This window comes from Epinephelus fuscoguttatus, linkage group LG16, assembly GCF_011397635.1.
Source record: "Epinephelus fuscoguttatus linkage group LG16, E.fuscoguttatus.final_Chr_v1".
In the NCBI taxonomy this organism is placed as follows: domain Eukaryota; kingdom Metazoa; phylum Chordata; class Actinopteri; order Perciformes; family Serranidae; genus Epinephelus; species Epinephelus fuscoguttatus.
Window position 1 is genome coordinate 2720651 of NC_064767.1, and position 72089 is coordinate 2792739.

Consider the following 72089-nt stretch of genomic DNA (forward strand, 5'->3'; position numbering starts at 1 on the left):
AAAATAATATTTAAAAGAAAAAAAAAAAAGCCAGTTTTGGGACACAATCCCATCTGGAAATGCAACGATGAAAATAACTGCTTTTCTTAGGACTATACGGCTGAGAAACAGCAACACGTTGCTAAAGAACCCAGTCTCATTGGTGGCTAAAAAGCTGCAAGGAAAAACAGCGACACACAACCTGTTTTGTTGTTTGTTAGTCTGCACTTTGGCAGGTGTCTTGCCTAGATGACACACCATCTACCATCCCCTCCACATCATGAAGTCAGGTCATGTACTACGTTACTTTGGAAACCTTGATATGATTCGTATGAAATGGGCATATATAACATATTGGTGGATTGCAGAAACACTTAATGTAAACAACGTCTTCTGCTTTTGTTTGCAGATGTCTAGTTTATAGAGATCAAACAAAATGACCTGCGCACGGAAGAGGAAGTCTTGGCCCAGATACCAGCTGGCTACACTGGATCTCCATAAATATTCGTACAAGTACAGCTGCGTCTGGAGCAGCAACACGACCCACCCAGGAACTACATGACTCGCCCACAATACCTACACATCAGTCAACGATCAGCCCCCTTCACTCCTTGACCCAGAAGCAGAAGCTCTGGAGAAAATGCTAACTTAGCATTTAGCTAGCTATGAAGTATTAGCTTAAAGGAGGGTTAGGGTTATACCTCCTGTGAATCATGTCTTCATAAAAAAAAAAAAAAAAATTAAAACGAGTTCTAAAGTGGATTACTGCAACGTTTAACCTATTTGCTCACTACAATGTCGTCTTGTAGCAGGTTTCAAATAACTGTGTTGGTGGGTTTATCTTCTATGTTCCAATACCTATACTACCATGCTATATTATATGCCAGAAAAGATTTTGTATGTCAAAAGCACCATGCCAAAAATACCAGAATGTTCTACTACATCCGGTCCGATTTTGCAGTCTGCAAACCAGCATGCCCAGTAGACGATACGTCACATCAACTGAGCCACAAATAAATGACAGCTTGACAACTGATTGACAGCTGTCAGAAGTTGCACTGATGGATGAAAGTATATTCAAGTAACTGATGACCAGTTGAACAGTAATAATAATAATATTGAATGTTAAAGTCAAAAAATAATCATAAATATTACAAACAACGGGCGGCACGGTGGTGTGGTGGTTAGCACTTTCGCCTCACAGCAAGAGGGTTGCCGGTTCGATCCCGGGCGTGGGAGCCCTTCTGTGTGGAGTTTGCATGTTCTCCCCGTGTCAGCGTGGGTTCTCTCCGGGCACTCCAGCTTCCTCCCACAGTCCAAAGACATGCAGGTTAATTGGTAACTCTAAATTGTCCGTAGGTGTGAATGTGAGCGTGAATGGTTGTCTGTCTCTATGTGTCAGCCCTGTGATAGTCTGGTGACCTGTCCAGGGTGAACCCTGCCTCTCTCCCGATGTCAGCTGGGATAGGCTCCAGCCCCCCCGCGACCCTCAAGAGGATGAAGATTACAAACAACAAAAAGACATAACTATAATCAACGACAGAGAACTGCAGACGTTATTTCACTGTCACAAATATATGTTTGAATCTATGCAGTTATAACTTTAAACTAAAACTACACAAATTGCAAGGTAACAACAGCAGGTCTCTCCAAGTTGAGCTCCGTCTCTCGTGAACTTGGTAAGTGGCATTTGTTTTATCTCCAATGAAACAGGTATAAAAGCGTCCTGATCATGTGCATACCCCAGTGATGGCAGCGACGGCAGCCAGAATCAAGCCTGATCTCATTCATGCGTAGTCTCAGCTGAGTCGGGGAACCAGATGCGGCCTGACTTACTTCTTCCGGCGTGCCAAGTTTGGGCCGATGCTGGGTCAGGTTATTTTTGCTAACAACCCATTAATGAACATGTCATCAGCCGCAATCAGGCCGCTTATTTGGCGCAATCCTGGGGTGTAATTCAGTAGTCTCATGCCAGTTGGGCATCTGGATGGGGCCTGACTTATTTCTTCAGGCGTGCCGAATTTGGGCCGATGCTGGGTCAGGTTATTTTTGACAACGGCCCAGTGATGGCAGTGTCGGCAGTCGGAATCAGGCCAGCTGATTTGGCCTGATCCTGGGGCATCATTCATGCGGAGTCGCAGCAGAGTTGGGCAACCAGACACGGCCCAACTTATTTCTTCTGGCGTGCCGAGTTTGGCCCGATGCTGGGTCAGGTTATTTTTGCTAACGGCCCATTGATGAAAGTGTCATCAGCCGCAATCGGGCCGCTTATTTGGCCCAATCCTGGGGTGTAATTCAGTAGTCTCATGCCAGTTGGGCATCTGGATGGGGCCTGACTTATTTCTTCAGGCGTGTCGAATTTGGGCCGATGCTGGGTCAGGTTATTTTTGATAACGGCTGAGTGATAGCAGTGCCATCAGCCGGAATCAGGGCCAGCTTATGTGGCGCAATTCAGGGGCATCATTCAGTCAGTCTTGGCCGAGTCAGGCATGTAGCCCAACTTATTTCTTCTGGCGTGCTGAGTTTGGGCCGAAGCCGGGCCGGTTTATTTTTGATGTTTCTGATATTTCTGATTCGTCATTCATTCCGAGTCAGGCAACTTGACGTGGTCCAGCTAATTTCGGCATGTCGGGTTTAGACCGATGCTGGGCCAGGTCATTTTGTCTACCTGGGACCGCATGCAAACAGTACATACTTTTTACCTGCTAAAAGTAAAAAGTATGGGATTGTACTAGCAGTATACAGTTTGTAGAGGTGTGTTGTGTACGCAACAAACAGAATGTGTCTGCAGCTAAACATGTCAACAATATCAGCTATCCCAGAGGCTTATTAACATCAGACTAATAACTGATAGGTCCTGAGATATAACAGTCCCTGGTTGTAGCTTGCCAGCTAGCTCAAATTGACTTTGTCTATTTTATTTCAAACTGAGTATCTTTAGAAGTTTGACTGCTGTGCAACAAAATAAGAAATTTTAGGACGTCCCCTCTGACTTTTGACTTTATTTATCAGAAGCAGCAAATGTTATCACTTTGATGCAAATGTGTCAGATTTGGCCTGAAGCCTTGTCATTCGCTGTCAGGATGATTTAACTGGGAAACTTCTGATGGGCACTGGTCAAAGCTTTCTGACAATGAAAAAAGAAAAAAAAGAAAACCCAGACTGATCAATAACATGGCTGCAAATAACATTTTTTACAGTTGATTTATCTTGTTTAATCTCTAAAGTGTCAGAAAATGATGAGGTCTTTAGACGTCTCACAAACGGTCCAAAGATCTTTGATATTTACAGTTTTATGAGACCGAGAGAAGCAGCACATGTTCACGCTGAAGGAGCTGGAACAAGAGAATTTTAGGCATTTTTGCTTGTAAACAATTCTCAGAATTACACTCTGGTAAATTTCCTATTAATTGATGAATGAATTAAAGATAATTGTTTCCACTCAACTGAATGATGATAATTTAAAGCCCTAGCATTCAGATTTTATTTTGGAGGGCAGACTGGTCCTGTGAAACACTGGCAGCACGTCATTGCTGTTTTTTATCTATTTTTTTTAAACCTCTGATTGCTGCTTTTAAAATGGATAAACTCAGATTTGTGTCTCATGAGATTAAACATCTTTTCTTCCCTGAGAAAAACGAACCCCGCAGTCACACACACACACACACACACACACACACACACACACACACACACGAAGATGAACAAAAGCAGATTTTCTTTTTTAATCATAAATCATTGGTTTACAAAACTGACAATCATGTTGACATCGCAACCTCTTGATTGAAAAACTAAGAAAAAATAGAAGCTCTTGCTGGATCACTGAACATATACTTGATACATATGTTAGAGTGTACATGAGTGCGTGTCCAAGGATGATCTATATTTGAGTTTGCTGTTTCTATCTGGGTGCATTGGTCTCCACTCAGCAGCCGGCCCAGTAGCAGAGCTGCTGTTAGGCATTTCTGTAGTGTTGCAGTTAACCATCTGCGGCCCCAGTTGGTTTCCATGTGTCATTGCCATGGCGACTCATAAATGGCTGTCACAGTTACTTGGTTTCAGAGCTCCTGGCGATCGTCCATCTGTCTGTATGACTCTAACCACAACTGATCAGTGTCTCTGCTTTTAGCTCTGCTTTCTGGGTGTTTCCTGGTGGGGTCGTCATGGTGATCTGGTGTTTAGCACCTGGACAGTCTTGCGGCCATAGTGCCAGTAGCTATAGCCTGACGCTGCTGTAGTCACCGCCGTAACATACCTGCAATATAACAAGTCATACAACACTTTAATTTAAGTTGATTGACAGACTTAGTTTATTTCAATACTGACAGTATCATGTTCCCACTGTGGAATGTTTTAATGTGTTAAATTAGGAATTTGTAATCGTCATCCAGTGGCTAGTCTTAGTTGATTAAATTATTGATACATTTAAAAAAAAATGTATTAAACTATGAAACTTTAATTAAAACCATGCAATTAAGTTTTGTGGGGTTTTATTTGTTGCTGTTGTTGCTTCGTATGAGTAAAGAAAAACTCTGCTAGCTGCTAGGCTAATTTATACAGTGTAAAATGCCATAGGCTTGTGCTAATAACGTTAGCATATTACATTTGTTTAGAAATCGTGTTTAGTATAAGACAGTTGTTTTGTCAGTGAACCTTGTGAGTTGTAATGGAGCTGAATTTTGTAACGTTACCTTTGTTAAGTGTTGCCGTTGTGCTTGGCTTCATATGAGAAGAGGAAATCTCTGCTAGCTGCTAGGCTAATTTATACAATGTAAAATGCCATAGACTTGTGCTAAAAACATTAGCATGTTATATTTGTGGGGAAAATGTGTCCAGATAAAGACAAGTGTTTGTCTGTGAATGCTGCGAGTTATAGTGAAGCTGATTTGTGTTTGAAACTGTCTCTATTAAGCCATGTTTAATGTGTGTTTAATGTGTGTTTTGTATCAACTAAACTTTACAGCACTTCACAGAAACCCCACGGCCAACTAGTGTTTTGGAGGTGTAACTGCAGAGTGACACAGACACACAACCACACTAGTATAAGGCCCCGATCACACAGAAAGCATTTTAGCAGCTGGAGGCGGCTATTTCTAACAGTGTTTAATGAGAATGAAGCTTTTTGCTCGCTGTTTTTGCATTGCTATATGCACCACATTTCTGCGCTCTAGGCGTCTGGCGTTTTTGCGCCATGAGTTCATGTCCCTGAGTCATCCTAAAATCCACCTGTAAACGTCCATGATGGAGGAGAAGCTCCTGGACCAACTGGTGGTACTCCCCATGATCCAGCCTCTTTTTTAGGGTCTCATGTACCCACACAGATCTCTGTTTATCTGCTGACAGCCTCTCACCCTCAACCAGAGCTACAGACAGTACCCTCTGCCTCAACATGGCAGCAACTACACACTGATTACTGTGAAATTAAATAAATAAACAAACAGCAGATTGATTACACAGGAAGGTTAGGGTGAGGAGGTGATGGGGTTCTTGTTGCCTGTCAGCAATAAAAAGGCTCAGCAAGCCTTTTTTTTTTTTACTAATGGCATTCAATAAAAATAGAAAAGGCAGAGTGTGTCTTGCATTTTGAAACCCGCAAAATGCCTTCTGTGTGAGTGGGGCCTAAATGCTCACAACGGTGTACGCGTAGGCTTAAAATTGTCTTTGCAGTGGTGTGAACATAAATGTACAACAAAGCAAAAATAAAACTGTTGTTGTATTAGTTCAACAGTCTGCTGAATTTGTATAAAAATGTAGGTTACTGTGACACAATAAACTGTTTGTCCTGAGTTGGATCTCTACTCCAAATCCCTCCTAGTTGTAGATTGAAATGAGTCAGTGCACTTAACCCAAACACTCTGCTGGAACAAACCGTATTTATGTGCTTGACAGAGACGAAACCATTTGCATTCAAAAACCCTTCACACAATAAACTGTTTTTTGTTGTAACCACTACACTGAAAAGTACAGAACATCATGGATGTTGAAGTCAAGTGGGTGAGAGCTGTGTGTGCGCATGCATATGTAAAACAGTGTATGTGGTTTACCATAAGCACTGCAGCAGGACGCTGTCTGTGTACTGGAAGACTGGAGCAGCCAGAGAGGATGCAACCAGGAGGAGCTGGATGGCTGTGTTCACCTAACAAAGATACGCACACACAGAGTCAGAACGCCGACATTAAAGAGGCGCAAAAACCTTCCACATTCACACTCTACCTGCTTCTCCGACAAATGAAGTCTGGCTCATTATTTTTGTGAGAACCTGTTGCGCTTGTGACAAGAGTTGTGGCTGGTTCCAAGAACAAAACAACACTTTTTGGCAGCTTAAAAAAAAAAAAAAAAAACTTGTCCTGCCAGCCACCACTTCTTCAAGGTATCAAAATAAATGATGCAGAATCTGTGGCGGCGCCACAAAGGAACATTCTGACAGTGAATTTTAATGTGTTAGTTTTTGCACAACACATTTTTGCATCCGTGTGACAGAGTTTAGCATCCAACCATGGACTCAGATCCAAAATGATGGATGAATGGGAAGACTCTCCATCAACAGGATGATTATTTTTTTACCAGTACAGTTTAAAATGTGTTAGTTTGGTTTCTCAGATAATTGGGAGTGATCAAACTGTAAATATGATTTGGTTTTAACGTTTGATTTACAAAGAAAATCTTCCACCTTCATAAACATCCTTTCTTCTTGAAAATCACAGTAGAGTTTGGGCCAGATTCTGTCAAACACTGTGCCAGGGTTCAGTTTTTGCCAGAAAATATAATAAAATAATCACACGTGTTCTTTAAGGCTCCATTGTTGCTAAATCTCCACTTCAGTACAGAGATGAACAAAATGTTCAAAGTCCAGAGCACAGTGAGAGTGGGTGGTTTTGTGTGTGTGTGTGTGTGTGTGTGTGTGTGTGTGTGTCACCTTGCTGAAGAGTGTGGGCTTGAGCTGTGCTGTGGTGTAGCAGGGGTTAAAAAACTTGCTGAGGGTTACCTGGAGGAAAAAGAGGAAGAGATTTTTAAGTACATTAATTTCCTCTACTACAGAGGCCATTATGATCCAGAGTACATTAGGCCTGCCACAGCAGTCGGTGCTACACGGTGGTGGAGCATATACCGATTACATTACTTGCCTGCCGCCCACACTACGACAGTGTGTTGCTTTTTTTTTTTTTTTTTTAATCAATAGGCTGCCGAGTCTGACAACAGACGCTACGATTACAACCTGAGCTGGTCTGCTCTGTGCAGCTGAGTCTGGTGTCTCTTTAAGGAGAGATGACCAACAAGATGATGGCGGTGGATTTGGTGTCAAAGCACAAAGGAAATGCACCCATATGGCAACAGTGTGAATTTAACCTGATGCTAACAGGGAACCTGATAATCACTGTGTCTCAATTTGGTGGCTGCAGCTTTTGAAGGATGTGGCTGTCACGGTCTACGTCGGACCGGTGGACGGTCTGGTCTGTGGAGGACTTCCTGGTTGCATCACCAATTGTTCTCGCCCCCATCTATTGGCATTCCTGTTACTTAGCAACCGGCTGTGCTTGAGGAAAGAAGAAGTAAGCTAGTTAGCCCTAAATCATGGACCCATGATTTATAAATATATATATTTTTAAATGTAATACTTGAGGATGTGATACTCTGTTTCTACCGTCCCGTCCCATCCTGCAAATTCTGGGAAAGAAGGCTGCATTTCTCAACCGCATTTTAAGGAGCCTTGGTCGCACTGATGTGACGCAAGCAGTCACAAATGCAGCCTTCGAAGGCTGCAGCCCCTGAACTGAGACACAGCTATTGTTAATGAGGGAAGAGGAGTTGATTACATGGCTAACGTGGAGGTGTACAGCCTGTCACCTGCAGCTCTTTGGCTGTTTTTTACACAGAGATGGCTCAATAGAGCCGCTACAAAGTCCCGTCTTCATGCTGCCTCGGATTTTTTACACAGAACCAAGAAAGCAGGGCAGAAGAGACACCTGCACACCAATGTAACTGGGATAGAGAGCCACTAAAAGCTCCACAGGCTGCAAAAAGAGTCTGTTTATTTAAGACATCTGTGCACAAATAAAGTGCTCAAAGTGCAGCAAACACTTCAGTGCAAGACAAACTTTTTGTTGCCCCAAGCAGGCGCAGTTTCACAGCAGCCCCAGAGACTTCACACAGGAACAGCGGCAAGATAATTCTGCTCCAGTGTGTGATTACAGACAGCATGCTGGCATCACAGAATCAAAAGTGACGTGACACATAACACAACAGCGTCGGCATCCATTGTAACATAAAACATATGTGCTGGCAGCATTTTATAAACAATAACAATCATTTACTGTCTGTGTTATATGGCAGCTGGTTTCAACCCCTGTTCAGAGGTAAGGAGCTCCCAGGCTTTATTGTTTTCCCGATATGCGGACATTGTCAGTGCTGTTCCTCTTCTATGAGTTAGCCGCTAACTGTGACAGCTACTTTCTAAATCTTCCGCAGTGGGTCTCACGCATAGCACGTCGTCAAAACCTCACGTCCATCCTGCTCGTGGTCCTGTCCTGTCAGTTGTCCTGTTTATACAGACACCATACCGGTGCTGTTACTACCTTCAGTGGCAGTTCAAAGGCGGGACAACTCTGTCCTTACATTTCGCAATTGTACCTCATGTACAGCAAGGCAAGGCTGCATAACGGTACGATATTCCTGCCTTGAACACGAAGTTTAAAAGGGCCTTTTATCTAAACTTTCACTGTGGCTGCTGCTCAATGTTTTATTGCTCACTGCAATATTTCAAACTGATCTGCTGTCAACAAACGCCAAAAATGACCATCTTCCTTTTTTGTAGACACATTTATGCTGAACAGCAGTGCTCAGGTAGAACTAGCAGTAACTTAGTACAGCGCTCTGCAGACACTGAGCGTCGCTGGCTAATATCTTGTCTTGTAAGATATCCAGTATAATCAGAGTTTACTAACCAGTGAGAACCTTTTCCTCACCGTGGCATCCTGTGAGTACATTAATGTTACTTATGCTTTCTGACAGATGCTGTTCTTTACGGTCTCAGTGTTTAAATTCTATGAAATAAAAAATCTCTGTCAGAGTGTGTGTGTTCAGAGCGAAGTGTAACGTGTCTCACCGGTGGAGGTACAGTCTTGTATCTGACCCAGAAGACAGCAGCTATCAAACCAATGTCTCTGGAAATCACCAGACCTGTCAGTAGAGCTGAAACAGAAAAACAAAATACATCATGCTGTAATACTCTGTGTGCTCACTGTAAAGAGAGCTGTCACATGAAATATAATAAAATGGGAAAACAACAAATAAATGCAGCTCTTCAACAGATCCTCAACTGACTATTGTGTTACACAGTGAAATTAATACCTGGTATGAGTTCAGCGTAGGTGAGACTGACATATAAAATACTGATGAGAATCTTATCAGCCAATGGGTCGAGAGCGCTTCCCAACGCTGACTTCTGAGTGGGCCACGTCCTGGCGATGTAACCGTCCAACTGAGTGAGAGAGAGAGAATACTGTAACAGATGCTTTATAAAAGCTAAAGAAGCAAATGCAGCAACCTGCAAGTTTTAATATCAGCGACTGCACTGAAGCTCATGCTGATAATAATCTATAACAGACTGAGCTACAGTGTGTGTGTGTGTCTGTGTTTTAGTCAAAGTGTCTGTATCTATATTACCAGGTCAGTGGCTCCAGCCAGAGTGAACAGAGCAAGGCTGAGGTGAAAGTGCTGCTGGATGATCAGATAACCCAGGAACGGAGCCAGCAAAATGCGACACACACACAAGAAGTTGGGGATGGTCCACGGGTTCTCATACTGCAGGAAAACAAATCAGATACACGTTACTCCACAGATCAACAGAGGGTTAACAAGTCAGAGACGTGCAACAGGTAGATCAGGCTAAAGTTACTCCAGCAACATTTCTAAAACTGTAATAAATCTCAGTCAGATACATCACGTAACTTTCAAGAGAGTGGTTCATTTCTAATTTAAACAGTAAGGTCATAGTGAAAACGTATGTGTTTGTAAAGTACTGAGCATACGCCTGGATAAATTATTTGTGAACGGATGGTCCCCAATTAATCAATATGTTCGCTGTTTTCTGTGGAGAAAACAAAACAAAGTTGTCTTCACAAACTCAAGGTAACACAGACTACTTGATTAACAGATGGTTAATTTGTGTGTGAAATATTCCTTTAAAGGTCCAGTGTGTAGGATTTAGAGGGATACACTGGCAGAAATGTTTTTTCTTTAGTGTATAATCATCTGGAAACAACAACTGTTGTGTTTCTGTAACCTCGGCAAGAGCCGTTTATATCTACACAGGGAGCAGGTAGACTATTCGCATTTTCGTGTTTGCACTTCAGCCACTGTAGTTAGCAGCCACACCGTAACGAGGATGTCGGACTAACAGATTTTTTTAACGCGAGACTGCTTTATTCAATGTTTTTACTGATTTAAATCAGCTGGTCTGTTGGTTGCAGAGAGGAAGAGACCTCTGTGGAGAACTGGGCTCCCTGTAAAAACCTCCTGAAAGTAGATCTTAAGTTATCAGAGAGAAAAGGTGCAGCAGCTGTCTCCGACATGCCAAACAGTGTTGGAGAAACACTGATTTGTAACATGAAATTTCTTCCTTCACTGTTTTTACCGGTTTAATTCACCAGGTGAGTTTGTTTTGGAGAGGAAGAGACCTGTGCTGATAATTTAGCTGCTGGTAAAAAGCTCCTGAATGAAGAACGCTGAAGGAACTCCAAACAGGAGAGGATTAGGCTGAGCAAAAACTATATAGACATTTTTGTCTTTGTTTTTCAGGGCCTGTAAACACTTCAGATTTGACCTATAAATGCACTAACACAGATAAATCTTTCCAGCTGTACCGACAAGCTAATTATACTTTATGCATCAGTATTAACAATGCTGTGACATGCTGTAAGACATTAGTGTGTGTCTGTCAGGACACTGAATGCACCGTGCAGAGAATATATAATTTTATTTACAAAGCCTGGAACTGTAACATTATTAGTGGTTTAACACTGTTAAGAAGACTTCTATCACTGTCAGTTTGTTTTCATGTGTTCACACGTCATACAGTGATGCTTTCCCACCACCTGCTGTGACGTCACACTCCTACAGTCACTCACTCACCAGCTCCTTGAACTTGAAGAGTCCGTGTCCCGGTACCGAGCTGGCCTCCTCCCGGTCCGTCCCCGCGGGGGCACCAGGTGTCTCCTCGGTCTTCCCGCTGCACAGCCCCCGAGCTGTGGGTGACAGCAGAGACCGGAAACTGGCCGCCGACCTCTCGTGACCTCCCTGGTGTGAACCCACGGCTCCTTGCGCGTGCCAGGGCGTCGCCTTTACCTGCTGGAGGATGCCACTCCAGCACGCCGCGCGGCTGTCCGTCCTCCTGACAGTGAGGAGCCACGCGCCGTTAACCGGGGACGGTGTCACCCTCGCGCACTGGGTGACAGGTGAGTGCCGCCATGACGCAGGCTCGAGCCGACACACACCCGCGCACCGCGCTGACAGCAGGCAGCGGGCGGTCGCTGCGTTGCGGCACAGCGGCGCGGAAATCCTCCGAAAACACATCGTCATCATCTTCACGAGCCCTCCCGTTACCGACCGGCTGGCCTCGTGCGGTCCGTCCCCGTGGTCATGGTGAAGGTTCAGACTCTGACGGTCAGAGCCGACGGAGTTTCTGCTCCTGCCAGCACGCTGCCATGTTGCCGTAAACTGACACCGCACTCGGTGTCGTAAAACAGGGGATGACACTTCCGGTAGCAGCTTTTATTTTGAAAAGAAATTGTGATTGAGACGAGTTATTTATTTTATATCAGCAAGACATATGTTGTGTCTTTGTTTGTTTTATGCTGTAATTAATTTGCTTATACTCATTTTTTTAATTAGTTTTTAATCAAATCTTTATTATTTTTATATTTTTTAATTTCATTTATTGTTTCCGTTTTTAGCTAAATTGAACTTACTCCAGTCTTGTAATTGCACTTTGTTTTGTTTTCATGTCTGTAAAGTACTTTGTAAATTAGGTTTTGAAAAGCGCAATATAAATAAAGTTTAATATTATTTTTATTATTACTATTATTGTCATCAGAGTAAAGTCTGTAAAAACAACAGCATCATCAGTTTAGTTTGCTGTAAATAAAACACAAATATAAATGTACTGTTTTAATTTGAAGTTAAAGCATGTTTTATCCATGTGCAAACCTTTCTTATTAATGTAAAAAACAAAATGCTGAGATTTAAAGGGAAATAAAATAATGTATAAAGTGAATGTTTAATAATAAAGAGCACATCATACAAAAAGAAACCAGAAACAGTCGACAGTCCAGAATGTTTGAGACAAAATGAGAACTTTGTGGATCAACATATTACATGAGACCCTTGATGTCAATCCCAAAGTCAGTATGTTAGAAAACTGAAAATTATGTTAACAATAAAATGGCAGCAAAAGGAAGCAACTGTTCGAATGATAACAGAAATATATACATAAATATACATGTCATTTATTTACATAAAAAGAACATAAAATATAGTACATTTAAATGTATTCAGAAAAGTCTCTATGGAACAAAGTCACCTGTGTAAAGAACAAAAAGTATAAATCAACTCAACAGTGAGACAGTGAAACCACATACGTAGAATTTATCTAATCTATCAGCTCTTGTCTCTGAAGTTCAGCGCGCTGCCAAAGACTGACTGTCCTTTCAAATATAACAGAAACAAAATTTAGATACAGCTGCTATTTGAAAGTCACCATGTGCTGTAAAAATACATGTACATTAAGAGCAAAGTGTACCTGCAGGGTTCACCGTTAATGCCTTTCTTCACCTGCTGGTTTGTGGGACAGAAACTCTACTTGCCTGAAGTCAGTTTTTGCTTTGCTTTTGCTTTTTGCCTATACCAGTGGTCAGACACCTTAACCATCAACAGAGCCATTTTTGACCAAAAGTAATTTAAAAAAAAATCTGCCTGGAGCTGCAAAACATATTTGAGCCTTATGGTAACACTGCATATTAAGTCTACATTAGCCTGTCGATATTAGAATAGGTTTAAATGAGCATTCAAAGATATGTTTCACCACAGGATGGCTCCTCTGCAGTGGGATATTTATGATTATTTGGTACCTTACTTTTGCAGCATTGGCAGTGAAAGCAAAATAATCTGTCTACACACTTTTAAATTCTGTATATTCCTCTGAGAGTTTTATGGATTTGCAACCATAGCTAGCCAAGTTAGGGGGACTAAAGACGAGTCACGGCTACTGAGGTTGGCAAAAGGTAGAGGGAAAGACACCAGGCCGTAAATGTATGATGCACATTTTAGTCGCATATGGCTCTAGAGTTGCAGGTTGCCTACCGCTGCTCTATGCATATCGTATTATTTGTCAGAGGCCCTCTTAGCTGCCGTGTAAGTGAGATGCTGTTGGCTCTTCTTGTTGCACACCAGCAACGTTTTTTTCGGAAACTTGACGTGTCTTTAAAAAAAAGAATCCCTTTTTATTGGCCTTGCTCTCAAAATTGCGGCAAACTGCACAATACAGTGTCATCCTCATCCAATTAAACTCCTGTTTCCAGGGTAACCAAAATGCTCGCTTGCTCTTCTGCACATAAACTTTGTCTTTACCCTTGTCTTTAACTTCTCACAATTGACACATGAGCAACTCTTAACAGAGGTGAGAGAGAGGAAGGATGGCTCATGGTATTTGTTACCACTTACCTGATAGGGCAGGTGAGTTGCGATATTTATGAGCTGGAAGTGCCATTTTTCTTGCCCCAGGCAGTTGGACAATCCTTACCTTGCCATTTTAGGGTTTTAAATATAAGAAAAGTCTCTTAACCATATCTGTGACACATCACATCCCATCATTGAAGAAACGGGGCACTAAATAACATTTCCAGTAGTCTTGAGTAAAGACTGAAGTCCCAGTTAGCTGATGAAAGCACAGCCAAATTAAAGTCAGGATAAAGAACACCATGTTAAATTTGAAGCTTTGTGTGTATATAAATGCAGAGTCAGTTCCTCTTTTCAGCAGGAAGTGTGTGTTCATGCAGGAAACTGTGGCGGCTGTACGATCCTGCGGAGGGATGCTGTCTCTGTCAGTTGTTGTAGTCGTTACAGTCTCTTCAAACGGTTACACAGTTGTCTGCTGGTCAGTGGTTTGGTGAAAGTGGTCTTGATAAGCGGTTCCCCGCTGAGTTTTTTTCCCTCCTCTCTAAAAAGAGACCCTGTGCAGTTATCCTGAACACTGACCTTGTGGTGAGGTCTGCAGGAAGGAGCAGGTTTGTTGCGGCTGTCAGTGATCAGACAGTTTGCAGCTGGTACAGCTTGGCTCCTTTCTTCAGCAGGAAACCCTGTTCGTTCAGGGAACTCACCAGACCTTCGAAATCCATCACCTGGAAGGAACCAATCAGTGACTGAATACATCACACAACACACACACAGTGTAAAGCTGTAAATTAACAGACTGTTTTTTTTTCTTTTTCAGTCTTTTGTTGGCATTTTTGAATTATGTAACTTAAGCAGCACAAATGAGGGCAGCAGTGGGCCGACAACGAAATAACGACTTTGTACGACCAACGGCACGTTATGTAAGTATGTAGTGCACAAGCAGCAGGAGCGATCCTCATAGATTCATTCATTCATGTAGTTTAATTTGTGAGACGGTTTTTAAGGACGGATATTAAGTGATTTACGTTATTTAAAACATGGATTCATTGGTTGAATCAACTGACTTGATTTATGTTTCACACTGAGGCATTGGGGCTGAAACCTGACAGAACCTCGACACACAGAATGCTGGTGTTGTTCGTGTAACATCAGGTTTTACTGCATGGATTAAACACTGACTCATGGTGTTAATTGCTGAGAACGATACTGAGAAGACACATTTTAACTTTTAGAAATCTCACCTTTCTGTTACACATCTGTTACTCTCTTTCTCTCAGTTCCTTCAGGGCTTGTTGAGGGACTCCGAGTGTATTTATGAGTAGTAGACACCCAAATGTATCTTTAATTACGTAGTGAACAGCACTGTCACTGTTACAGCTGAACTGGGGCCCTTGATTGTTTTTTATCAAGTACACGTGTATTTCAGTTTTTACCTTGATGTTCATTCTGTCGGCCACAGATCGAAGTGTCTGCAGGTCAAACTGCTTCTGGTTGGTCCTCTGAGCGTGAGCGTGCAGGGCGTTGACCAGTCGTTTTGCAGCACTGCGCTGACTCATGCCTGATCCCAGCTGAGAGCGCTCAAAGTCCAGATTGCCCAGACCATCTGAGTATGTATCAGCCAGACTGCAAAACAAAAAAACACACACACACACACACACACACACACACAGGAGAGAGGAAATACTAACTGACAGGAAAATAACAGCCTGATATTTTGATAATCAATTAATAATTTGGGCCTTTTTTAAGTAAAAATACCAAGAATTTCTTGCTTTTAGCGTTTGATATGAGAAGCTTTTACTACCTTTCTTTGTCTTGTGTGACAGTACACTGAATATCTTTAATTTTATGGAGAGTTGTTATGACAAGACACGCTGTTTGACAACATCATCTTGGGGTTTAAGGAACTGTGATGAGTTCATTTTCTCTATTTTCTTGGCTGCAGCCCGAACACACACAAAGACTCCTGTAGTGTCACCTGTGTTTCATGATCTCCACCACATCTTCAGCATCACCTTTGGTTGCCGTCTCTCTGAGCTCCAATCTGGCTCGTGCCTGCACAGAAACACAAAGGTAACCACAGCAGTGCTGGGACACTGGTGGAAAAATAACAGAAACATAGAACTGCCACGCCAGAAGAAAAAAGAGATCAGTATCAGGTAATAACATGCAAAGTTTCTTGTTGGAGGGACTCTACTTCAGCTCCACATGCAGCCAGACAGCACCATGGATTAATCAACACACAGCACAGTTAGACTTGCTCACCCCCCTCAAAAAGGCTCCTGCACTTTTTGAATTGAACTTTTGTTAAACTCCACAACTGTCCAAACTCCGCTGGGAAACAGCTGGTTCTACACACGCCTCTCCCTGCTGATTTTGACAGAGAATCCTTAAAAACAAATCCCTCTGTCAGCCTACAGTACACATACCTATCACAACATCACTCAGTGACAGCAAAGTCCCACCATATCTCAACCAAAGCTTGAAGTAGAACTTAACCCAGTCGGGTGGATGAGCAATATTCCTCATTTAAACATGAGTTTCACATTATGACATTATGTTGTGACCCAGGTCATTTTTCTATTGATGTGGCTTGGATTGTTCTGCAGTGATCAGTCAGATGTCTTTCTCCTCCCCACAGAGTGTGTGTGCAGGTGTGTCAGTGCAACTGGATGACGCGAGGCAAGTGGCGACTGCTGATTGGCTAATTCCAAGAGATTGCTCTCACTGGATTACTCCAGCAGGTGACAGAAGACTTTTTAAACTCCAGCTGACCAACACTCTTCCCTCCGTTCACCTCTGCCACTGCAAACAAACGCCAGGACTTAGACTGTGAATGTAGCTTTGTTTGTAACTGCGGGCAAAACACATTTGTAAACGAGTGTGTGCATTTTGTTTACTTTGTTAGCTAAGAGAGCCTTTTGACCAGCTTTGAGTTTGTGAATTAAGTTTTATTTTACAGTTTACTTTGTAGCGTTATTAGTTTTCTACTTAAACTTTTAAGCAGTTTAAATACGAGTGAGACGCCCTATTAGTTTGGCATCGCCATGTCCTTTAATCTTGTTTCATATTGTAAAAGTTTAGGTTGAAACTTGTCTTCTGTTTCATGTTTGTTTTGTGTGAGGTAAGTTAAGGGTCAGTAAGTATACTTTTGTTTGTTGTTTGAGGTTTGAGCACTGCTCATCTCTGAAGACTAATAAACTGCTGACTTTGTTTGGCAGTTCTACATGTCGGTAAAAAATGGTTCCTTTTGTTAGACATACCAAACTTGTATGAGCCTGAAACTACAGATGTCATGTGTCTTTATCCATCACTGGGTGAAGTCACTCTTTACACCCAACATGCAGAAACCTACCTCAGTGAGTCTGATTAAAGACTCCAGCTGTCGTGTAGTGATGGGGGTGGAGTCAGCAGAGTGAGCCTGAGATCTCAGGGAAAGGTAGAATGCCTGAATCGTCTGTGCTGCCTCAGGAGAGAGTGAGGGATGGACATACTGACGAGCGTAGCTGATGTACTTCCTCAACAAAGACACTGGGATGGGGTCTACGGTTTCACCTGCAGGGATCTTGACACAGACACACACACATGCTGCATAAATGTGAATGATTTTTCTTACAGATGTCACTTTACTCCTTAAATGTGGTCTGTTTATTTTTACCTGCAAACGTTCAGACAGCGGCATGTCTGAGTGTTCCAGCAGGATGGAGGTCTCTAAGTCACTGTTAGCCCTGCTTACTATGGCACTGCTGGTTCGGCCTTTCCCTGCCCTGTTCGCCATGACGTGTTCAGACAGGTGGCGGTCGTGTGACTCATCTGGGATGTCCAGGAGGAGGAAGACAATGTCGAATCGAGAGAGAAGAGCTGAGCCCATCCTAAAGACAAGCGTGCACCACTGTAAATACAGATGTACAGTCATATCCTCCTGCAGCCTCTGAAAACCACCGACTGAACTTACTTGAGATTCTCAGAGACGGTCTTTCCTCTGTTGTAATGTCCTCCGATGGGGTTCGCAGCAGCGATGACTGACGCTCTGGCAGGCAGAGAGGAAACTATTCCAGCCTTAGCCAGACTCACAGACTGCTGCTCCATGGCTTCAAGCAGGGCCTGCTGCTGGCTGCCCAGCTTATCAAACTCATCAATGCAGCACAGGCCTGAAGAGAATACAGAGAGGACAACAGGCAGTGGGAGCTGACGCTGTGTGGACAGAATAGATCTCCAAGTCTGGCCCCAGGGCCAAATTATCAGAGGCCATAGTATTAATAAGCTCAGACGGTTCTGTTATCAGAAGATATACTTCTTGTTTGTTTAGGTTACATAAACGTTATCTTGTACAGTTTTTATCTCCCTAATTCTGTTTCTCATTTGCAACAAGATTAAGACATTCATCACTGATGCATTTTTGCTCTCGAGCTCTCTGTGTCGGAGCCTCACAGCCTGCTGCATGTGCAAGGGGCACAGCCAGCTCACACAGAGGCCCTGCTCTCAGTGACAGAGAACAAGACGCTCAGAGTTTGGTGATGCAAACACTGCTTGTTGCCACAAGTTCAACAACTTTTGTGCATGTGAGGGCAGAAACACATACGAGCAATCTTTACAAAACATCAGAGTCTGTGTATTTCAGTGTACGTCAGTGTTCAGGGTGGACATGTGGAACGAGCTGCGTGATGAGTTGAAACAAAGCACAAATACCAATCAATTTAAAAAACTATACAAAAAAGATATATATAGATGAGGAAAGGTGTGTCAGGGGAGTGTGTATTTATTCTGTAACACTGGGTGGTACTTGGACTGTAGACTACCTGGGTTTATTACTTGTTTATTTAACTGGGTGGTAAACAGAGACTGGGGATGGTTGTGTATTAGTTGTAAATAAATTTGGGAATTTGTTGAAATAATATATGAGTTAAAAGAAGAAATGTAAGAAAGGGGTCGGGACATTAAGTTTTACTTCTACCTTCTTCTTTTCAGACACTGTTATCTTCGTCTTGGTTTTTTTTTTTTGGTTCAAAATAAAGTCATTAATTCATCACATACAAATGGAGAAAGGCACCGTTTTTAACTCGTATGTTAAAGTGTTTAATAGTAATTTATTCATTATTCATATTCATTTTTCCATGTTTTTCTTTACATATCAGCTGTGAGAGTCCGAGATGAGATGTTGTATGCTGTAAAGCCTCTGAGGAAAATTAAAAAATTAAAAGTGAATTTAAAACAATGCTGTTGCAGACTGTTAATTTATATACTGTACTTACATAGGTGGAAAATAAATCAGTGTTATATCTGTTCTGAATGAATCTGCTTTTACGTTAGGAACCTCGCCTCTATGACAGATTTGAGTCGCGCCCTTGTTCAGGACTTGGCTCAGATGAATCTGTTCCCATAATTTTGATTCAGCGGTGGGAGCCTCTGGCGACCGCACGCCTTTGCTGATGTCAACCCCAGCAGGATTCAAGCAAGGATTCTAACCACTACACTAGAGATGTTAACTCTGTTCTGAATTAATTTAATTTTTCTTCTCAGTCCCCCCCACAAAAAGAACCGACAAGAGTACTGTTAAAGTACCGCATCTATAAGCAGTACCAGTAAAAGTGGTAGTATTGTTAAAATCTTAACAATACCCATCCCTACTCAGGTTTCACTTCAAAGGGTTAATATTAACACATCAGTGAGTTTCGAAATTTGTCGGACAATTTGGGCCTTTTCAAAACCTGAGGAACCAAGAGAGTGCAGCGGTGGATGAAAGAAGAGGACAATTTAAAATGACTATTTTAAAGATAAGTTTCATGGGCTTTTTAGGGAGCAGGTGAACTGTGTGTCGCCCCAAGGAGAAGTATTTTTTAAAAGACGCAGCACGTTAAAGCAAGTATTTTACATCAACTGACAGAAGTGTATTTCTAGTGCACGTTTTCTTTCAGAGTTGGGCTGAGACTTCAAATAAATACTTATGACTGGTGTGAGGACCTTAACGCCACCGTAATAACTCCTTATACATTATGTATCCACAACACAGGCATGAACACACTTATTAAACCAGTGTTTCCACTCTTTCCTACCTTGGTCAGCGAGCACCAAGGCTCCGGCCTCCAGAGCGAAATCGCCTGTTCCTGAGTCTCGGGATAAAGTCACTGTTAGTCCTAAAAAATAACAAAATATTAAATACTAAACCACCAAATTGATTATGTTGCAACATCTCAGAAACTGTAATAACCAGCTGCGTGTATAACATAATTTAGGGAGACAGTTTACCTGTGGTGCTCGTGCTGTTGCCGCACACATAGATTCCTCTGGGAGCCACATTGCACACAGCCTGCACACAGAGTGCACGTGAATATTAAATAAGTGTACTTTTATATTAACACGCTCACACTGGTCCTAACACGAACATATCTCAGCTTCAGAAAGTAAACACACACATTAGAACCTCACTTCAAGAGCAACGAGATGTGTTTTTCCTACTCTCTGCCAGACGTTTTCTGTGTTACCTGTAACAAATGACTCTTTCCCAGTCCAGGGTCTCCCACCATCAGGATGTGTGAGTCTCCTCTGACTGGGACGCTGTTCTTGCCCATGTGTTTCTGTCGGCCTCCAAAAAGCGCCAAGGCCAGAGCAGCTTTCACCAGCTTAGGAAACAGAAGAACACATGATGATAAACTGAACTCGACAGATAGGGAGGACAGAAAAAGCCCTGTTTGACAAGTGTGAATGAAACTCTCGTATTCAACGATCAGAAGTATTCCTTTGCAGCCTGTAATGAAAAAGTCACCAATGACCTCCTCCTTGCCTTGGACTCTGGTTCCCTCACTATCCTCCTCCTCCTCAACCTCAGCGCCACTTTCAATAGCATTGATCATTCCATCCTAATCAACCGTCTACAGTCATCTCTTGGTATCACTGGCTCGCCACTCACCTGGTTCACCTCCTACCTTTCCGAGAGTCAGCACTACGTATCCGTCAGCAACTGCAAGTCCCACATCACCCCAGTCACCCACGATGTCCCTCAAGGCTCAGTGCTTGGCCCCTTCTTCTTCATCCTCTACATGTTACCCCTTGGAAATATCATACGCTGCCAACGACACCCTGCTATACATCTCCACCAAATCCATCCCTCCAGTCATTCTTTCCACCATCACAAACTGCCTGACTGACATCAAATCCTGGATGGAGAACAACTTCCTGAAACTAAACAGCAATAAACCAGAATTCATCATGACTGGACCCAAAGCTCACCTACTCTCTCCTCAGGACTTCTCCCTCCACATCGACGGTCACAATATCACTTCCTCCCCCTTAGTATGGAACCTCGGGATCATAATTGACCCCACTCTGTCCTTCAAACCCCATACCAGCAACATCACCTCACTCCATTGCAGAAATACTCATCCACACCTTTATAACCTCCAGACTCGACTACTGTAATAGCTATCTCTATGGTCTTCCCTCTACCAGCCTCTACAGAAATCTGCTGCCTGGTTACTCTCCCGCACCCCCTCCAGGGACCACATCACCCCTGTCCTCAAACAGCTTCATTGGTTCCCCGTCCAATACCGCATCCAGTACACTCCTCCTCATCACCTACAAAGCTCTCAATAACCTTGATAAATCTGATGCATTATTATTATTATTATTATTACTAAAATGCTGTTGGTTCTTTGAATTCAAACAGCCAGTATGTTAAAGTAAACAGGAAAGAGACGGAGGAATGGTTATATCTTAAGATGAACAGAAATTTGAGTTAGTACAATTTCAGTTGGACTAACATGTTTACACGGGATTTAAAAGTCCAGTTTTAGTCGGACTGACACAATAAATCGATTTTCTCTAATGTCATGTGAACGTACTGAGTGTTTGGAAACTGTATTTCAAATCTCTACTCCATTTGATTTCCTGACAATATTTTTGGGCACTGAATATTCAATCTACAGCAGACACATACTTAATGCGAATATTACTTATTGAATGGAAGAAAGCTACTAGGTAATCCAACATTGGCAGACTGGTTAAAAAATTTTCATGAAATTAACGTCATGGAAAAACTGATATTTTCTATAAAAATCCAGTCAGAGAAATTTAAGGGATTGTGGTCAGAATGGGTCAGATACATTAGCTCGCAGAGACCAGGCTTGCTTTAATTACCTTGCTAAGTTATCATCGCTACTGGACTACAAAGGATAGAGTGTTGTGTGTTATGTGTCCATCTTTATGGATAAATGAGTGAGTGTGACATCTTTTGTTCAGATGTTCATAGTTGTTTAAAGGTAAAATAAAAAGGGAGAGGAATAGATGGAGGAAAAGCTTTGTTGAGACATGGCTTGGTGCAATTATCAGAGCGATGGTTGTATCATTAAGTATTTTCCTGGACTATGTGTGATCTTCCTAATGAAAATGAAATTAAAAAAAAAAAAGAAAATGCTGTTGGTTCAAAGGACAGTGCATCACACAACTCACCAGGTGGCCGTAGATGGCAGGACACAAAGACCTGATGAAGAAAAGAAGATCAGAGTGTTATATATCTCAGTGTAAGGTAACAGCACAGGACTAAAGAGGACGAGCAGTCTACACCCACAGCAGCAGCCCTGTGAAGCTGTAATGCTTATTACATAACACCAAACAAAGCTGCTGAATGAATGAAAAACCACAAAACAAAATCCAAGTTCAAGATCTTTACCACGAGTTGGGCCTGAGGTTTGTTAGCTACATCAAAGGTTTGATCATCTACACATTTTTGGGACAGATTTAGTTTGTAGGCTCGGCTCTACACTGTCAGACTTGGCTCAATTTTCTGAGCTGTATTTTGTTTCAGCTCCAGCTGTACCTCAGCTGGGTTTAGCTGCACAACTCATGGAGAAATCATTTTGTTTCAGCTGTTCCCAGAGTCGAGACTCAACATGGAGAAGCAGTGTTTAGCTTTTATGCTCCACATATCTGGAACAAACTCCCAGAAAACTGCAGCTCTGCACCAACTCTCACTTCTTTTAAATCAAGGTTGAACCCTTATCTGTTTGCTGCTGCCTTTTATTTGATCAATTTTTTATTCATTTCTTACACTGCAATGTAACCTTTATTATTCAAATACTTTTATAGAGTTTAACTGCACTGTAACGTTATTGTTGTATTTTATGTCTGTCTCAGTACCACCTGCCTTGAGGACAGCAGGAGTTGGATGAACTGGAACCTTTTAAAGCAGCAAAACTGAGGCCCTGCTCATGGGTCCCAAAAAACACCCAAGTCCCACATGTCATAACTTCCCTGTACCTCCTCCAGCCTCAACTTAACAGGCTTCAAATCATTCAAAACTCTGCTGCCCGGATCGTTACCCACACCAAATCATCTGACCACATCACCCCCATTCTTATCCAACTACACCTGCTCCCTGTTTGGTGCCAAGAGCCCCGTCTCCACCAAACCCTTTCAGTCCAGTCCCTTTGGAACCAGCAGTAAGCCTTCAGACATGGTACCTAGACCCTTGGTGTGTTCAGACAGTCCTCTTAAATGTGGGCGGGGTTGTTGTCACCCACTGCTCCGTCCAGCACTCGCTGTATTTCCTCATCAGCGGTGACACAGATGGAAGTCTGCACCTGGTTTATCGTCCACAGAACGAGGCTGCACGCCCACATTTTCACAACAAAATAGAACAGGCTGCAGTGAGAGTCTCTCTCCATGGGATATTTCAAAATAGCAGCTTTGTGCATTTAGTCCTTCTCAGGCAAGCTCAGGGGTTTAGTGTTGCTGTAGCCCACAGGAAGTGAGGATTAGAATATATGACCTTCACATAATCCGCTCCAAATGAATCTATATTTTTAAAGTCATTACTAAAAGTGTGTGTCATATAAAAACTAAAGTGATGGTCAAAGTTGTCACAGTGAAATTTAAGGTGTGCTGATGGATTCACGTCATCAACTCATGCATTGAGTAACATTACAAGTTAACGTTCCACCTTAAAAGTTGCCGGCAGTCGGCCCAGTGAATGAAGTTATTTTTTTCTCTTTCATTTTATAGTTGTAGTTTACTGATGTATGAACAGAGGTTACATAAAACCAGAGTGAGCGTCCTCTACTGACCAATCAGACTGCAGGGTTTCTAGCTCCACCTTTTAGTACCAGATCTGTGTGCTAGGTACCCCAACAGAGGGGGGACCAAACATGGGGACGCTAAGGAACGCTTCTGTTGGTACCACCCACAACTTTTGACTGTGGAAACAGAAAAAATGCGTACTGAACTCAACTGAACGGAACCAGACTACTCGGTGGAAACAGGGCTAAACTGACGGCAAAAACCTTCTGCTCACCTTCACAGCCCTCCACAACCCAGCCCCCACTCATCTCTCTGACCTTCCCCAAGAATACACCCCTTCCTGCTCCCTGTGCTCTTCCTCTGCTGGTCTCCTGACCATTCCCACCTCACATCTCACCCGACACATTCGACAGTCTGATAGCATAACAACCTTTTAACCCCACCTCAGAGCCCACCTGTTCAAACTGGCGTATGCACTCTGACACCGACTGCACCCTCTGACACCTGCCTTTTATCACAGCAACAATATGTGTCTGCCCAATTCACGTCTCTTGTTCTGTATGTTATTTTACGCTCTGTAAGGTGACCCCGGGTTTTAAAGGTGCTTTTTAAATGAAATGTATTTTTATTACTGCATTTTAACTTTTTTATTTTCTCTTCTCTAGTTTTTTAATGAATTATTTATAGATGTCCTTTTATAATGTGCTTCTTTTGCATCTTGTCTTGACGCTTTTTTATGTTTTATGTGGAGCACTTTGAACTTCTTTGCTGCTGAAATGTGCTTTATAAATAACCTTTCCTTGCATTGCCGTGAAGAAAAAGCATGAAAGTACACTAAATCAGACATCAGCTGTGTTTACACAACCTGTATGATGTTTTCTGCCATGAAAAAAACCCCTTTTTTTTTAAAATCATACCATCACTCATGACGTTCAAACCCTGTCATGTCGAACACAGTATCAAAAGTTGACATTAAAGAAAATGCAGTAACTTTTTAAAGCAACAAACATGTCATACTGTAGGTAACAAATATCTTACTGCACTATGAGTCTCAGCAGGTCAGGCTGTGACTGGATCTCCTGGATGGCGTACAGCTCCTTCAGACTGAACTCCTCCCCTCCAGCACGATCTTCCAGCGACCCCTGACCTGACTTGGACTGCTGACCTACACGTGAAGAAGAAATAACACCTCATTGCTGTGTTACGTTACATAACTGCTCCACATAACTCAGGTTCCAACACACAGAGTCTGTACCTTTAGTGTTGCTGACTGAAGTGGCTTCAAGGTAGAGGAGGAACATACACTGATCCTTGTTCCCTCGGGAGATACCTGCATATTACAGATAATAAGAGTGCTTTGTTTGTAGTCACTGGGACTTGTGTGTTTGTGAGAGCACTTTTTGTTCCTTCCTCCAGAATTTTTGGACTCAAACACAGGTTTATATTTTATTCTGTATACAAGAGCTTCCTTCAAACCTAACCTCCCACCCTGGTTAGAGTGTGTGTGTTTCTGTGTGTTTGTACCATCATTGGTGACTCTAACTATCCCCGTCACTGTAACCGTGTCTCCAGGGACGCAGCTGTCACAGAGGTCGGAGGTCAGGTGACACTCCACGGTGCGTGGGATTCGTCCGGTCTCCCTCTGCTCGCCGCCCATCAACTCCTGCACCCTGAAAAAAACAAGTGAAGCATGTAAATGATGATTCAGAGTCTGAGATGTGCTGTTGTTTTGCATTGGAATATGATCTTAGAAAAACCGGCACTTTCTCACTATATTCCACTTTCTAGTAGAGACAACCTGCCACAATATTTCGCGACACTTGTGATAAAGTACAAGGGTTGGGTGATGTTAAAATTCCCCTGCAGCATAACTGAATACATGTTCCTGTTAACATGGATCGTGGTGTTGAAAAAAAAATCTCACCATATCACCCAAGCCTTGTGCAAGTCAGACATGTAACTCCTTACTCACTCTTTCAGACCAGAGAAACCAAGAATATACATTTATTTTCTCTGTTGTGATTTTTGCTTTTTGCATCGTAAGCAACTGTCCTAAATTGAAACGCCGCCTCCTCTTACTAACATCCAGAAAGCTCAACATCTGCATAGGCTCACATATACTTACTTGATGATCTGCCAGTCTACAGTGTGAGTAAGATGGGAGCTGCGGCTGGGGGTGAAGGAGCGACTGCGACAGCTGGGCTGGATACACTGAGAGACAGAAACATGGATACACACACACATTAGGAAGGGAAAATGAATCTGTAAATATAAGTCATGGTGTCAAAGAGGGTTATGTGTAGGGTTGCAACTGTATGACATCTTCACAATGTGATAACCATCTCAGAAAATATGGTATCACAAAATTATGATTATTATTATGTCATTATCTGGGTCCTATGATGGTTCCTGCTACTATACAGGTGGGGCCATAGCTTTGTTGTATGTTTTTAAAGCCCTGATGAAGACCTGCAGTGGTTGAAACATCATTTAGCCTCAACAATAAAAGATTTTTAATACTTCCTTCCTTGTTTTCTATATTTTTGGAGCCGTCCTCTGTTCAATATTGTGGTGATTTTAAATATGTTGCGATATGCTGAGTATGGTAATAAAATATATTGCGATTTATTACCTTTTTTCAACTGTAAATTATGTCACCAAAACATTGTCAACATCTGTTTTATCTAATAAGATAAAGTTTTTAGACGGTTTGTCTTCAGCCATTTTTTACAGCAGCAAAATGTATTTAGTGGACGACCTAAAGTTTAATTTATTTGTAATATTAATAATTCATATAAATAAAAAAACAAGACTTGGCACTGTGTGACGATACGATATCACCACACAAAACTATCGCCATTCTACGCTGTGTCGATTTCTCCCCTCACTCCTGGTGTGCGAACCTTGGTAGGTGTGGCGTACTTCCCGTGCTGCAGTGGCAGAGATTGAGTGTGCGAGCAGCCCTGACACCTGAAGGCCATCCTGGTGCACAGAGGTCTGATGTTGCTCACTCTGACCACCGTTCCCCTCACACACACCAGTCGTCCAAACACACTGGCACGCAACGTCCGCAAGGCAGTCAGTGGTTCATAGTTATACAACCTGTGGATGATTTATGCAGAGAAAGTCGTCTTCACTCAGGGTCGGCAGGTGTACGGGTGGTACGTAGAGGCAAACAACTGATTCTCTGTGCGCATTACCTCGCGCTGATGTGAGGGATGTTGATGATGGGTGTAGCGACAGGAAGCTCCTCCCCTTGTAGTTCTGCGGCCTGTTTCTCCAAATCTATAGTCAACACCTTGAAAACACACAAATACTTTCACTCTTTGCCTCTTCAAAGATCAAGTTTCAGTTCTCCAGTTTTTACATTTGAATAGAGAAAACAAAGAGTTGAAACAAAAAGGACGATAAAAGTATTATTGCTTTATTTGTTTGGGTGTTGAGTTCAGATATCATTCTACACAATTACCGGCTCCACCTTTATTAATAAACTCTGCACATATACAGTATATAGAAGTTCTGAAAGGCTGGAACTTGCAGATAAAAACATATGTTTGTAGCAGCGACTGTGTACCTGGTGAATGGCCACTCCCAAACAGTTGAGTATCACCTCCGGCTGTTCCTTCAGCTGCGTGGTCAGATCAGGAAGAGCTTTACGCACAGTTTTATCTCCAGTCAAGTCTGCGTAATCCACCAGAACACTGCCCTGACGCTCGATCTCATCCTGTGCACACACACAACAACTGTCCTTTTAACTGACCGAGCAAACATTTAGATATCAGGACAAGAAGTGGAAACATTTTCACAAGTACAAGTTTTTCTTCACATGTCACAGCTAGATAAATCGTCTACACAGAGAAGTGACAAAACAATTAAGCAGAAAGATGCACAGAAAGACAGACTGACCTTATCGTACAGTTGAATCTTTGATGTGAAATATTTCTCAAACACTTTGATCTTCTCCACACTCGGCGAGCTCTGAATGAAGCCTGCACATGAGAAGACTTATTAAGACACATGTATCATAGAGATACATTATGGTAACCATTATATGTGAAACAGAGCTCCAAACACACACAGACACACACACACACACGTACTGTCTGTGAAGTAGAGAGCCCATCCTTTGTACGGACACATCACATCGAGAGTAGCCTGAGAAAGGACTGCAGAGGAAGACAGGCAATTTCATCCTCATTAGATATAAAGTGTTGTAAGAACATTAAACACTAATATCTCATTTGTCTTCAGCTCATGTGAAACTGAATGTGTGTCTCTTCTCTTATTACGCAGCAGACACGAGCACCCTGTTAAAGAAGCAGTCAGCAAACAAAGTAGATAATTAAAAAACACAACTGTATTCATCTTTTATACAATAATAAATCATTCTCCTAATTTCCCCAAAGTTGATTACTGTTGATGAAAATGTCTCAGATTATAATCTAATATCTGAAGAAGACCTCAGGAGATGGTGATGGATTATGCACAGTATCTAAAGAAGACTCGATTGAGGAAGATCTCAGTTGAACATACAGACTGTAACACAGTGTGTGGCGTCCAGAGATCCTGAGGGTGTCCTGCATTTAACTCAAACAGTACTCCCTTGCGAGACTCCTACGTTCCCAAACAAGGTTATTCTGTACCGATCTATGGTTTTGTGCTCGCTCTAAATCACCTCGACTGTCTCTCACAAAATGCACACATCAAAAAAGAGATTCTTGCGTGTTGAACCTGGAGCACAGAGCACTCTACCTTCGTCTTAACCTTGGAAGCTATGGCAACAAATCCAGCTAGGTACCTTTATCTGGACAGCTGTGCTCCCTCCACCACAACTGGGAGACAAAGATGGAGTGTGTTCATAACAAGGGTCAAGTGGCCTGACCTCGAGGCCTCTTTTGGGCCTTCTGCTGACCTGTTACCTTGAGTGTCACATTTCCTCAGCTGAAGGCTGTAACACAACGTCACTAAATAGGTAAAATGAAAAAACAAATGTAATTCACCTCTCTGGCTGCTGGAGGTTTGGCTTCCCGATCCACCACCTCCGCCTCTCCACCCTCCTCCTCCTCCTGAACCTCTTCCTCCTCCTCCTCCTCCTCCACCTCCTGATCCTCCTCTCCATGGTCTACCCCTCCATCCTCCTCCTCTCCATCCTCCACCACCTCCTCTCCATCCACCTCCTCCTCTCCAGCCTCCTCTCCATCCACCACCACCGCCGCCACCGCTGCCTCCTCGTCCTCTCCACCCTCCTCCTCCTCCTCCTCCACCACCCCTCCATGAGCCTCTCCTGGACTCCTCTCCACTCATTACTTTACTGAAAAAAGGAGGAACAGAGCAACAGTTTGTTTTCTCTTTGCCAAGCAGAGGTAAACTGAATGTAAACCAAAATAAAACAAAAAAGTCTTTGTTAATTAAAAGAAAACTGATTAAATTACAAAGCAGTACGCATATCACCATTCACATTATCACCGCTCCGAACCCCATTGAAAAAACTTGTAATTTAGTGCCAGCCCACCCTAACACTACTGAATGTAACCCTTTAGATTAAAACTTAAACAAATACGAACCGCTTGACAATTCGGCACATAAATGATCTGTTTAGCTGAACTTTATATTAGTACACTTCCAACGTTTCATCATAATTCAACCGTCACAGTTTAGCTAATAACAAACCGAGTAAGCGTTAACGTTTGTTCGTTCTCTTTGCTACAACTAGTTAAACATTTCAGGAACAAACAATATTTATTAAACTACAATTCATCGTCTTATACTGAGCTAGCTGGTGCTGAATTTTCCAGTCGACACACACACACAGAAAGGTGTCTGACACTGAGTTTAACGTTAGTTAGCTAAACTGTGAATGTTATCGGTGTCGTTTAGCTAAATGTTCCGTTTAAACACAGTGACAGTGACAGCATGCTGATACAAACCTTTCGTTCTGTCTGGTGAAATGGTTTGACGGTTAAATAACGTCGAAAATACGCGACATTAACTCAAAACGTTACGAACTGCACTGAAGTCATGTTTACATCCGACAAGCAAAGTTCCCTCCACCGACGTTGAACCTTCTTCTTCTTCTTCTTCTGCGTTTATTTACAGCACAGTTTGTTCTCGCGCCCTTTACTGACCTCCAGAGGACACAAGAGGTACTGCACCCAACAGCACCAGAGCACTGTAATAAACACTGTTAATTAAAAATCATAGTTTTCTCTTTGGTGTTAATGAAAACTGTTTAACTAATGAAGTCAGCGACAAGGAGTCAAAGTTTAAAGACATAACATAGAATAAAATACAGGCTACCTTCCCTAATATCCTGCCAGATAAAAGGCATTTGAGGAGGAGGGCATTTATTTATTTATAAGGACAGCCCACATACTATAACTACTATTACTACTACTACTACTACCAGTAATAATAATAATAATAATAATAATAATAGTAATAAACTTTTTTTTTATTAAAAAGTTTCAAAGAGCTTCACATGGTTGATTCCGTATTTAAAAAAAGGATTCAAGCAAATAAAATGAGGCAATTTCAAGAAATACAAAAATTTAAATAAGATAAAATAAAACAAAATAAAATAAAATAAAGATGAAATACCATCACTGAAGCAGATAAGACGTATATCAAATCAAGCAATTAGAATAATACAAAATAAAATATATAATAGATGACAATAACAATATAAAGAATCAATAAGACATATATAAAATAAACTGTGTGCTAAAATTAATAAAAGGCTTTTTGATCAGTTTTAAGAGGTGATTTAAAAGACGTCACTGATCCAGCAGCCTCAGATCCTCAGACAGATCTCCACAGCTGAGCAACAGCCGACAGAGGCTGCGACCTGGCTCATAGGGGAGCAGCATCTCAGCAGTGAAGCTGGGGGTAAGTCATTTAGTGCTTTAAAAGTGATCAGTAAAGTCTTAAAATCAATTCTGAAACAGCGACTAGTGAGGAGGATAAAACAGGGCTGATTTTTCAAAGGAGATTTCACTGTCAAATATCACACCAAGGTTTTTGGATTAAGGGGCCAGAATTTGGTGCTACGCCCCTGGAGACAGTTCTTCATGAATAAGGGGGTTTACAGCAGTTTTTTGTAAATGTTCAGGCTTTGTGAACGTCTGCCAGGGGAGAGTTCCTGAGGGTGAGGTGATTGCAGGCAGGCGTAGCAGGGTGGAGAGCTGACAAGTGTCCGAGGACTGGTGGCATTGGGACGGGATATAGGGGTGGAGGGCAAAGCCATGGAGGGATCTGTAGGTGAGGAGGAGGAGGAGGAGGAGGAGGAGTTTCCAGTGGATGCAGGCGTTAAGCATTTAAAGCATATTTTCTGTGTTCTATAGGGCCTTCACTGCAAAAGGAGATGTTAACCCAGCCCTCTGCCGCCATCTTGTGGACATTTAGTGCAATTACAGTTTAGTTTCTTGAACACTGATGACATGAAGCACAAAGATGGTCCCTCTGTGACATCCATGTTCTTCTTTGTCTTTACTACACTTTATCTTCCCCCCTTCCTCACCCTCTTTTACTCTCTAACTCTTTCAGTCTCATAAACACTAAAACATCTCCAACACTCAGTGCCATTTTAACCTAACAATAATAATAGCTAATCAGCCAATCAGGTGGCAGCAACTCAGTGCATTTAGTCATGTAGACATGGTGAAGACGAGCTGCTGAAGTTCAAACGTAGCATCAGAATGATGAAGAAAGGTGATTGAAGTGACTTTGAACGTGGCGTGGTTGTTGGTGCCAGAAACTGCGACTGGGATTTTCAGCACAACCATCTCTAGGGTTTACAGAGGATGGTCCCAAAAAGAGCAAATATCCAGTGAGCCAAAATGCCTTGTTGATGCTAGAGGTCAGAGGAGAATGGCCAGACTGGTTCAAGATGATAGAAAGGCAACAGGAAGTCAAATAAGCACTGGTTCCAACCAAGGTGTGCAGAAGAGCATCTCTGAAGCAACAACACCTTGTCCAACCTTGAAGCAGATGGGCTACAGCATGTCACAAAACTCAGATCATCTCAAACTGGTTTCTTGAACCTGACAATGAGTTCACTGTACTCCAATGGCCTCCACAGTCACCAGATCTCAGTCCAATAGAGCACCTTTGGGATGTGCTGGAACGGGAGATTCTCATCATGGATCAACTGTGTGATGTCATCATGTCAATATGGACCAACATCTCTGAGCAATGTTTCAGCACCTTGTTGAGTCTGTGACACCAAGAATTAAGAAGGGGATCCAACCCTGTACCAGCAAGGTGTACCTAATAAAGTGGCCAGTGAGTGTACATTAAGGAGCAGTGATAACACAACAAAAGTAGTAATAAGGGTGTGTTCACAAACATTTGTATTTATACACCTGTAAATGTCCTTATTGGCATAAACGGACTGAAGATTAACTTGAATGTTTTTGTACAAAGTCGGTGAGAAGAAAATACATTTTAGCATCGAACCAGAAAACACTCTAAAACTGAAATTGGTCCACAGAAAGATAAAATGCGTGAGAGCACACACACTCACACACCCTCTCGGGGGAGTGGTTTGGAGGGGACAGAAAGACAGAACGAACATGGAGAAAAATCAATACCTGAACTACTGTGGCCTGGAGTAGTTAGTGGTAACAGCAGAGGGCTGAGAGCAATGGATGCACACTCACACATGCACAGTGTGTCTGTGAGGTCAAAAACAGCTCTTGAGACAGAAGAAATAAAAACAGAGTGAGAGATATGTCTCTTAATGCTCCCCTATCATTGTATTTATTATGCAGAGAAATGAAATGAAGCCTCCTCTGCTTTGTGTGTGTTCTGACCCGTCTGTTCACACTCAGCTGTCTCAGGGATTTTATCTTTGCCATGATGATAGCTGGTGTTTTGTGGAGAGAGATGGAGAAACTAGAGGGCTCGAGGAGAGCCGCAGAGAGATGGGAGTGGAGACAACGAGAAGCTGTGCCACTCAGCGAGGCGTTTAATCTCCACTTGATCAGTCAACAGCAAACGTCTCACAAAAAATCGATGCGAATTCAAGGCGATTTCGCAAACAAGGAGAGATCGTTTTTCAATACGGTTTGTTTTTCAGCCAGAGTTTGCGACCCCAAAGTTAAGTAGGTGGTGAGTCACTGCTGCTGGGTTGTGACATGACAAGAGTATCGATATGTTTTAAATGAGCCTGGGTGACAGGGTGAGAGACTTCATTACTTATGTGTGTGTGTGTGTGTGTGTGTGTGTGTGTGTGTGTGTGTGTAATAGGGAGGGGACGAGTTTGTACAAAGTCAAACCGAGTTATTTTCACAGCAGCAATTCTTTATTTTGGAGGCTCTGCCTCGTTCCTGAACTGTCTGCAGAAGCTTCCTCTCGAGGATTCAATCAGCTTCTCACAGGTCAAACCAAACATACGTTACATTTGTACATTTCATTCATATCATATCAACTAAAGTGACATAAATGGGCCAACTTTGTCATCAGGAGGTGGAGGGGATGGTGGATGGTGTGACCACTGTTAGAGACCAACAAACAACTAAATCATTTGTGTTTCCAGCAACGTTTTAGCCACCAAACCTGCATGTTTTGTAGTAACCTGCTGCTGTGTTTCTACCGAGGATAGCGCTGTGAAAAGTGTTTTTTACCAAGACATCACCACATTGTTAGCCGAGACAGTGCCACAAAAGCAGTTGTTTTTTACCAAGGCATCACTGCATTTCTAGCCAGCATAGTACCACGAAAAGTGGTTGTTTTTGCTAAGACATTGCTGCGTATCTAGCCGAGATAGTGCCACAAAGAAGGGTTGTTTTTACCAAGATATCACTGCATTTTAAGCCAGGATGGTGCCCTGAAAAGCAACTGATTCTAACCTATTCATCACTGCGCTGCTAGCCAGGATAGTGCCGCAAAAAGCAGTTTTTTTTTTACCAATACATTGCTGTATTTCTAGCTAGGCTAGTACCCCAAAAAGGAGTTGTTGTTTTTACCATGACATCACCGCATTTCTAGCCAGGATAGTGCCCCAAAAAAGAGTTGTTGTTTTTACCGAGACATCACCGCATTTCTAGCCAGGATAGTACCACAAAAAGTAATTGTTTTTTGCTATAGCATTGCTACATTTCCAGCTGGGTAAGTGCCACAAAAGTGCCAATACATTGCTGTATGTCAAGCTGGGATACTGCCACAGAAAGTGTTTGTTTTTTACCGAGACATCACTGCATTTCTAGCTGGTACAGTGCCACAAAAAGCAATTGATTTTTAGGACATAGAGCAGACATAACTGCATTTCAAGCCAGAATAGTGCGTAGAAAAGTGATTGTTTTTTACAGAGACATCACTGCGTGTCTAGCAAAGAAAAAAAAAGCTTTTTAGCAAGACATCTCAGGGTTCCACGCTGGGATTGTGCTACCAAAACTGGGTATTTTTAGCCAAAACATCATCTTTACCTTAACATTAAAATGTTTTTTGTGTCTAAACGTCACCACACAGTAACCTCAGTGAAATGTAAAGTTTTAATGTCTCTGCTTCTGTTGCTAACCCAGGGAGTAACCAGTCATTCTGTCTAATGTGTAACACCCCCGCTGACTGAGAGAGTCATGATTTGTATCAGATATACATTCTGGTTCAGTTATGTGTCACACTGTCTCTGTCTGCAGGTCATCATTACTCTCAACTCAGCTCCCAGCAGAAAACAAATGGAAGAAGTTGCAGAAGACCTGCAGAAAAGGTGGAATTTCAGCTTTTAAACACACATAAAATGTCCTCTTTAGCATATTTGGATCATACACATTTAGGTGTAGGACAACACTGTACATCATTTCTGTTAAAAGATACCAGTTTATCTGTGTTAGTTCCTAACTGGAATTATGGTTGAAAAAAATCTGAAAGCATTAAAGTATGGAGTGCAATATCCAAGCAATGGGTGAGAGATGGCTCCCCACAAGTATTGCACTGCACAGTGATCAATTGTGGCTCCAGGAGACCAGCCCAGGTCTGTAGGTGCAGGCAGGCGGCCGTCACCTGTTTGCTGCAAAGACAAATTGAGCTGTCAAATCTTTTTCTTCTTTGTTTTTAACATCTTTGTCTGCGGCGAACAGCGTGTGTGGAAACTTACTGGGACAGAGTAGCTGGAGATTGTACAGAAGACTCAGACATATGGAGTTTAACACCAAGACAAAAGATGTTAACAGTCTGTCGGTGATTTTCACTTCTGCAGGATTCATTGCATGGTCCATATTCATATTTGCTACAAGACTATTCACCAACACATTAAAGTGATGCATCTTTTAAGTAATCCTTTTGTTTCTACAGCCCATACACGCCCTGTATATTTACTGTTTTGTTTACGGTACACAGTGTCTCCAGCCGCAGCAAGCAGCAGTCTTGAGCAAAAAAAGCCATAAAAAGCGACTGCATGCTCGCTGCTCCCTGTTCATTCAGCACCAGACGGCAGACACAGTTAGTGAGGAGCTAAAGTGTTCAGCAGCTGAAGATCTGCATATTTCACTCAGAAATACAGAAACACAGCTTAAAATACATGCATGCAAGTTTTGCTCCTTCTCGCCCCAAGTGGTCAAATGAATCAGTTCATACAAGTGGAGTTGGTCGAGGGTGGATTTTATTAGCTTTATTAGCTTGACAGCTAACAGCTTCCTTCTCCAGTGAACGCCACAGCGCGACTCAACTCGAGTTTCACTTTTTTTGTTTTCCAGTAGCAACAGTTATGGATACTACCGGGTCCCTGGTGCTTTTTTTGGTATCACCTCTGTTGAGGTTTCAAGCGAGCTCAGCTGATGCTACAAGGTGGAGTTAAACTGCTGCAGACATCTGACTTGTCAGAAGCCCTTATAGGAGCCATCCCTGGTGTAAAATGTATGTGGGATGCTAATTTGTCCTGTAGGGGTCACTGTTCTGTCATGGGTATCTGTAGGAACAGTTCATTCAGGAACAGGTGTTGCTAGACGGAGCAGCAAATACAGTTTTTTGACCGCAACGCTGGGCCATGTCAAGCGGGTCCATGTCATTGGTCCGACATCCCATTAGTCCGATGGTCCGCGGTGCTGAACGGCTCCCGGCGGGCGTATTTCTACCTTGATGGTGCGCTGCGACCGGCTCTGGGTCAGCTGGGAAAGGCTTGAGGCGGAGCAGGCTCACAGCTTATGTGTTTGTCACTTTCTTTTTCATTTTAACCCACACCATGATCTTTTCCTGACCCTAACCAAGTGGTTTTTGTGCCTAAACCTAACCAGACCTTAAGCACAGGGCATCATGATGATTTCGGAACAACGGGACTTCGGAACAATGGGATTAATATGGTCGGAACAATGGGCAGTTCCCATGTCAAGCTAGGTGTCTGCTGCTGAATGTAACAGGGAAATATTGTTCCTTTAAAAGGGTTAAGGACACATATTCACAGAATCTTGCATGTTTTCACTGAAGACTGTGGTGGTGAGAAATAAATTATGCGTCGAAGACAAGAAGACAAAGAAGTGGGACTCTTTGTTTTTTCACTAGATGAACAGCAGTCGGTTATGTCAGGTGAGTGTGTCAATTATTAAGTACCCTGTCTATGCAGCCCCCCAGTGGCTATAAGTTTAGGCTAAGCCGCTATAGCTCTTTTTCCACAGAGTTCACGCTAAAGTGCCGCTACGAAGCCCCCTCTTTATACCGCCTTTACATTTTTACACAGAATCAAACAACAGTGGTGTAATGTTGCTCCATTGTGTTATTTTAGACAGCACGCCTGCATGACAGAACCAAAAAAGACGTGACGGTCGTGACATGTAACATAACAGCATCAGCCTCTAATGTGACACATAACATATGCATCAGGAGAGTTCTATAAACAATAACAATGGCAGAACATGGCAACAACAATCATTTGCTGCCGCCGATATATGGCGGCTGATCTTGTCCTGTGAAGGTAAGGAGCTCCTGAAACTCATTGTTCTCCCAATTTGTGGACATTTTCAACCACTGTTCTCCTTCTGTGAGTTAGCTGCTAACTTCTACCAACTACTTTTAAAATCTCCTGCAGTGGGTCGCACATCTAACATGCCGTCAGAATGTCATAGCCATGATCCTGTCCGACCGGCTGTCCCCAGGTCAATATTGCGCTTTTTTTTTAATTTAACCTCTGATATGATGATGACCTATGGTCATGAGCTCTGGGTAGGCTCAGGCAGCTGAAACGAACTTCCTCCGTGGGGTGCCTGGGCTCAGCCTTAGAGATAGGAGGAGGAGAACAGACATCCAGAGGGAGCTCAGAGTAGAGCTGCTGCTCCTTCGCGTTGAAAGGGCTCAGTTGAGGTGGTTCAACATCTGATCAGGATCCTCCTGGGCGCCTCCTGTTAGAGGTGTTCTGGGCACGTCCCACTGGTAGGAGGCCCCGGGGCAGACCCAGAACACACTGGAGGGATTACATATCTCATCTGGCCTGGGAACACCTTGGGATCAGGAGGAGCTGGAGAGTGTCGCTGGGGAGAGGGATGTTTGGGATGCTGCCCCCTCGACCCAGCCCCAGATAAGCGATTGAAAATGTGTGGATGGATGGACTTCATCCAATGCCACCTTTAAGGCAAGACAACTTCCTCACCCCATTCCATGATTGTACCTTTTACACAGAACCGCGAGGCGACATAACGGTGTGAAATTCACGCCTTAAAGAGGCAGTGTAAAAGGGGCTAGAGAGAACTGTCACCTTGTCAACACAGCACATCCTGCACACACCCCAATTTTCAAATAGTCAAGCCTCCGTCAATAGGGATCCCAATTTTTAACATTCACCCGCCCTAGATTAAAAAAAAAAGCCAACAAAACACACCATAACTAGCCTGTGCCGTACACTGACGAAGTTCAGACATTCCTCTGTTTCGTTGCCAATATAAGGATTCAGCAAGCGGCATGTTGAAGATGACGAAGAGGAAAAAGACCTGGCGTCTCACTTATAAAACAATATGTAGGATCCACACTAAAAAACATATGGACAATAGACAACAGACTTTCACCTCACCATCTGCATCACCAATTTACCATCTCCAAAATGTTGGTAAGCATGAGTCAAAGTTTCTCCCATCAAGTCTTCATTTTGTGTGAACACAATGTTTATAAATGAGACCCCAGGTACCAAAAGTGTGTCGAGATGAGCTGAACCATGCAGTGGAAATGCAGAATTTTCCGACGCTAAGCTAAATACGTCCTGAACTAATTTATGCACGGACATCATCATCATCTAAAGCGTCAAAAAGCAGATTGTTTTTTTAAAGTGTAACTCTAATCAAATGCTGACGCTGAGTGAGACTGCAATATGAAGCAAAACTGAGGACAATCATGTTGTCCCTGGATAAACTGCTGTCCCACATCAACAGAATGAGTCCACACTGCTATCTTACACAACAAATACACACACATACACACACCATTAAATATGAAATAACCACCAAACAAACCCAAACACACACTCTATAAGCACACACAAAGTACCAACCCGACCCACATGCACATTCTGGAGAAAGCTGCTCTGGCAATTTGCCGTCGAGCCCTGCTGACATTTCTGTCTTCTCTGCAGGCCTCCAGACTCGCTACAATTACAGATGGAGGCATTCCAGCTGTTATCTGAGAGTAACATATGCATGAAGACGCCAGCAGTGACTTCGAAACACAGACACTGAAACCTGCCTCTTACGGCCCTCTGCGAGCAGCGGCTCTTTTCTCAGCTCCTCTCTGATGGGAATGTCAGGCGGCGCGCAAACTAGTTTCTTTTCCTCTCCATCCAGTTCTCTGCAATTTAGACCCCAAAGTACTCTGACGACACGTCTTTGCTCTCTGCTTTTCTCTCAGTACCTGTGTTTAAAGGAGAGGCGCGTAATCATCTCTGCTTTTTTTACTCGGAGGAGCGAACAGGAGCAATTAATTACTTCTGTGACCTCTCTCCTCTCTCCACCTCCTGTCTCTCCCTCCGTCTCTCGGCAATGCGAAAGGCCAAAGAACATCTGTCAAATTTTCTCCCCTCTCTTATTTTGCATTTTTTCCTTTCAGCATCCTCCATTACTCTGCGGGAGACACACTCACACACACACACACAAATACACACATGCAAAGAATATACTGTAACACGTATATAAACACACAGAGAAACGCTGATGAAAGAAAATTGAACTCTGTGCAAAGACTCAGTAATACATCAGTGAAACGTCTTTATTGACACACTGTATGAGAGTGTGTGTGTGTGTGTGTGTGTGTGTGTGTCTCTCTGTGTGTGTTTTATGACTACATATTAGCTCTGAACCCCAGCGGATCTGTCTCTTCATCTCCACTAATTTGTGTTTTTACTGCACACTAATGGACTATTATGAAACACAGACACATGCATAAAGTCGTAGTCGTCGTAGTGTGTGTGTGTGTACGTGTGGGTTGTGTGTGTTTGTGTGTGCATGTGTCAACTTAGCAAAAGAGTTTCTCTCCAATCATCAGTTTCCAGCGGTGAGGATAGATTGGTTTTAACTGAATATGTGAAATGAACCCCCGCTAAACTCATTCAATTAGATTTTTTTCAGATTTCCCAAGAGGCAACAATTAGCTCACAACAAGTGCCACTTTACAAGACCCACATTACAACTGCATTGCTGCAATGAAATGGTCAATTAACATTACACTGTAGAGATTCTTGGAGGGAAATGTAAACATGTCACACATGGTAATCGGCGCTCGGTAATGAGTTTGATATTCTTGTAATGATTTCATTTCTGATTGAATGCTTTGTCTGACAAGCAGCTTCACGAGAGGAGGTTGGTTGAAGCAACGCAGCATATTTCTCAAAGTGTTGCGTAACATATCTTAAAGCTGCTTTCACACTGCAGCACAGATAACCTCCGTCCTACCTGCAAGAGCAGTGACCTAAAAATCAAAGCATTTTAAAAAGCGGCTGCTCTCGCTATGGTCCACAGTGGTGACGACAGGCAGGTGCTTCAGTAAACACTGGCAGAACGTGGATGTATTAAGAGACCTAGATGCAGCATTGGTGGCAGGGCTCCGTTCGTTCCTGTGAAAGTTGCTCAGTTGCGCATGAAGCCAAAATCACTCCATGTCCACGGTTTGAAATAGCCCAGACAATCAGTGCTGCTTCTGCATCATTGGGCCCATAGAGCAGGCGCACTAGAGACTAACCCCCAAATTCCACCAGATGCATGTTGGTTGCGTCTGCAACGGCGGATCATATTTCCCTGCACTACACCTTGAAAACGTCATAATGGGCGGAGGCAGGCCTGAAGTCAACAGGTCAGAGGTTTCCAGACGTCATTTCACCCCGTTGACACCATGGACGAGGAGATGTTAATCATGGAGGTGCACCCAGATGTCTTCCTACTGCTCCTCTGGTTTGTGGTTCTGTTTATAGAAACTACATCTTGTTATATTGCGCCATTATGCGTGAATTCACAAGATCTCCTGGGTCCTCGTGACTCCCGCTGTCCAGCGGAGCTGCACCGCTCTGCACAGCAAACGCAGCTGGTGGGTGTTGACGGACGGTGGAGCAGTTACACCCCGCCTTTTCAAAAATTCTTCATAATGGCGGGGTTACCGTTTTTTCTAAAGGCCCCACTATTCCGAATATTGGGGACAACGCCCGCAGTTCGTCAATAGATGCCTCCATTTCACCTTTCCCTTTTATAAATGCATTTAATATATTTACTCCAACCAGAAGCCAGATTATCAGTAGTCTGTCTGACCAGAGTGGGGGGACAACACGTATCCGTGTTGTGCGAGTGCGGCCGGGAGTGAGGATTTCAGCACCACCGACAGCACACGTAAAAAGACTTGACAAGCGTCTCCTTTTAAATGTGTTTGCTGCTAGAGAAATTATACATAATAAATGAAGCCAGTGACATATTTTCAATAAAAAACAATGAGTTGAACGTTCATTTCAAGCTTTTGTAGTACAACGAATTTCAGAATTGTGCCGGAGAGCGGGCGGCAGTGTTTGATGCCGGAAACTCGATATGGACTTGAAAATCAGTTTCGGAGTGGGGGTGGTTCGGAACGGCGGGGTTTCGGAATGGAGGGCTGTTTCCTGGCGGAGCATGTAGTGGATAACCAGCGCAGCCGTTCTGCAACGGACACACATCCAGTGGAATTCCGGCGTTAGGGCCACTGAACAGGGTCAGGTGCACCCAAGCAGCCAGCTTCCACCTGCCAACTTTTTTCGTCCATGTCTGACCCTGGAAATCACTGACCAAGCACCAGATTTCGATGACTTCACAGTAAGACCGAGCAAAAGCCGTCATGTTTCCACTGGAAACCATAGAAGCTGGGGAAACTGTCTAAAATCACCTTTAGAGGGAACTAAAAGGGGAAAACAGCTGGATTTAAAGGGTTGAAAAGGCATGTGAAGTGATGAAATGTGAACAAGAGTTTTAAGAAGCATATACTTTTGTTTTGAAGGGGCAAATCCTAATACTCTCTCTGTCTGAGCTCATTATGGGCGCATGGATGTGCACGGTTTTAGGGATTATTTCCTTTCATTCTCTCCCTGTGGGTGTCAGGTGACTGACACTAAGCAGAGCGTTACTTAATCCACACACTGATGTGAGAATGCACAACACAGGCACAATGAAGTAATGACGAAACAAACTCTGACAAAAATAAATTAGTGGTTCATGTTTGGTGCTATGGATTATTGAGCTCAGGCAGTTTTCATTCTGTGGGAGTTGTTTTTCACACTTTACAAGAATAAATGACTTGAAGCGAGAAGAGATGAATCTTGATTTCTCCACCTGCACTGACGGTGCACAGACAACAGCAGGGAGAATGTGGGACGACCTGAAGTGCTTTTATACAGGTGAGAAATACAATCATGAATTAAATAACACATAAAAAACTATCTCAGGTCACAATCTGCAGTTTTCCAAATGAGATAAATTACAATGATCGTGACACAAACTGTGATCACAAATAGTTATCACATTTTAATTAATGCTAAGCTGTAATGGCAGCAATTGAAACGCCACTTTACTCACTTATGCTATTATTAATAATTGTAATGTATCTGCAGCTCAAAACACTTGAAATGCCATTTGAAAAACTCAGCACCAACACAGTTACTCCAGAGACACTGAAGCTCAGACTGTATAAAATAACGGACGTACTGTAGCTACCGTAACGTCACCCCTTGGTTCATGGACTCCCCTTTTGTAGCCTCAGGTTCAGCTTTGTGGCCGTCACTGTCTTGGTTGTTTTTGGAGTCAGTGACCATATTTAGACGAGAGGCTGGAACTGTGGCAGCCCGATCTCATCCCCAACTTGCAGATACTGCCGCTTTGTCAGTGACTGCGGCGTCAGCGCAGCGTTAGCTGGTAAACATCACGATTATCTAACTTACATGGAGCTAAAATTAATACATAGTTATGTAAAATGTTTCGCACATGTGTTACAGTCTGTTCACAAGTCGTAAGAAATCATAAATCATCTTTTAGGCGTAGATATACCGTAAGCTAGCTCGGGCTTTGTTAAATTTAATAACATGCTAACGGAGCAAGGCAAGCTAATTGCTAACACACTTGGTTAAAAAGAAAAACAACCAATGCTTTGAGACGGCTGTCAGAGACGACAGAGGTAGGATCACGTTATACCGTCTGCGGCGTAACAGGTGGTGTGTTGCACGTGTTTTATTTCCTTCTTTTATTTCTTCGCTTGAGAGAAAAGGATTAGCATACTGTTAGCATACCGTTCGATACGCGTGAAAGCAACACTTACCTTTCTGGAAATTTTGCGCTTTTCTTTGTTTAGGTTAAAATGCTATTAATAAGCTGATGGCACACTAACATGTAAGTGAATTCCACCAGAGATAAAAACTCATTATTATACCATTCTCATATGGTTTGAAGAAAACTCCGACCAATCATTGCATTCAGACCGAATGCAATGATTGGTCAGAGCGTCCTGTCTGGCCTCTGACTGATGTAACCGCTCGCGCTCTTCATCCTGAGCTAAAAAGGGACGAGATGGTCGCAGAGTTTCTGCTGGACAAGTATTCTTAGTTTGCCTCTAATGTAACATAGGCTATAATGTTATATGACAACACAGCATCCAGTTGCTAATGGCTAACATTAGCCTACTGTAGCATAGCCTCTGAAACATTAACGTTATCTTCCTTGTGCGTTTCCACTTACTAGTAACGTTAACGCTACTATCTAACGTTAGCAGAGATATTGGATGAAGCGAGATACCCAACTCAGCTCACTTCCTGATTCAGTGACGTCAGCGCCACGCCCCCATAGGAGACTGATGGTAGCTCTGAATGTATTGTCGTCAATGAGGAAAATTAACGTGATCACAATTTATCCTCAGTTCTTTCGCCTTATAGTCACTAAAGTAAATACTGGGTTCGTTTTCCACAAGCCACACATCTTACCAACATTCTGACACTAAAGCTGCATTTTTCATCCACACAGATCAAGAGAAAGTTAACTTTGTTTGAGCCCTGTCCGTCTCAGAAAACAAGTTCTTGCGAGATCTTGTGATCTTGATAAACAGGTGGTAAAATCACAGTTAGCTTACCGCTAGTAATAAATAAAAAATGCCCAAGCTTTGTGCAACAATAGGCTGCAATAATAGGAAGAATGTATTTTCATTCCACCTGCTTCTCGATCCGCATACACAGACATCCACAGAGCCTCTGTTCAACACGGTGGTGGGGAGGGGAGGTTGAGGGAGAAGAGGCTCTGATTGGAGGGAGAGCTAACCACACCCACATAGGAAACAGGAAGAGTAACCGTTTTCTTAACATTGGATAAGCCTACGGTCGGGTATCTCGCTTCATCCAATATCTCTGATATTAGCACTGTAACCTTATTCTAAAACTCATCACTGACTGCGGTTGAGTTTAAAAACTCTGGGGTTGCGTTTTACTGTCTTGGTTGTAACGTTACACTCGCTCTCCTCTTCCGTGTATCTAATGTTACCATCCCAACGCCTACATCTGTCATAGACGTAATGAGGACGTAATGGAGGAGGGGGGAGTAGGCCTTTGGAGGGAGGTGGAGTTGTGGATGTTCACATTTTTTCTAAGTGCTGTGTGAAATGCAAGAAAGGTAAGAGTTGCTTTGAGATGTTTTATTTTTACCTATTCAAACGAACAAATTTGACTTATTAATACCTGCGTCAAAATAGACTTTTAAATCCCCTCCACGTTGCATACACAGACAGCTTATCACCCAAGCAGAAATATTGCGTTTAATAGTGTAGACATCATGAATGATGAAATTAGCTATAGTGACCAACACTGTTTCAGGCTGTAAACATGGTCTGTGGGGACTGACTCACTTTTCGAGCCAGCCTCAAGTGGACATTAGAGGAACTGCAGTTTTTAGCACTGGCTTCATTTTTCAGCCGTTTGCTCAAACTGTGCTGGAAGCATCTACTTGTTTGTTAGAAAGTGCAATAGTCCCCATGACCTATATAAAAACTGTTGCCAGGAAAATCTGGGTTAACTAACCCTTTAATGAGGTCAGTCTATCATTGTGAATGTTTGTATGTGTGTGTTTTAGTAAATGCTGTTTCATCCTGTCTAAAAAGGAACAAAAGGCCAAGAAACTAAAAACATCATTGTGATTTGGACTCTGAGAACAAACCACGATGACAAATTGTTTGAAAATGCAGATGGTATCAAGATGAAGCTGTGAGCCAGAAACACACCCAGGAGGAGTGAAATGAAGAGGAGGAAAAGCAGATTGTTCTGCCTGTTCTTTTGGTCTCTGAGTCCAACATACTGTCCAGTCCATCAGTCAGCGCTCTCAGCCTTCACAAAATGACCCTTTCAATCACATGTCCTCAGCCAGTACATGACAGCATCCATCATTCCAGATCAAGCCAAAAAACCAGTCATTTAATAACTCTGAAAACAGTATAAAGTATCACAACAAGCTATGAACAGTACTGCAGGTGTAAGTCTCTGTTACAGCTGGAGCACCTCATTAAATGCACCATTGAAACAGTTTTCAATGTTTTTAGAGATAATCTCTTTGGCTAATTGTTGCACAGTCGAGTGAAACAATGACCACATGTGAAACAAACATATCAATAAATACTTAGCGCCTGGCTGCTAACTGATTCAATGTCTGGTTTCCTAAACTGTGCTGCAGCACAAAGGCTTACAGTTAGATCTTGATTTAGTTTGTGCAAAGTCGGTGATATTATTTCTTTTTTAAATGATCTTTCGAGCAATGAGTCCTCAAAATTAAGGGGAGAAAATACAGCACCTAGTTTTAATGCCCGGCGGCGACACACATGTCACTGTCCTATTTCCAGGCTCTCCACACCCGCAATTAAATGCATTTTCCCCCACTCACACACCAGCTCCCGTAGCAGCTCTTTTTCTCTGCTCCTCTGGCAGCTCGACTCCTCTCGTCACCACTGATGTATAAAGAGAACTCTGTAGCTGTTGCTGTCTTGTGTGTGACGAGGAATGGATGTTGAGAGACGCGTTGTTGGCGTCAAGAAATATCCTGAGCAAAACGACCCACAGTCCCATCATTATAAAGACAACGGCCAAAAAGATTCTTCCTGGAAAGTCTTAGCTCTGGAGATCAGCTCTTCAGGTGAGAGATCAAACTATTTAGTGGGTGTCCAGACAGGATTTTAAGCTAATGCGGAAGTGTTTCAAGCATAAGATGACACAATCTAGTGGGTCCAGTTTAAAGATCGATGGGTTTGAAGAGTTATCAGATACCAACACACTCTGCAGAGATTTACATTGCTCTGAGACAGGATTTAGCAACTCTGGAAGGTTATAACAGCAGCGATTATCTCATCTTTTGCTGAACTTGTCTCCAGGTAAACTGACAGGTAGTAATCTACTCGGAAATTTGTGCTTGCACGAGTCTGATTGGCCAACGCAGCACCTCGCAGGATGACAACTTTTTTTGCCAGAACACTACTTTGGCACTCCGTCTGCATCAGTGCGGTGGTGTCAGTCAAACAAATGAAGAGGCTCAGAAATAAATGTTGGTATTGTACGATTCTGCAAACGTGGGTATGTTACATTTGTGTGTTATTATGTGGAGGATACATTTAACCTTTACATTTTACCCATTCAGTGGCTAACGTGGTTAGGTTTAGGCACAAAAACACTTCAGGTCAGGTAATGATCATATGTGAGATTAAAAAAGTACAGCTTTAGAGGCACAATCACAGTTGGAAATGCAGCGATGTCTCAGTTGAAAACAATTGTTTTTCATGGCACACTCCCTGCAGGAAACGCAGTTAAGTCTTGGTAAAAACAATCACTATTTGTGGCTTTATCCCAGTTGGATATGCAGTGATGTCACGGTAAACATCAACTGCTTTTTGTGTTACTATCCCAGCTAGAAAATGCTGTGATGGTAAAAAAAACAACCGCTGTTCATGGCACATTCCCAGCTGGAAATGCTGCAGTGTTTCAGTAAAAAACAACAGCTTTGCGTAGCACCATCCCCGATGATAAAACAGCGACAGATCCCTAAAAACACCCACATGTGGTGGCTAAAAAGTTTCTGGAAACACAGCGATGACTTCCGAGAAATCAACCGGTTTTGTTGGTCTTGAGCAGCAGTCTGCAGCTCGGCAGGCGTCTCACCTGGTGTCGCACATTCCACCTTTTCCTCCATCTCCAGATAACAAACTCAGTTAATATGTTATGTTGATATGATACATATGAAACACACAATGGTAGGGTATCTGTGGTTTGCAGAAACATCTGATGGCAACATTTTCTTCTGGCCACGGAACTGAGACTGATGCCAGTCTGAGCATGATGTAAAACAATATCAAGCTACATTGCGCCTGACAGACAAAAGACATGTTTCATGTGGCCGATTATATCCAGTATCCTTTCTTAAAATAGTAACTATTCCCATGAAACAGGTCAGAGAGAGGCAAAGAAGATATTTCTAATATGCTTTAACATATTAATAAAAAACAATCATCATCATCACAAACTTTCACGAACCATTTCCTGTGGAAGGATTCCATCCAAAAACTCGTCACCTGTTTTGCCCCATGTAGCAGTCCTGCACACGCATCGTGGGTCCCAACTGACCCAGCATGAGTGTGCATGCATACCAGTGTGTACCATGTGTGCAGTGTTTGTGTGTGAGAGAGAAAGATGGGCAGTTCCCGAGGAGGTACTTGTCTTTCCACGGAGCCATTCGTGTGTCTGAACAAGTGACTGAATACACTGTGTGTGCATCTGTGTGGTGATTTCCAGAGGCCCTCTCTTATCTCCTCCTTGACGGTCTGAACTTGTCAGCTCCTGCACTTTGCCAATGAAAGCCTTTGTTAAAACAAACACCAACTGCAAATTATTTCAGCCTGTGGAGCCATGCTGCCTGTTAGCTGAAGGTAAACACACCGTGGGTGTTTTGTACCAAGAACAAATAGCAGATTTCTCAGCTCAGGGCCTTGAAAGCAGCAGGTTTTCTTTTTTGTCTTGGTGACAGTGAAGCAGACATACTTTTTGTTAGTACGTTGAGGGGAATGGCACCAGCACTGTCGCACTCAGTGACTGTCTCTGATGCGACTAACCCTCGTTGCCATTAAAAACACTCGTAGCTTACAGCTCCTCCATCTGCACCAGCTAACCAGGCCAGGGAGCCCTCAGGAGATCAGTGTGTGACTGCAAGTGTGAAAATTGTAGCCTTTTTGTCTCTGGGACTGGAGTGTAACAGGACCGCCACCTTCAGGGACCTTTTCCATTACAGCTAATAGATCAGGATAGATGCTGGTTAATGAGCCCGTGGACCGGCACCGATCCCCGGCCTTTACCCAGAGTGCCCTTTGTTTTCATCAATGCTAACAGTCGAGGGAAGTGACAGCGTGGCTCACTTTTCGAGCACAGATTTCACTTACAGCGGCGAGCCATTATTTCAGTAACACGCTGTGGCGAGACAATGAAGCTGTACTGTTGAGTTGTTGTTGCATCTCTTGTGCAGAAAATGTGGATTGTTTCATGTGTGAGGCTCAGACGGTCGGCTGCTGTGAGTAAGTAGAAAGTAGAGTTGTGCCTTTCTTTTAAAGGTCCAGTGTGAAGGATTCAGGGGGATATATCTGCAGAAATGGAGTACAGTAAGTGTGTTTTCTTTACTGTATACTGTATATTTCTTTACTGTAAACAGAATGACCTGTTTATATCTACATAACAAGTAGGTCCTTGTCTACAGAGTCCACCATGTTTCTACAGTAGCCCAGAACAGACAAACCAAAGACTATAGAGAGGGACATTCCCGTTATCGCATTAACCATTGTAATAAGGCCCTCTGTGACGAGCAGTGTCGGTAAAATTCAGATTTGTTTTAACATAAAACTGCTTTATTCAGCATTTTCACCGCTTTAAATCCACATTTCCATTTGTTTTACAGAAGAAGAGACCTCTGCGGATAATTCATCTCCAAGTAAAAACCTCCTGAACATCTGGATCTTAAGTTACCATAGAAGAAAGGTGAGCACACATTAGCAACTGCTGAGCTAGCGGCCCATCTCTGACATGCCGAACAGCATCAGAGAAACACTGATTTGTAAAGTGAAGCTGATTTATTCAGTGTTTTTACTGGTTTTAATAACCTGGTCTGTTTGTTTTGGAGAGGAGGAGACCTCTGTGGATAATGTGGCTCCATGTAAAAACCTCCTGAACAATGACACTGAAGGAAATCTAACCAGGAGAAGTTTCAGCCGGTGGCAATCTGTCATCCTCACCACTAGATGCCACTATATCCCTCTAAATCTGACACACTGGACCTTCGAGTTTGATTTGATGCCATTGCTTTTGTGCTTTTAATTGTTATTTTTCCCTCCCTGGAGCTACAAATACTTTTTTCCCCTTGAGCCTCCCTGAGTGACGGGCAAAAAATGCATAACCCTCGACCATAAATAATTAGATTTTTAAAACTTACCCTTTGATGTTTGAAAGTTAAAAAACGAAAAGCTGAAGATGAAACTCCTGGAGTTGATAAAAGTCTTGGTTTTTCACTCTTGTCATGCAAACGGTTTATTTTTGGCCTGATTTTAAATGAGATGAAGAACAAAGTGATTTTAATGAAATATCACTGACGGAAGTGTTCATTGCACGTGACGTGTTGAAGGACCGATGCAAATTTGAAAATCCAACGATATGTTTTATTTAAATTCCAGCCTGTTCTTATTCCAAGTTGTCAAATACCGACACTTTGTCAGTGAATTCGGCGTCACACACTGACAGCAAAAGCCACCTTCACAGCGATATGACACACCGCTGGATGGCGTCAGGTTAAAACGCTGCAGGTAACAACATAATATAAGGAGCTGGATTGGCGGTGGATGGGTCCAACACACTGAGATTTTCACCCAGGAGCCCGGTGTTCGCTCTCTATATGAATGTAGAGCCAAACCATGATGTTTTTAGTGAGGAAAGGGTGTTAAACATTTTCTCAGTTTTCACACACAGTGTGATAATAATGTTTTCCACTACTTGGAAAATTTAAACACAGCTTTGGATGTTGCTGCAGGGCCCGAGCTTACATGAGGACCTGAATCATTAGCTTCTTTTGCAAAAATACCTCCTGATATTTGCATGAAAGGATTTTTATGATGAACAAAAACATCTGAAAAAAAATGATTTGTAATTTCATCGACCTGACACCTGAATAAAAGGCGGACAGCTGTTCCATTGGAACAAACTTTAGACACACAAAATGAGCTTATTGTGTTTTTCAGTGAGTCAGAGAAATATCTGTTCCAGGACGTGGCCCTTTGAAAAAACACTGCCGAAGGCCAGGAGCAGGAGTATTTCTCAAACGCACTGTTTGTGAGTTCTGTTGTGTAATACAAAGATTTGGAATTGATTGATTTCTTTGTTTATGTTCCTTCTGCCCTGAAGTCAGTCTTTGACTCTGCTCCATGTTTGTTTGAATTGTTATAATCTGAGTTTTGCCTCCAGGAACTCCACGGTCTTTAACAATTAATAAGGATGACATTAAGGCAGAGGCAGGTGACTAACTTGGCATAAAACTTGCTGTTTGTGTACAAAGTGTATAAAATCTGCAGCGTATAAATTAATAAAAAAATGTGCACATTATTTGCAGAGCTGCTGCAGCCATAGTAGCAAGAGAAACGTGCTGTTGAAGAGAGATCTGAATATTCATGACGTTACTGTGGAGCACATCAACTCTCAGCATTTGGCAGTTGATCCTTTATAATAATGTTTTATATTCCAGACTTGGTCAGCAGGTAATAACCCCCCCGAGTTTTACCTGAACAGAATCTCTAACGTCAACGGCTACGTCTGATTAAAACTCTTTTTGTATTTCTTTTTACCCAACGGTGCTTTTAAGTTTCCAAATTCTTCCCAGCTCACTGATGAGATTTTAAAACTCAACATGAATAGTGAACCCTGGTGTTTGGTCATGGACTTTCCACGTCCACATATGGCGTCCAAGGTACCCTGGGTGTGTTGGTTGTTGACGTTCTGGGGCGCCGTGTCAACTTCAGCCTGTTACATGCATTGTCTGTTTTCAAAATACACTTCTGTTTTCACAGGAAATGTACAGTTTGATACAGTCTCTTTCAAAATAAAAGCACTACGACAGTACAACACCACCAACTGACATTTTTTGCTTTAACAACAAACACAAACAAAGAACAGAGTTTGTCTTTACAGTCTTACAGGAAGTGAACACCGGCCTCCTCTGTGAAAGTTGGTGGTTGTTAGACCCATACACCACCCTCCTACTTGGACCTCTGCCGCCTCAACTTTTGTTATCCCGCCGTGTTTCTGGCGTTAAATAATGGCAACTGGCTCCATTTCATGCCCACGTGAAAGAACAGCTTTTTTGATCAGTGATGTTGAAAGTCACTGACCAAGTGACAGATTTTGATGACTTTGGAGTGAGACCAGACTAGCTGTGTAGCTGCTGATGCCTGCGTTGTCGCCACAGTAACCTATGCAGATGCAGGTTGGTGATGGCTGGACACACAGACTGTTTGTCTTAAAGATCTGGAGCCAGTTGCACAAAGCACCCAAAGTGAAGATTTTCCTTTAAATGAAATCGGTTGCACTTTAACATCATTAAGGACTTGCTTAAAGTCCATTAAACAGTTGCACAGAGGACCTTGGCAACCAAAGTAAGGACAAAAACACAAGGTACCTCTGACTGTGTCTTAACGGCAACATGGCTGAGTTTATGGCGATGAATCAGGAAAATGAGGGCGTCCTGAGAAGAGTGATCTGCGACCAGGAGAACCTGATGGACACCCTGAATGATGAGCAATTGATTTGTCACTATAAATTTGATTTGATTTGACTCAACATCTGGAGTTGGATCACTCAACTTTCTGAAGCTGTGCTCTTCAGCCCTGCAATTAATGATTGCTCTGTGGAGTTATGCAACTGGATCTTCCCAATCAGTTACTGCCAAGGTGTTTTATGTAGCTACACAAGTCAACAGTGTGCCACGTCAGTCACCGGGTTTCAAATGCCCTCACCTGTTGCAGTTTCCTCCCACGTTCGTTGCTTCATGTTTAGTGTTATTTACAAATTCACTTTTCAGTTCGTTCTTTCTTTTTATTGAATTCCTCGAAGTATAATTTTTTCTTCCTCCGACCTGTTTGGTTTTTGTTTCTTTTTATCTTCTGCCTTTTTTTTTTTACTATCAGGCCGACTTTGTGAGAGGTGTGACAACAGGTAGTTCATCACAAGAGCACGTTCAAGCAAACAAATGGTCTCCATGGAAACAGGAGGATTTCACTGCTGTAAAATCTCTTCCAGTGCAGTAAATGACTTAACGTCTCTCCTTGACTAAGGAAAACTAAGAGACTCTGTGCAACACCCTTTAATAATTTCCTCAGCTAAGGAAAAACTAAACCTTGAGTGTCATACTTAAGGAGCAAACTTAAGGTGCTTTGTGCACCCGGCCCCTGATTTGAGAAACAAACCTGATTTCCCTGCATGTAGCCTCAGTGACGCAGGATAGCGAATGAATACTGAGAGGAATCTTGACACATTTCTTTTCATGCAGCATCTGAAAACCATCAGACATCTCACTGCTCAGATTCCTGTTTCCCTCTCGACATCAGAGCATTGAAATCTGTGAAGCTGTAATCCTCCACCCTTCATCTGTTCTGGTTTTGTTCTGCAGGCTTCCCTCATTCCTGCTGCGGTGGAGCAGAGGCACAGCGGCTTGTTGCGGCTGCACGGTGAATCATGAATGCTGACTAAGTCTCCTCTTGTTCCGCGTTAAGAGTGCCAGATAAATGCATGTGCTAAATGCTACTTCAGTGTGATCCTAAGTGGTGTGAAGCAGAGGAAGCGCGCACAGAGGTGGATAGCAGTATGAATTATCCGAAATAAGTTGTGTGGTTCCATTCTGTTTGTTTGTGGTTATGGCTTTGAACTGTGCCGGGCTCCTACGGGCGCTTTCAGATACCACCAGTAATGTATTGTTTATGGCACAGGGCCTCAGGCAGACAGAATGATGGATTGAGCCGTTCTGTTTTCTTCTCACAATCTGTCTTCAAAGAAACAAATCGATCTGGAACAGAGAAGTTGGGGGAATGGGAAAAAAAAAATCACAAAAATAGACTTTCTTTATGGTGTTTTGATGCTGTGATGTGTTATTTTGTCAGGAGCGTTTTTAGGGTGAAAATCAAAGTTTACCCTTCGGAGCAGAAAAGAGCATAGGCTTATGTATTTATGAATTTTTAAATGTGTGTGAGTCATGTTGGGTGGGTGTATGTGTGTGTATCAGGGTGGGTAAGCAGCAGCAGCAGGGAGCTATTAGCTACAAGAGCAGCGCTGCATTCAGGGTCCTTTCACAAAGTTTAAAATCAGATAAAAACAGTCAGATATTTTATCCAATTGTCTGTAAACATTTAGAAACAGGCCAAGAAGACGTTAAACAGCTTTTATCCTACTCTTCTGCATTTACATTGATTTATGTTTTCTCTTATTTTCATGCACAAGGCAGATTCCTTTGAAGCACTTAAGCTTCTTTCAGCACTTTGCATGTGACTGACAGCTTCTTAGCCTATTTGTTTTTTGTATAAAGCTCCTAACAAAGTCAAAGTATTTTCTCGGTAACAGTTCATTTGTGTATTGCTGTCTGTGTGAAATGTGAGTTCTGTAGCTGCCAGCAGGAGTGACAGCTGACACGAGACAGATGTGAAACCTTTGCACATTTCAATTTTACAGTAATTATGCGTGCACACCCTCCGCACGTCCCCGTGGTACATCCTCAAAAACACAACCGAGGCTGAACAGGTCTCTGTGCATCTGTGATCGTCTGTAAAACCAGAGCTTGGCAACATCTGTGGCTCTAAGCAGCTGTTTTTGTAACACTTCCCAGGAATCAACAGAAATGTATGGTGATATTTTATCAATCTTTCTTTTATTTTCCGTCGATAAAGTCTGACTTTATGTTGATGACGTTCTGTTTTATATCTGTTCAGACACAGTGACGACTGATGCTCAGAATGTCAGGCCAGTTCTCCCAGTGTTTCCAAACCTGCTCGTCCCAGACAGGTAAAACACACAATCTAATGTGTGCATATTCTGTATCAAACTGTATTGTGTTATCGGATAGATAATTGTATCGATAATGTAGGATTTTTACTCAGATTAAAATGCCTTAATTAGCTGGATTTGTATCTAAGTTCTTCTGACCTACACATCATGTTTTAATCAATTAACTGAGAGGCAGAGGGGGGAGGAAGTGTTGCACCTTGTTTGCCTCCTGATGGATTTCTGTCTAAAGACTGAGAGAGAGTATCACTGTGGTGCAGCATTTATCAAACACATGGTTATCTAAAATGTTCTGACTGATGTGGCTGTGGACGGATACAGGAGATACAGCCTGCCTAACATTATAGAAATGTATTAATATAACTGTGTGTGGGCGACTGTGTGTGTTCAAATGCACCCTTAGCACAGACCAAATCACGATGTTTCTTTATAATGACTTACAGCAAGAAACAGTAGCGTAACATCATAGTGATAGGCCCTGGTGCAAATATTTTTTTTGTGCCCCCCACCCCCGCCCTAAACACAAGCGCACGCTCGTGCGCATTGCACACACACACACACACACACACACACACACGCTTGGACACACACACACGCACAGCCACTCGAGAGAACTGCTATTGTCACCATGTAGGCTAATGTTACAGGTGACTGGCCACACACTCATCCTACAAACCGGCCTTTCAGCCCCACGCACAGCGGCCGAAGCTCCATATCAGCACTTATCTAACAGCCTGTCCTGACCTGGGCTCAAACTACCGTGAACTATAGGATTGTATGTAATAGATCAAAACTGCTAATAGCCACACGCAGTTTGAGTGAAGTAAATAACGTCTTTAGAAAGCTGGTGCAAACTGGGTGCTCCTCTGTGGAAGCCTCTCGCCCAGACTTTCCAGTGATCGTGGCAGCAGTGATCGTCTGTTAAATCAGTCTGTAAATAATATTTTGACATTATTATTATAATCATTATTACTTTAATGGCATCCGAAGGTATTGATGCGTTGAACAGGTGACAGTCTGCGGTCGTTCTCAAAACGCACTTCTGTCACGCACTTCAAAAGCAACGTTCAATAATTTATTTTACAAAACGGGGGAAACAAACATGAATAAAAACGGTTCCATAATTCATATTAAATTCAAAAGATAACGAAAAAACAGCTACAAGTGAGAGGGAATAGTGATAAAGTGGTCAAACTGGGTCAAATCCACAGCCTCAACCCATCCGACACTGTTAGACTGACTCACCAGCAGACATCACTACATGAGGGTATACAGTATTCAGTACTTTGCCAAACAAAGTCTGCCATTGTTCTGCCACGGTGTTCTTGGCACAAAGCCAGCATTTATACTTTGCCATGTGGCTTATTGCAATCAGGGGCAAATCAGGGGCAAACTGCACTCAGCTGCCAAACTTTGTGGGCGTGTTTGCGCTGGTATATCATTAGCGCAATACCCTTTGTGAATAGGATGTTAAGACGGAGCAAACTGCAGGTGCAAGTGAAGTGCAATTCAAGGTGCTATCAGCGGCCGCAGTTCATTCTTTGTGAATTCGGCCGTCTTTCTTGTCCCATGCTGCTCCTTAAATAACTCTTTATCAACTTAAGCTTGGAGAATGAGCGCTCTGCAGTTGTGACAGTGACAGTTATGGTGAGATATAACAGTAATGCAGTGCAAACACCAGTAAATGATGCTGCCATGGTGCTGTTTTCCACAATTAGCATCTTAGCCAAATCCTTCACAGTTGGCTCTTTTGCTATTTCAGACTTAAAGCAGGCTCTGAATGCAAGGAGTTGGTCGGGGAAACTTGAGGATAAATCCCTGCTGTAGTGGTCGGCGAGGCGCCATGCGTCCTGGTGAAGTGCGTCAGTGTACCCGGGTGGATAGCGTGGAGTGGCAATTCTGGACAGTTGCTTTTTTTTTTTTTTCCTTCATGGGCCCCTGACGGTGTCTGGGCCCCGGTGCAGCTGCACCGGTTGCACCGTCGATATTTACGCCACTGGCAAGAAACCCCTGCGTCAAATGCATAACACTAAACAGCAAATGCTGCCTCAGACAGTTCGTTTTTTGCAAACCTAAGTGGAGTGCCCTCTAGCTCACTGTGCGCTCCATATACTGTAAAACTTCAAATAACAGCCCAGGCTACTATTTTCTTAAATCACTGAAATCAGCAGGCCTGTAGGACTTCAATTCCTTTCACACATAACTGTTGCTCAGCAGACATTGGGTAATATAATCAAATTGTTTATTTAAACCAGTAGGAATATTACTTATATAAGAATTAGGCCTCAGATAATATATAAATTAGGAATCATTCATTTCATCTAACTGTTAAAACAATCCTCACAACTTGGATTTATTCTTATGAAAAACCCTTTCCATTCTTCTGATCCGAGGATGCTTACATACTGAAGGAATAAGAATAACTACTAAAACAGTGTACTTGAAGAATGGACACATAATCTGAGGTAGCCAACAACTTGAAAATAAACTGCTTGGAAACCAGACCAGGCCTCAAATTGAGACAGGTCTTTATTTGTTAAAATGTGAAGCCACACCAGGCTAGTGGCAGGGGATGGGCGTTTAATTGAAGTTTTATGGTAGACTGAATCCTTTGCAGTTGCCCAGGTTCAATGCTAACCTACAGCCCTTCTCTGCATGGCGTTCCTGCATGTCCAGAAAGTCAAAAGAGGCCCACCTAAAAGAAATCAATATTAGTTCAAGTATACTTGGAGTATTTTCATTGCTTTACCTTGCTGTCAGACAGGACAACTGAAGCCATCATCTCAAAGCCATCAGACTGCCATCTACTGCAGCCTTGATTGGTTGAACACCATTTCCACCAAAAACCTTTACTATAGTCCCTTTGGAACCAACAGTAACCCTTCAGACCTTGGTCCGATTAGCGTTTCCACTGAAACAGTCCTCTTAAATGTGGGCGGTGTTGTTGTCACCCACTGCTCCGTCCAGCACTCGCTGTATTTCCTCATCAGCGGTGACACAGATGGAAGTCTGCACCTGGTTTATCGTCCACAGAACGAGGCTGCACGCCCACATTTTCACAACAAAATAGAACAGGCTGCAGTGAGAGTCTCTCTCCATGGGATATTTCAAAATAGCAGCTTTGTGCATTTAGTCCTTCTCAGGCAAGCTCAGGGGTTTAGTGTTGCTGTAGCCCACAGGAAGTGAGGATTAGAATATATGACCTTCACATAATCCGCTCCAAATGAATCTATATTTTTAAAGTCATTACTAAAAGTGTGTGTCATATAAAAACTAAAGTGATGGTCAAAGTTGTCACAGTGAAATTTAAGGTGTGCTGATGGATTCACGTCATCAACTCATGCATTGAGTAACATTACAAGTTAACGTTCCACCTTAAAAGTTGCCGGCAGTCGGCCCAGTGAATGAAGTGATTTTTTTCTCTTTCATTTTATAGTTGTAGTTTACTGATGTATGAACAGAGGTTACATAAAACCAGAGTGAGCGTCCTCTACTGACCAATCAGACTGCAGGGTTTCTAGCTCCACCTTTTAGTACCAGATCTGTGTGCTAGGTACCCCAACAGAGGGGGGACCAAACATGGGGACGCTAAGGAACGCTTTGCTGGATTTAAACATACAAGGTTTTAATTTCAGTATCACAGAAGATAAGTATGAATCAGACCTCTAAAAGAGTGTTACTGTAAAAGACTTATTGCTGTCACGGACAGGAGACTACTTTATAAAACACACATTAAAACAGCAAACAATGATGTGCATGTAATATGAGAACAACACTTTACAAAGCCAAGCAGTGCTCAACAAACAGCCAGTCAGCTTCTTCCTGTCTGTCTTACTGCTGCTGCAGACGCTGTGCTGAAGCCGAGCTGTTATAACGCTCATCACCTCTTGAGGGCAGAATGACTCTGCAGTAAAATCCACAAATCAACATTTTAATCTTTTTCTCCTTCACTTTCACTCCCTCTGATTTCTTCTTTTTACTCCCTACCTTCGACCTGCATCTTTCCCTCATTCTTCCTTTCTTTCTGTTGACCTCTCCATTGCTCTGCCTCTCCCCCTCTCTGCGGTGTGCCAGCTAACAGTGTCACAGGCTTCACTGCTTTACCAATTCCATCAAAAAGCTATTTAACAAACCGCAGACCTGGGCAGCCGTGCCTGCAATGCCTCCACTATACCTTTATTTTTTCTGTCTCTCTTTCTCCTACTGTCTTTCAATCTGCCTCCCTTTCTTCTTCCCCCTCCTCCTCTTCTCAGCATCCCCCTCTCCTTCTCTGTTTCTTGATTTCTCTTTTTGTTTTCCTGCTCTCTTTCTTTCACCCCCCATCTCCACCTCTGTCGGCTCTTCACCCCTCCTCACCCTCCTCCTCCTCTCCTGTTTATGTCTCTCTCTGTCAGTTCAGTCAAGTTGAAACAGCGAAAGGAAAAATGCCCATTTTAAAATCATTTTCGACATAACGTACCACGCCTTGTCATGCTTTATGAACAGAGCTACAAGTGTTACCAAAACCATTTTAATGTTTTTTAAATCAGATTTTCTGATACCTCATATTAGCTTCACGAGGGAATAGTTTCTGCATCCACAACTAAAAAAAAAGTGGCTAAAAAAAAAGGCATGTCCCATCAGAAATCATTATAAAAACACATACTACGGTATTTACAGCTGCAAAGACAGAGAGAGTTGCTGTATAGCCAGAGACCCGCTGATAAACACATTTCAAAAAAGGAAGAACCTCTTGAGATCAACTGTCTTGTTATAAATATTTCAGCCGACTAAATAACAAAGAAAAACTGTTATTGGATGAGTTTTGGGAAATACGCTTATCCTCATTTTGCTGAGAGTTAGACTGAGACGTTTCTCGTCTGTGTGTCACAGTAAAAATACAGTTTTCCAGTTTTATTCTTTTGTCCTTGTGTTAATCGTTAATTTTTCTTTCAACATCAGAGTATTTTTACATTGATATCGCCGTGTTTTCTCTTACTGAAAAACCAGGTGAAAAGCTATCAAATGTTTCATGACTCATCCTACACTCGTTCACAAAAGTTCATCCATTAAAATGAGACTTGGGGTGACTAGCGAGCCACGCCGATCATATAAAACCAAAATTGTGGGTTGCAGTGAGCTTTGAAATATGGAGAGTGATTGGAAGAGATGTGTCCTTGGATTGAAGCTGCTCTGTTCGGTTCCTGGGGGTCTTTGCTGCTGCTCTCCCTGCCTTAGGCTTTCCATGAATGCGTGTGGAAGGGCAGAGAGGTGTGCTCTCTCCACCTGAAGCTTTCTGTTGCTGTAACATAAACAAGACTTAAAATAAGAGAGGCTCTTTGGAGGGTTTACTAAAGAGCAAGCCAAATAATTAGCACATCATGACAATTTATAGTGTCTAACAAACAAGCGGTATCAGTTGACAAACCTACAGCTTTCCAATACACATTAAAAGGTGTTTCCTGTCACTTAAGCACTGATTTCCTGTTATTCAGACAAGCAGCTCCGAGAACAATGGCTTCTCCTCACATAATTCATTTTGGCCTGAATCAATGCCAGATCATTTAGCTGAAGTCACATCAGGATAATAAGTTAATGTCAGGGTCACTGTGTAGGCCTAAAGGCAGAGAGGCCCCAGTACAGAGCCATGGCGCCAAATATACTACTACAAATGGAATAATGGTCCTGACTGAAATACCACCACTTTGTCAGTGATGATGCTGTCACGGTGGCATGATACGCACTTGGCGGCAGCAGTTTGTAACACTGTAGGCAACTAGCACACCTCCCTGCCCTTCCACGCGCCTACATGGAAAGCCTAAGGCAGGGAGAGCAGCAGCAAAGACCCCGGGAACAGAACAGAGCAGCATCAGTGACAAACAGAAATAACATTGATAAGTCAGACACAACAGCAAAAGGAGGAGCTGGGGTGGAGGCAGGTTGCAAAGCAGCTTGCAGAGGAAGCAGCAACAGTAGGCAGGCCAGAGCAGTTTAAATAGGGCGCCCTGAAGGAGATTAGCCAATTGATTGCATAGAAAGGAATCATGTGATCGACCAGCTGACGCTATGCTCAATCAGTTCAACATGGTGGAGTCCATGGACCTGCTCCCTGTGCAGATATAAACAGCTCATTCTCATTCTCTGGAGCTTTAAAGAGACACGCTGTAATGCATATTACATACTCTATGCTAAGCGATGCTAATGACTTTTTTGTTGTAGCTTCATACTCAATGCACTGACATGAGAAGTGTAGTCAATCTTCTCACCTAGCTCCAGAGAGTGAAGCTTATTTCATGTCAAACTATTCCTTCAACAGTTTCTTTTAGTTTTTAGTAGCATCCTGAAATATTTATAATTAACAGCTCAAGAGGTTTGTTCTTAAATTTTGAAATCAGCATTGACTACCGGGGCTCTCGCTGCTGTATGCTTTTTGTACAGCAGGTTTCTCTGTGTGTGATACAGCAGCTCTGCAGGAGCATTTTCAATAATATCTGATGGAAAATGTGTTTTTTAATTCATTGTTTTCAGATGCAAAGCACCACAAAGTCACTGTTCTGCTTACTCACAGTTTATACAGCTTATTCCCACACAGTGGCCCTCCTCCTTCCATCACCCCGTTGACTTTTTACAATATTTGTTGATGTGTTTTTTTGTTGACACAGTGGTTTGTGTGAGCTCTGCATTTCCTCTCAGCACTGGCTGCGCGGTGCCAACATTTCCTCCTGCTTCAGGCTGTGCCCTCGGTTGTTTTCTGATCCATTTTTCTCTCGTCCAGAACTGCCAAAGGTAATGCAGCCAGCTCCAGTCCTCCTCGTCACTCTGGTTAGCAGTTGTTGCCTCAGCAGTTACATTCATGTCTTAATACGAGACAGAACAACAAATCTGATGTAAGGAGCAATCATTTCTTTGGCTCTATGTATTTTATTTAAAACACATTTTTCTGAAACTTCTACAGTGTTTGTTGCCTCTCGGAGGCTCAGCTCTGCAGCTCTCCTCCACACACAGTCAATTTTGTTTTCTATTTCCAACTGTTTCGCTATTTTCTTATTGCTTTGGGTGCACTTTACGTCCACATTAATCTTAAGGGGAGTTCAATGGTGGGGGGTCACTCTGTGGGTAGCAGTCATTACTCACCGATGCTCTGTGCTGTGAACGTTTTGCCCCTGATAGCGCCAGGTGACGCCACAACCTGCGAGCTCTTTCCTCGATTGCAGCAGAAGTGAGAATCTGTCAAGATCAGCTGTGGATGCCAGGAGGCGCTCGCAAAACTTAACATGCAGCTATTATCACATGAATTCCGGCTGAGTTTAACTCCAGGGCTCCAGGCTGGGTAAAATTTAATATCTTTACTGTTATTTTTTCCAAGACGTTGCATGTATATGTGTCCGAAAATGGGAGTAGAGTACGGTCTCAGACTTTAGTTTAATTTCTTTTTTTTGGAGTTATTCTGTCCTCCTTCCATGGTAAAATATATGTCACGTTTATCACATGTGGGACTCCATTTCAGATATGAACCACGCAAATCTCACCTGCTCACTGGTCCAGGAGCTTTCACTCTTATAACTCGTCAAATAACCACGAGAAACCGTCCACCGTCCTTTCTCTTCACCCTGTTCCTATAATCCAAACACACAACACACTCTTGCGGTGCTGCACGTAGGTGTTGTAAGCAGATGATGGCTTGTCTGGATGTGACTCCGGAGGTCTCGGATGCTTCGCCCTTGGTGTGTAACTCTCCTCATGCTGCTGTGGGAATGTGTTTATTTGTGTGTGATGGGGAGGAGGGGGTGTTGTTCAGCAGGAGGCCCGAGATTGTGCTGAGACAGGGGGGAAATGTCAGGGGCGCAGACAGTCTGGACATCCTGGCTGACAGCAGGGTGCAGTCTGTTTTTGTCTCTTACTGTACCTCATCTTCCTCTCCTCCACTCCTTCCCTAATTCCCATTCTCACTCCATCATCTTTACCTCTGCCTCCCTCATCCCTCTATCTCTCATCTCACCTACAGCGCTGGCTTGAACTAAGCAGCACTGGCAGTAATAGACATTGAATTACAATTAATCCTGCCTCGCTCGATTTGCCAATAGTCATCCTGCTGAGAGAAGAGGAGGAAGAGAGGGAGGAGGAGGAGGAGGAGGAGGAGAAGGGAGATGAAAGTAGAGACAAGGGAAGGCAGGGAGAATAAAAAAGATGCTGTAACTTCTGTGATAGTGTTTTCTCTCAGTATTTTACCATCCTACATCAGTGTTTGTTTGTTTGTTTGTTGCAGTCATATCCCGACAACGCTGACTTGAATTTGATGTAGAAAAAGAGGAGGAAGAGGAGGAAGAGGAGAGAAGAAAGGGCAAACTGTGTTTTTTTCTCATTGTGTGTGTTTGCTGAGATAATCGAGATGGAGGACATAAATTAAAGTAATTTAGAAAAAAAGAAACACGTAACAGCAAGCTGGACTCCACCTGGCAAGGTGATGTGGGTAATTCCTTAAACCCCAACCAACCAGCTGTGCAATGGCTCGTGCACAGCTGGGAGGCACGTGATCGAAAAGCAGATCTAAAAAAAGAAAAGAAAGAAAAAACAGTGTCAGTTCGGAGGCACAAAAAGAAGAAGAGGCGGAGGAGGCAGAGGAGTGTAATCTGTGTCTGCAGTGTGTGAGGCCTCAGAGCTGATCCTCGGTGGCCAGTCTTTTCCTCTAAGCTGGTGGTTTCCTGTGGAGAAAGGCTTTGGCTGGAGCAGAGAGGCAGAGCGCTCCGCCTACGGATGTCGAATTTGCAGCGTTAAACAGGTGGCACATTACTAGCTGGCACTGGGAGAGCAGTGCTGCAGGGCAGCTTTCGCAGGCTTCCGCGCTTCCTCGCTCCAGGCGTAGTTTCCTGGGATGGCGATGGGCTTTTTCCTGGAAGTCGAGTTTTTCGCCTTTGTCCGCTGCTCTCTTCTTCTCTGGTGTGTTATGTTCCAGGAGGAGAACAGAACTCAGCTCTGTCTTCACTTTCATCATCACTAGAGATTAAAATCATGGGATATTTGCCAGATCATGCAGAAAAGAGGAGCCGAAATATCCTCTTGTCTCCACAGAGGAGGTTTTTGGAGGCTTATGTTGTGTTATGTGCTTTTCAGAGCAGTTATGTCCTCTGTGATTTGTTCTCAACTGTGTGTCATCCAGAGTGCACCCACTTCCATCCAAAGCAATTACTGCAGTAGCTGATTAGCACCTTCAACAGGAGAAGGGAAGTAAAGCTTGAGACCACCTGTAGTGTTTGGCTGGAGTGAAAACACGCAGCTTCAGTAATGATGCTCTGCACTTATGTGGTAGTTTGTTCTATTCTGGTACGCTCACTTCTTCTGTTGGGTTCAATCGGCTAAAACCAAACGAGCCACATTTCCAGGATGTCAGATTGTTTAATCATATTAGTATTTACGGTAGTTAGGATGGACCACAGTGCACGATTTGGCATCTAAACTAGCCTCAACATACATATTACCCAGCAATCATCAGGGCAGATCTGTTTATGACAAAAATACCAAATAATATAAGAAAGTATTCATTCAAATAAATATTTTTTTTATAGTTTATGTAAAGTAAAGACATCATTTATTGTAGAATAAACTGTGACTGACTCACACAAAAAAAAGAAACCATGATGGAGATGGGTTTGCCATTACAATAGCATAAATATCAGTTTGCCCACTTTTTGAATTTAATTTGAGTTCTTCTTTGAACATGAATGTTTATCAGCCAACACACCCAGGGTACCCTGGACGTCATATGTGGACGTGGAAAGCCCATGACCAAACGTGGACATGTGACGAGGTCACAGTGAGGATGAGTTGTTTACACCATAAATTAATTCAGATAATGCACAAATAAGTAATCAACAGAATGCAGGAAATTCAGTGTTTGACAGCCAAAATTATCTGTCTGATGTTTTGTTAAAGGTTGTTCGTCTCATACTATATAATGATGAAAACTCTGTGTGTGTGTGTGTGTGTGTGTGTGTGTGTGTGTGTGTGTTCCACGTTTTTCTCCTCACTGACTTGGTCAATCCATGTGAAATTTGGCACAGTGGTAGAGGGTCATGGGAGGATGCCAATGAAGCAATATTACATCAATTGGCCAAAGGGGGGCGCTATAGCAACCCATTGAAATGTCAAACTTTGAATGGGCATATCTCATGCCCCGTATGTGGTAGAGACATGAAACTTTGCACAGAGATGCCTCTCCTCATGAGGAACACATTTGCCTCAAGACCCCATAACTTCCGCTTATATAGATTTTCCACCATTTTGAATTTTTTGAAAAACACTTCAAATGGATCTCTTCCTAGGAAGTTTGAGCGATCTGCATGAAACTGGGTGAACATAATCTAGGGACCAACATCTAAAGTTCCCTCTTGGCAAAAGTTGGAAAACTTCCTAAAACTGAGCTTCTATAAGGCAATGAATATTGCGGAGGGCGTGGCTCATCACATAAAGGTGTAGAACATCTCAAGGGTTTCACCCATCACCACGCAACTTTGTAGGCATATGACCACACATAATCTGAGGGGACCCCTCCATTATTGAGCCCATCAAACAAAATGGGGGCGCTAGAGAGCTCATTTCTTATCTAGGCCTAACCGCCATATGGATTTTTACTAAACTTGGTAGATATGTAGAACAGGACGCCTCAAGGTGACTGGAGAAATTTAACTCTAATTGGCAACTGGGTGGCGCTATAACAACAGAAAAATGCTTCAAAATGGCTAAAATGCCACCGATCGCTGTGGCTCCCCCTGTGGACCAATGTTGGTGTTGTTTCTAATGTTTGGTATGACTAAGTCATGGTATGGTATGCTGTACATAATCACGGAAACTGTCAGTGTGTCATTCTGTCAGTCAGTCATTCTGTCTGTCCCACGTTTTTCTACTCACTGACGTGGTCAATCTATGTGAAACTGCACATAGGCATTGAGGACTGGCATAGGTAGAAGGTGACAAAGCTACCAATGGCTATGAACTAGTAAATGTGTATTATTGAATGAGTGCATCAGGAGGGGGGGTTACCTCGGGCACCAAATGTGCTCAGACTGCCACTGCTAAATGGGCGAAAAATATCTGAAGAATTAGGATGAAATAAGTTGTAATATTTACTTTAAAAGCTGACAAAGAAAGTTTGTAACAACATATCAAAGTGTAAATGGTCTTGTGTCGTCTTCTCTAACTTTTGTTGCTATAGAGAGAAACAGCAGTCGACGTGCAGCCTCTGCCTTAGGAGGATCAGCAGAGTGTTTATGTTCCTTCCTCTCCGAGGTCGCAGGGTTTCCACCTCTGTAGATTCACTCATTTGTTTTAAATCTGTTCACACATACAAAAGAGCCAAAGTTAAACTGATGGAGGAACAAAACCACACACTGTGCAGGCAGAGTCAGAAGCTGCATGCGTTATATGATTGGACGCGGTACGTAAACAAAACAGCAGGCTCCAGAAATTGGAATAAAGCACAGCTCAGATTGGAGACATGTTAGAGATGGTTTCTTGCCCTCGGAGCTCAACCTGCGCCGTCGTTTCCTCGCTGCTTTATTGTGTTGGGCTATATTTAATATGCTGTCTCCTATATATAATATATCAATATATTGATTTGCACATTAAAAAACTAGTTTTCCAACTTCCTTCGTTTCTTAAAGACACCACTGATTTCTTGAACAAATTGGACTCTGTAAATAATATTGAAGATAGCGACTTTCTTTGTACTATGGATGTTACTAGTCTTTATACTAATGTGCCACATACTGAGGGTTTAGAGGCTCTTGCTTATTACCTTAGTCGAAGGGAAATCCTCACTCCCCCTACAGATTTTTTTGTTAAAGATGGCTGAACTCATTTTGAGTAAAAACTATTTTAAATTTGAAGATTCTTTTTACTTACAGTGTCAAGGTGTAAGCATGGGCAGCTCTTGCTCTCCAAACTATGCAAATCTGTTCATGGGTAAATTTGAAGATGACTTTGTTTACCATAACAACCCGTTTCTTCCTTTCCTGAAGTGTTTTTTATTTTTTCTGGTACACTAGAACAACTTGAATGCTTTAAGGAACAGATTAACTCCAGGATGCCTTCTATCAAATTCTCTTCGGAGTACAGTTATGATTCTGTCTCCTTCTTAGATGTGCGTGCTAGCAAAAGGGGGACGCTTGGAGACTAAAGTTCATAGAAAAAAAACGGACACTAACAGTGTTCTTGACTTTTCCAGTTACCATCCTCCGGGCCTTAAGAAAGGCTTACCTTATAGCCAGTTACTTCGAGTCAGGAGAATTTGTAGTACTGAATCTGCCTTTGAAGAGCAGGCGGTTGATTTGTGTGCCCGTTTTAGGGCTAAAGGTTATGATAAGAACATTCTTGACAACTGTCTCCAGAGAGTGAGAAAGATCGATAGGAAAACTTTATTAACACTTAAACCATCCTCCTCTAAGACCTCTGATCTGGTCTGTGCGCTTACTTTTTCTGATTTGTCCTATGATGTTAAAAACTGCATTAAGAGACACTGGCACATTCTGGCTAGCGATGTGAATGTAGGCCATATCTTTAAGAACACTCCTATTTTCGCTCAGAAGCGTGCTGCTAATTTGAGAGATTTGCTAGTTAGAGCTGATTGTTTTGTTCAGCCCCAACATTTTTTGTCTCTTTTACCTGTTGGCAATTTTCCTTGCAATAACTGCATTCAGTGTAACGCCATGATTAAGGGTAATACATTCACACATCCCCACTCAGGTAAAAAGTTTAAAGTTAAAGGTAGAATTTCATGCAAATCTGAGTTTGTTGTGTATCTGCTGAAATGCCCTTGCGGCTTATGTTATGTTGGTAAGACTAAAAGAGAGCTTAAGACTCGTATCTCTGAACACAAAAGTAACATCAGAACCAAAGACGATAAATCTTCTGTAGCTAGACATTTCACTGCAGCAGGTCACGAGGTTTGCTCTTTAAGATTTCAGGGAATAGAAGAAGTTGTACCACTTAAAAGAGGGGGAGACAGAGAGAAGTTTCTTCTACAGAGAGAGGCTTTTTGGATCCATAGGTTACAGACCGAATCTCCTAAAGGTATGAATGAAGAGTTGCTGTTAAGTTGTTTTCTGTGACTACTATAGACTGACTTATGTTATCACTCATGACACGGCGTCGGCACTATTCACTGGGCTTTTTACCCGTTGAATCTTCTGCTGCTGACTGTGCATACTTAGATGACCTGCTAGTGGAACCTCTCAGTGACTATCTGAATTTTTGTTTTCACTGCGCTTTTATGATCTAAGTGTTAACTGAGGGGTGACTATTTCTATTGTAGTTCTCTTTTGCTCTACTTCTTTCCCTACTGTTATTTATGGGGTAAAGATGCAGATCATCAGTACTCTATGCATCTTACTGTGCACTCATCATCTGATTTAGTAAGGGACAGTTACTGTATGTATTTTTACACTTTGTCTATTTTTAATGTATTTTGACACCTGCCTTTAAGCGAGGGACAGCTACTCAGTGGTTTGATAGAGGCTGTTTACTTGACTATGCATTTATGGCCTAATTGTTAGTAGAGGGACAGCTACTTAGTACGTCATCCTTTGTACTGCGCACTTGTGATCTGTTTGCTAATTAAGGGACAGTTACTTAATGACCTTTTTGCACTTTATTTTCCTTACTGTGCATTTGTCATTGTTAATTGAGGGACAGCGACTCAGTGACTTTTCTGCACTTTATTTTTTCTTACTGTGTATTTGTGATCTGATTGCTGATTGAGGGACAGCTACTTAGTGACTTTTATGCACTTTATTTTCCTTACTGTGCATTTGTATTTTGATTGTTAATTGAGGGACAACCACTCAGTGTCTTTTGGTACTTCATCCCTTGTACCGTGCACTTTTGTTCTGATTGTTAATTGAGGGACAATTTATTGATTACTGGTTATTTGACAGTTGGGTACTTTAGTTGCTCCCTCAAGCACACATGTTTTATTGTTGATCACAGTGCCTTTTTGTATGAGCAGAATTTATTATGCATATGTATATCGATTTTCGGTGTATCTACTGCTATTTAGCTGTGACGTGTTTAAGATTGTTGTACTGTTGTTGTGTTTCTCTTTGCCTGTGAGCTGGCACTATATTGTATGGCGGAAGTGTAAATTGTCTTTCCACACACCTGCACTGATTGCTTCTGACGTATTTAAACGCCACTTCCGTAATCTGAGTTACACACTGAAGAAGACTTTCTGTCGAAAGGTCTATGTTTCTGGTAACGCCACCCAAGTTGGTTTATTAAATTTACCAAAAGGACATTTGTGAGTGCTGGCTTCTTTTCTTTTTTCTGCTGCTTTTGGCCGTGCACCTGTTGAGTGGATTTATTCTTGAGAGTGCTTGCTTCTTTCCTATGTGATATGCTGTCTCCTGACACGTGTTAATCAGTTCCTCTCCACTGAAGAAAAATGAAAATAGAAATTCATTATCTTGTCTTATTGTTCACAGGAAACTGTCAGATGCAGCCAAATTACTGCCGTCACACCGTGTATCATGACAAAAATATCTGGATGAGAGCAGGCTGTGTCAATGTGATGCAAGCTATGATTTTATATTAGATAATTAAGTATACATGTCCTTCACTTAACCTGCTCAATATGCATATAATCACAAAATAAATTTAAAAAATAGCAACAAAGACAATGTCTGCTGTGACTCTTGCCAAAGAGGGAAGAGAGAGGAGAGCTTACGTTGCGTAAAAAAGAAAAAAAAGATATTTAATCATCTGAGTATATTTTTGTTGAATTACATCCATCTTTCCAAGATCACGTCCCATAAACGAGCTTTAGCTCAAAGTGCAGAGAATTCCTGGGTAAACCTCCGAATCACAGGCTTACATACAGCCCAACAATGAGATCTGGCTGACCTGATTATATCAAACTAAAGTGTGACGAGAGGCTTTTTGAAACGGAGCCTCTCCCTCCAGCTCACCTGGATCCTCCGCCACACAGAGGAAACGAGGTGGCGGCTCTGCGTCTGATTCCACTGATGAAACCTGCTGCAAGGTTACCTCATGTCGAGCGTCTACAGTTCATCTATGACTCAGGCAGTTATTGAAACTGTTGGCACTTTTCTCTTCACACTTCACACACTCTTTTAATTAATACACCTAAATCACATCCATGTGTACTGCAGAGAGAGGTGACAATAAAGAATATCACACATGTTGTGGTATTGAGAAGTGTTGACAGGATTTGTTAGGTTACAGTCTGACATTCAATCGCCAGAAAAAATGTTCTGCAAACCGCAGATATGTTCAAACTTTATGTTTTATATTTCAACAATGCTGTGGTGGTTAAAGGGTACTTCAGCCTTTTTTCTCATATGTTTGTGTCTAAGTGACTGATGGCTGCAGCAGTTTTTGAACATGTGGCAACTGTGCCTTGTCACTTTACGTCCACTAAAACGGTTTGTTTTTGTCGCTGACAGGCTCACATTGTGATTACATGTGTCTGATAACATTACAAAAAGGATCCCTACAGAGATAGACCTCTTTGTTGAAGAGTAAAATCCTTTTTGTTTAACCAGAAACAGCCTCAAAATCGCCATCACCAAACCCACCAGACTCCATTTAGATAAACAGTAATTTTAATATCATAAAATTACTGTTAATTTGAAGTCCACAAAAACAAAATAAAAGTCACAAAAGCTGTCCTGGTTCATTATTCCACTGTTCCAACCATCACCAACTCTGGCCCAGTTGAAATTAACCCTTAATTCATCCAGTTAGATGTGAAGACATGCTGCCTCTATACACGCTAAAATTACTGTTTATTTAAATGGAGTCTGGTGGGTTTGGTGATGGTGGTTTCAGGGCTGTTTGGGGTCTTAACTCTTTAACACAAAGGTCTATTTGTGCTGTAATGTTGTCAGACACTTAAAATGATAATCTGAGTCTGTCAGCGACAAAGACAAACACTTTCAGTGGACGTAAACTGAGGGTGTGCAATTGCCCCGAGCGATTACATTGCAGTCTGTTTCGCTGCTGCCGACTACAACACTCTCATTCATACTGGACCAGTTTCAAAGCACATTTTCCCATTGTAGTCCAGCACGAGAAATAGGTTCCCATTTTTTGTAACCTTGTTTTGAGGACCCTAATGGTGTGTAGTTAAGATTTTTTTCTTGTTGCCAAGGTCAACTCATGGCCTGTGGGGTTCGTTTGGAGGCCATCTTGAATTGATTGAGAACACAGATTTTCATAACTCCTGAACCAGACAACATACAAAGACAAATGAGCCCACTTTTTTAATATCATCTGGACACCAGGAAACAAATGCAAAGGTTGTTGACATGTTACAACCACTCTGGATTGCTCCTGATGGCTGATCTGTTGGTGTGTGAGAGCATGAGAATGGTTACTGAGTATATGGTAGCTTTGGCCACCAGTGTGTGAATGTGACATAACTTAACTGAGGCTGCTTTCACACCTGCCCTGTTTGGTTCGGTTCAGTCAAACTCAAGTCCGTTTTCCCCCTCAGTGTGGTTCGTTTGTGCAGGTGTGAACACAGCAAAACAACCGGACTGAGACCTTCTTGAAGAGGTGGTCTCACAAAGGAACTCTGGTGCGGTTGGTTTGTGGTGAGAAGGTGTTGCGACCTGGATGTGAAGCAACTGCAGTCACATGACACATTGTTTGGGTTAAACATGAGCATGTTACAGTCCTGGAGGATTATTAATGTGCACCTCCTCCTGTACTGCCTTAATATGCACATTCAGCACATCCAATGCATCAAAACATTGTTTTCTAGTTGGAGCCGCGTTTGCCTCGTTTTCAAACTGTATGCTTTGACTAAAATGAACAATGACAGCAATATAGTCCACGATGAGCAGCGCTAAAATCAACCTGCGTAGTTGTCCCTCCATTGTGACATTAGAAAGTGTCACATTTATCTTGCAAGTGTACTCTTCTTCAACGTTTGCTTTACTTCCTAGATTTTTCCCACATGGAAATTCTGACCAATCAAGAGCAGCTTTCTCACACAAGGCATTTGATCTGGTCCTCTTGTAAATGCTGCCGTGAGAACACGAACCAACTCTAGGCAATTATACACCTTTGGAACAAAGGAGATGACTCTAGGGCTGAGAGCAGCCTTACATTCACACTGCTTTATTTTTTCATACTCTCTTTGTGCATAACTTCAAGATAAATAAATACAGATTGATTATTGATGAAAAAGAAAAATGAACGTTGTTAGGATTTGATCCTGTAAGGATAAAATGCAGCAGGCAGAAACAAGCAAACAAGCCGTCCCTTATGAATGATTCATAAAGAGACAGAATGTCCCAAACTCTGACACACTCTTATATATTCTGAATAATGAAATGTCAGCATTCAGAGGAAGTCATTATGGGTTATTTAATGGACTGAAGCTTGAAGACAATTTTTCTGTCTGTCTGCATCCTCCCTGCAAGGCCACTTGAGTTTTTCTCCGCTCTTCACTGCTGGATTTATACTTGCAGATGTTATCTGTTGGCACTTAAATAAAAGTCAAATGGATAAAGTTTGTGCAGGCCTGCTGGAAAGCTGAGAGGCTTTGAAGAGCTGGCTCCTCTGATGAACAAAGCAGACAGAGTAAGGAATATAAAGTGTCGATTAAAGTGACATCAAGTGAAGCCTTCACTCCTGGTTTGCAGCCAGCATTGTGCTCCCTCAGTCCAAGGTCCTGTCTGATTTTTCTACTCTCTGCTAAAAGGGTTCTTATACTATGGGTCAGTAAACAAAATGGGTTGTGGGCCAATAAATGCTCCCTACATGGCAGGAGTGGGACTATTTTTTCCACAAACTGCTCTGAGTGTTGGAGAAAAAAAGGTTACACTTTCATTTGGTTGCTGAGTTTAAAATCTACTGATGCTAAACTGGAATAGTTTCACCTCTTCATGGGAGGAATCAAGTCTCACCTCTCACAGTGTAAAAACACATGCAGCACTCACGGTATCACAGGGTTTTTGTTTTCCTACGAAAAGCAAAGCACCCAAATTCATACGTATTCCATGTATTTTGGAAGGCTGCACTCACATGACCAACATGCTAACAGCAGTAAACAACGAAGCAGTCCTGAGGGCTTGTAAGTAGGCAGGATGGGGTGGGGGATGGGTCACGAAAACACAGACTTGCATGTTCGGATCTGTGTGAACTTTAAGGTGCGTCCTCATCATGTTTCTTTTTCTAAACCTAACCTCCGTAACTTTATGTTAATTACCTAACTCTACGTTAACGATGTGACGTCATTCATGTGGCGCAAATTCATAGGATATCGTACAAACTGTTGTGCATGCATTTTTCGTAAGATATCAAACGCAGTGTTACATTACTCTAAAAATGTAATATAACTAGTCCATACCCACTGAGTGCACAGTTGCCCACGTACAGTTTCACATGGTGTGTGTTTGGGACACAGGTCATAGGAAATTGCAGATTAAATAGTCAACTGAGCCCATTAAGAAGAGCAATGTATTCAGACAGAGTGTTGTTTGGTAGTACAAAATAAAAGTGGCCGAAAACAAACATTGGTCCACAGGGGGAGCCACAGTTATCGGTCGCATTTTAGCCATTTTGAAGCATTTTTCTGTTGTTATAGCGCCACCCAGTTGCCAATTAGAGTTAAATTTCTCCAGTCACCTTGAGGCGTCCTGTTCTACATATCTACCAAGTTTAGTAAAAATCCATATGGCGGTTAAGCCTAGATAAGAAATGAGCTCTCTAGCGCCCCCATTTTGTTTGATGGGGTCAATAATGGAGGGGTCCCCTCAGATTATGTGTGGTCATATGCCTACAAAATTGCGTGGTGATGGGTGAAACCCTTGAGATGTTCTACACCTTTATGTGATGAGCCACGCCCTCCGCAATATTCATTGCCTTATAGAAGCTCAGTTTTAGGAAGTTTTCCAACTTTTGCCAAGAGGGAACTTTAGATATTGCTCCCTAG

The 72089-nt window shown here is 42.5% G+C and overlaps 2 protein-coding genes across 2 annotated transcripts; both read right to left on the reverse strand.

The window, feature by feature from the left end:
- Positions 1 to 3689: 3689 nt before the first annotated feature.
- On the reverse strand, positions 3690 to 11715 carry crls1 (cardiolipin synthase 1). Its single transcript, XM_049600518.1, has 7 exons — positions 11110 to 11715; positions 9643 to 9780; positions 9328 to 9457; positions 9083 to 9168; positions 6896 to 6964; positions 6024 to 6115; positions 3690 to 4234 (listed from the first exon to the last, which is right to left on the reverse strand). Exons 1-7 carry the CDS (start codon positions 11557 to 11559, stop codon positions 4141 to 4143), a joined length of 1059 nt encoding a protein of 352 aa, XP_049456475.1. The 5' UTR covers positions 11560 to 11715; the 3' UTR covers positions 3690 to 4140.
- A 453-nt stretch (positions 11716 to 12168) lies between these two features.
- Positions 12169 to 29722, reverse strand: mcm8 (minichromosome maintenance 8 homologous recombination repair factor). The gene is made up of 22 exons (XM_049600997.1): positions 29586 to 29722; positions 28905 to 28969; positions 28659 to 28727; positions 27759 to 27824; positions 27565 to 27647; positions 27233 to 27382; positions 26859 to 26956; positions 26562 to 26760; positions 25784 to 25869; positions 25183 to 25328; positions 24914 to 24988; positions 24697 to 24823; positions 22093 to 22123; positions 20130 to 20267; positions 19894 to 19954; positions 19701 to 19781; positions 17603 to 17798; positions 17306 to 17519; positions 17003 to 17212; positions 15626 to 15702; positions 15081 to 15270; positions 12169 to 14372 (listed from the first exon to the last, which is right to left on the reverse strand). Exons 2-22 carry the CDS (start codon positions 28960 to 28962, stop codon positions 14280 to 14282), a joined length of 2448 nt encoding a protein of 815 aa, XP_049456954.1. The 5' UTR covers positions 28963 to 28969; positions 29586 to 29722; the 3' UTR covers positions 12169 to 14279.
- Between the last annotated feature and the right edge of the window lie 42367 nt (positions 29723 to 72089).

Excerpts from the sequence above, each read along its gene's own strand:
- mcm8 (XM_049600997.1), bottom strand. The coding sequence starts at position 28,962 with ATGAGTGGAGAGGAGTCCAGGAGAGGCTCATGGAGGGGTGGTGGAGGA. Across the intron at positions 27,383-27,564 it reads AGATTCAACTGTACGATAAG|GATGAGATCGAGCGTCAGGG; the intron begins GTCAGTCTGTCT and ends GTGTGTGCACAG. Across the intron at positions 24,824-24,913 it reads TTCAGTCAGCAACACTAAAG|GTCAGCAGTCCAAGTCAGGT; the intron begins GTACAGACTCTG and ends CTTCACGTGTAG.
- crls1 (XM_049600518.1), bottom strand. The coding sequence starts at position 11,559 with ATGATGACGATGTGTTTTCGGAGGATTTCCGCGCCGCTGTGCCGCAAC. Across the intron at positions 9,781-11,109 it reads TCTTCAAGTTCAAGGAGCTG|TATGAGAACCCGTGGACCAT; the intron begins GTGAGTGAGTGA and ends GTTTTCCTGCAG. Across the intron at positions 9,458-9,642 it reads TGGCTGGAGCCACTGACCTG|TTGGACGGTTACATCGCCAG; the intron begins GTAATATAGATA and ends TCTCTCACTCAG.